A 54,053-nucleotide genomic window follows, 5' to 3' on the forward strand; every position below is an offset into this window, starting at 1 on the left:
ATTACAAAATAATAAGATTTATAGTAAAATTTGTGCGCGTATAAATGCTTTCAGGATGTCTGAGTCCTGCTTTTCCGCAATAACCTGCAGGATGCTGTTGGTGCTGCTCCTGACCCTGCTCAGTAGTGATACGAGCCGCTTGCGTATTACCGCGTGGAAGCCGTCTACCCTGGCTTCCGCAAACATACCGGAGGCACTGCAAAAACGGGGCAACCCCAACAACATCCTAAACCCGTTGTTATATTGGACACGTAAGGCATTGAGCGTCCTCTGCGTATATCTGAACCACAGGCTGCACGTGTAGAAAGTCTGACAGTAGGCTTTAAATAGAGTGACTTTAACTTGTTTACTACAACGCACAAACCTGCGGGCCAGCATATTACTTCTAACCGCCAATGCCCTACGTTCCCGTTCTATGTCAACCTGGTCCTCAAGGTCCTCTGTAACATAATGTCCAAGATATTTAAACTTTTCTACCCGCTTTAGTTCAATGCCATTTAGCTTTATTGCGGGCACATTCAATGTACATTTACCGGGGGCCTTGAAAACCATGTACTCGCTCTTCTTAGCATTGTACATCAATCCATGCTGAATGCTATATGTTTCACATATTGCAAGCAACTGCCTCATTGCACTTACAGTTGGGGTCAGCAGCACCATGTCGTCTGCGTAACTAAAGTTGTTCATACAAATGTTGTCAATCCAGCATCCCACTCGTGTGCTGCTGAGCCCAACTATAAGCTCATTCACGTACAAGTTGAAGAGCCTAGGAGAACTCAAACCACCTTGTCTCACCCCGCACTCCAACCTGTACGTGTCCGAGAAGGCATTTGCCCACCTTACATAATTATTCTGGTTTTGGTACCAGAAATGAAAAATCCGTTGTACCTGTGTAGGCACGCGGGTTTTCTTGAGTTTCTCCCATAACAAGTCATACGACACAAGGTCAAATGCCTTGGAGAGGTCAAGAAAGCATGCATACACAGGTGTACTTCTTTCCGTGTAGTATTGGACAGTGTGCTTCAGACTCAGAATTGCGCTTTCAGTGGAAAGTCCCGCGCGAAAACCAAACTGAGCATCATGAATATTAATATTTTTATCAAGTTCTGAGTCGAGCACACTGTCCAACACCTTGGCCACAATTGTAGCCAAGGAAATCGGTCGGTAATTGTTCTTATCAGACAAATCTCCAGTTTTATTTTTAACTATTGGTACTACGATGGTTTTCATAAGGTCTATAGGCAAGTACGAGTGATTCAGACATAAGGTAAAGAACATTGCCAGCACACGCGGTAAATGAACACCAGCGTATTTTAGATGCTCGATACTGAGTCCATCATGACCCGGTGACTTGCCCCTAGACATGCTACTCACAATTTGTCGAACTTGTTTAGCAGACACCCTATACAATTCACCGGTCATGGTGGACCCAGGATCTGCAGACGAAGAACCCAGTGGAGACTTAGTGGTAAAATGTTCTCTAAACAGTTCAGCTATATCTCTGCTATCACTCGCACTTCCCACGCTCACTGGAAGGCCAGTCTTATGATTTAAACTGTTGGTTGCTTTCCAAAAATCACTAAAGTTTTTAGAAGCACGACATTCCGAAATAATTTCCATTTTTATCTGTTCTTTGTTATTGTGACACCACTTTAATCTATTTTTAAATAATTTGCGACTTTCGCACATTTCTTCATATATAGTACCGGATTGTGGCCTATCCTGAGAAACCCAGTATAAAAATTTACTCCTAGCTTCCCTGTGAGCTTCACATACATGCTTATTCCATCCTATTACATGTTTTTTCTTACGCGAGTGAGATTTAGTTTCACAACATTTCCTCTTACTTTTTAATTAAAAATAATCAAGGACAATTTCGATCTCACTTTTTTGTGTCAGAATTAGTGTAATACTTTTTCTTACTTAGGAACGTCAGAGACTATCATTGATGAATGTATTGTAATCTTATCAAAAATAAATATGATCGTAGATGAAGTTTTATTTCTATTTCCCACCTAACGAAAGATTAGCTGAGTTATTCTTTTGATCATTCACTGCGATAGATTTTATACCAATACGTGATAGCCTAGTTAGGAAGTAAATCCTGAGGACTGCCAAAGGTTTTGAGTTCAATCTCGTGGCCCGAATTGACTTACCGAATGTTATGTGCGTTTTAAGTTCTCGTAGCGACGATCGGCGGCGGAGACTTCTCGCGTCCGGCCCTGGTACTATCGATGATCTGGTCCTAGAGGGAATGGAATGCAGAAGCCTTCTCTGGCGAAGCAGTCATGCTTGCAAAAGAAGCAGCAGCTGATCACGCAAAGCCTTGCAACCCAGCCGCCTTGAGAGACGCTCCGGGTGTTGGGAGCCCCGTAATGACGACCGGCCACCATACGTGCAGATCTGCGGGCTCTGAGGGGGGGGTAGCTCAAGATGGGTACTGATCAGGAACAGGCCCGTGTCGGACGGCGCGATCGTTAACAGCAAGCTTAGTGGAGTCCATTATGGCTGATGATCTGCCGGGGCAACGGGATTGTTCACAATGGTTTAGGAAAGGACATGGGTGATTTTTATGAAACTAAGGAAATAAAGAGTGTGCCAGTGTTTCCTTACTTTGAATTATTATATAGATATAATATCTTGCGCATTGAGAAGGCTGTTGTTTGGGGCTCTACCATCGTGGCCGGAATCGGTCAAGAGTAGTCAGTAGGTACCAAAAATTAAATTTATTTGCAAAATTGTTTCTACTACTCGGCACTAAAGCACCTACAGATTCAACTAAAGCAATTTATGTTTTATTTCTTTGTCTATACACAACCATTTTATTCTCTCAAATGGTCTACTTCACACTAATAAGGCAGTTAGCTAAATAATAAGATCGACAAAGTGCTAACTTTCCAAATAAACTGGGCTTGAAAGTGAAAGTCGTTTTACCGCACTGAATTTAAACTGAATCTGTATCACTGAGTATTACCGAATCGTTTATGTAACATTCAAAACTTGTAGGTAAGTTACTTACATAAATATTTTAGGACACTGACCGCGAAAACGCCCGAGTTTTATTGCTGTGGTATTATGAAGTATATTTGTTAGTTCACGCATATCACTAAAGGAATTTAAAAAAAGATATGGGGGCCGCTAACTTCTGAATTAACTCAGGTGTTCCAATGAAAATGTAGCGTCACTTGTCGTCCTAGAGGATGAAGAAGGACAAGATAGCAAGGGCAAACATCTCGTTCTATGATTTTTTAAAGGCAACATCCACGAAACGGGTATTTAATTTCGACATAGTATCTTAATATGCGTTACTTAACTATTGCAAAACCAGTTTTTCTGTAATTATTTTATCAGTCGAAATGCCCGGCTCAGAGCTTACTATTTTTTTTTTATATATATATATAAATGCGGACAACATCACATACATTGTTCTGAACCCAAAGTAAGTTGCTGAAGCACTTGTGTTATGGAATTCAGATACAACGAAGGTACCACAAACACCCAGACCCGACACAATGTAGAAATGTGAATTTTTACATTGACCCGACCGGGGATCGAATCCGGGACCTCGGAGCTAGCGACACCTTGAAACCGGTGCGTACGCCACTCGACCACGGAGGTCGTCAAAGTTAATCCTTAGTTTTTGGTTGACGGAGATTTTATCCGTCCTCCAAGCTCCACGAAGCCTCCGTTTAATGGAAAACTTTAACATACTTTAACTAAAATCAATATTAATAACTAGTTCCGTAATAAGTATATCTACCGACACCGATCCGTAACAGGAAAAACAAACTTGTGTCTCTATGGGAAATACCTGCAACAAGCTGAATCACTATAGTTTAAGTTCTGAGTATTGAGGGATTTACTTGACTTACCTACGTATTTCGATACCCAAATATATAAAAAACCAAACTTTATAAAACTTTGTTTTGGTCACCATGCCAAGCCCAAGTTCTATCGACAAGCTTTTGTGGAATTTACGAATGCTCGTCCAGAGTCTGGGAGGTTTTCTGCATGACCGCTACATAAGGATGAAATACTTAGGCGTGAGAAGTTTTTATAAAAAAATACTATTATAGTTCTAAATAAAAAAATACGGAGCCTGGGGTATAAATTACCTTCTTTCATTATAGTACAGTACCTACGAGTGAACATATATTTCTGTTGTTGAAATAACAATTAGAATGATAAGTTGTTAATTCGTAAAAAAATCGCTCACAATTGCATTATTTTAGTACGGATTTTAAACTTCTATGTAAATGTTAGTCAGTAACAATCAGGTAATTATAATTAATTGTCAAAAAAAGATACCAAGTAATGAATGGCTGTGTCATTAAATTTAAATCACAAATTAAGTCTTGAATAACACCTAATCACAATAGAACATGCATACACCATTCTTTAACTTTAATTATCAATTATTATCAAGTTTGTAAGAATTCAATTGACTAACAGATAACTTGTTCCATCTGACCTCGCTTATCAGTAAAGAACTGTTACATCAGACTTAATTAAAAAACAAGTTCATTGCTTCAACATTTAATATCATATTTTTAAATAGTTACATATCACATTGATTATACACTGATACATTTCACATGTTATACATGACTTTCTACCACACATACACTTTGAGACTTATTGTCTTTTATTATTAAAAATAAATGTAACAAATGCAATAATATCAACAAACTGTTTTATTATATTTGTGATAAACTTTTACAGTATAATTAACCCATTTGTGGTCATTGCACAATACTTCCGAATATAAAAACAATGAAACAAAACAACTGATATGAATTAAACTCATTTAAGTACGGTTAAAACAGAACAATAACTTAAATTTTATACTAATTAACTATATTTATTTGAGATATTTCATCCTCTTATAGTAATATTGGGCAAGTTTACTCGACAATCAGGTCAGTGACACTCTCCTTAGTGACGAGGGCCACCAGGCTCCCAGAGGGGGGACGCTCTTCACCCTTGATCCACTTGTCAAAGAGCTGGGCAACATATGTGAGTGGTGTCCAAGTACCGAAGTCAGCTTTGGGCATCCATTTTCTGTTCATCTCAGTGTCCAGTGTCACAGGGAGTATTGCCACTGCCAGAGAGCCCTCTGGTAAACCAGAATCCTTAGCACCTAGTGATTTTGTGAGCTGATGGACAGCAGCCTTAGCCATGCCGTAACCAATCATACCAGGGGTACCTTCTAAGGCGGCTTTGGCACCAGTCAGAGCCAGCAGGCCTCCAGCAGTGAGGTATTTGGAGGCAACTGTAGCAGCGATAGAGGAACTCCACACGGACTGACGCCACATTAGATCCGCTTGCTTGCTAAGGTCCTTAGCCGCGTTTCCGCCGGCCCAGCCGCCGGCCACACAAATAACCGCGTTCACTTTTTGACCTTGCAGGGCGCTGGCTAGCTCGTTAACAACATGTTCCTCTTGTTGGATCCATGAAGAGTCTTTAGGTACCGTAATGTTGAAGTCAGCTTTATCGTTAGGGTTCATGTCAATGTTGGCGACCCACCAGTTTGCTGATTTAAAGTGGTTAACGACCGCAGCTCCGAGAGCGCCGCGCCCGCCATACACAACGATCTTTCCGCTTGCCATGTTTACGTCTGACCAATATCACGGCACAAAACCAACTGACTGGCTCCACAAGTAAAAGTAATGGTCGTAGCTATAACTTGTTACACTCTGCGCGGCGCGATAACCTCGCCTCTCGTTTTTTGTAGTCAAGTTAACTATAGACAATGAAGGACAATAGTTTCTAGGTTAATAATTATTTGCAGCTCTGTAGAACCGCGAGTTTTTGTGTATTTAATTTAAAATTATAATTGCTGTGATTACCAAGAATAAACAAATTCATTCGTTTCAGCTGACTTCGCTAGAAAGAGATAAAATATGAAATCTGACACTGACATGTTGTCATTTTGACTTCATTGACAGCTGTTTTTTCGTTCTAAAATAAAATAATGTTGTATAAAATATGAGGTATGAAAGGTGCATCTAACTATAAAAAAAATATGACAATAACTTACTATTGTACTATCTTATAATATCATTTAGTGAATCAAATAAACTAGTGGCTAAGCTATAATCCGGGTACTTAGCTGAATCCGGTTAGACTGGAAGCCGACCCCAACATATTTGGGAAAAGACTAGGCCGATGATGATGTTTTTTGAGAAAAGCGATGTGTTCTTCTATTACTACCTTTCACAAGCAGCCAGACGACTGTGGGAGACTTAACGCTACTATGATTACAATGATGAATCTACCTTGAAGAGAGAGTCGAAGTCTTTTGTGAATATAATTAATTAATTACATCTTTAGTATAAAGTCGGGTTTGTTATTCTCCCATAGACACTTTTTTTTAATATATAATTTTAATAATATAAGATGCGACAGTTGAATAGCTTTTGTTGGACGCTGCTGGATACTGGTACCCCAAGTTACCAACTTACATGTAAGCAAATGTTCCTTCACACAACTGTGGACCAATTATAATCCGTTTTCACAACGTAACAACGTATCACTATGTAGGTATTCTTAAAAAAACAAACTCTATAATATATTTATATTTATTGAGTTACATGCATGCTTAGGTATAAAATAATATTTTCTTACATAGTGATATTTACTTATTATCAGTTCACAATGAATATCTTTTAAACAGAGTATTAAATTGTATGTTTTTTTTTGTATATACCTATTATTATCTTTAATGAGAACCTTATTGTCTACACGAATATATGCTTCTTAATAACTATTGTAAGAATTGGTTATACATGATTTAACTAAAGATTTTGATTGTAAATATAACTGACGAATGTTTTCAATGAATAATTAATTTGAGTGATTAGAAAAAAAGAAGTGATTTTATAATGACAATAGACGTGCATCACTATCTATCTGCATTGAGTAAAATATGCTTATAATAATGTTTACAGTGATACTAAATACTTTGAATATCAAACTTATATTATTTAATAATTCTGCTTTCCGATGATCGTTTTGACGATTAATGTTGAAAATAAAACTCAGGATGACCGCTACTACCGCTGACATAACCTATGGATAAAAAAGCAAAATAATAAAACATAAAATGACAGCACGAAAATAAAAGAAAAAATAAACAAAACGCACATTTAAAACAATGAACAATCTGCTGGTAGGAAAAATTAAACGCAATGCTGAAGCGATGACCAAGCTATGGCGGTTAAATTAAAAAAAATAAAAACTGCAAAGTATAAAAAAAAGGTGGACGAATTTCAATATTACGCAAACAGGTAGATTATTCTGTACGGTACCTATTTTATACCTATTCCATTATACACAGAGAAATAAGTAGGTATGTTAAATAGAATTTGAACTAAATACACAATGCAAAAAACAATGATCCCAACATTACACTGCTCCTATTTTGAAAAAAGTGTCATATAAGCCCGAAGTGTTATTCCCAAGATAGTCTTGCAGGGAAAGCGCGGGGTCAAGGCCGAAGGTCATTTTGATGACGTCACAGAACACTACCATGGTCATCATCCCAACTGACGTGTGATACAGCCAGTCGGCTAACTTCTTATGTTTGTGCTGGCCGTCCAGAAACGAAATTATTAGGGCCAGAACTCCCGCGCTTGCCTGCAGTAAGCAAAAATATTTGTTAACAAAAGAAAGTTAATTTTTGTTATTAGATGTAAAAACCTAAATGTTACAGAATACAAATAAAGGCCCTGGATTATTTTTACTGTCACATTCACATTCATAAAATGCCTTTCCATGTGAATCCGTAATTCTAGAATCCTAAGGCAACTAGGACTGATAAGACGAAAAACAAAGGACAATCGACGACGTCGTGGACTCGTGTGCATTCTTTCTATGGCATCCTTCTTCTATCTACCGATCATTTAAATTGAGGAGGTTTTCAGCACTTTGACATACAAAGACATAATTATCCTATATTGTTTAGAAATAAAGTAGTAAACAATTCATGTATTCAGGACTAATGATTCATATTATTAATTAATTACCGTACGAAATACAGATTAGCAGGTATATAGTAGCAGGTAGATTAGCAGTAATTAGGATTAATTGAGTACATCAATCATAATTTTAATTATAACTTAACTCTACTTTAATAGTTTTTAAAGTAGGTCTACACACTTTGGCGATTATCTAGTGTCTGTACTCCGTGAATCTTATAATAATTAATCACCTAATGCAATTGCAAAATATGCAATGAAAACATTTTGCCTTTTGCAACATTTAGGGGGTCTATTGCAGTATTTGCAGTTGTGTTTTAGAGATGCCGTGCTGCGCCGTAAAGAGCACTGTCACAATAAAAAACTGCAATAAATTACCTACTTTTTGTAGAATTTTCTTTTAGTTGCCTCCAATTTTGCAAATTTTACTTCGAACCTAGGCTCATGACCTACTTTAACAAACAGATAGGTACAAAAGGTTATTGCTCAATGTCACATAATTGAGAGTATTTATTTCCTATCCGCAATGCGGGATAATTAATTAAGTAGTTTTATCACCGTATTCCCCAACGTCACTTAGTCAGAAGACACTTTTAAGTGTCATGCTGACTCTGTCACGGTGAGATGGAATGGTAATACAAATTGACAGTTAGACATTTATTTATCATAAAATAATACTGTAAATAATAATACTATTTTCTATGGCCCCTTAGCCAATTGACAATCGTAATCGGTGATAGAAAACGCTCGAAAATACAAAAATGACAGCTCTAAGTCATGTGACATACGAAACTTCATTTCCATACATTTAAACGGTTTCTATTAACACATCATTTAAATATCTTTTAAAAAGTGACTTGGAGACAGGCTGAATCCTTAAGAATTTTAAACAAATTCTTAATTTTAAACTGCTGTAAGATTACCCTTCCTCAAATACTGATTATTTATATTTTCAAGACGTTCTAAAATTAAAGGATTATTCGAATACTCTAGGCCGAAAGCGGAGTTGACAATGTTGATGACGGATATGACAAATATGAATATGACAATGATATCATTAAGTATGACCGCTGAAGGTTGGTCTTCGTGATCGTTGAGGTCCAAGCCACCGATTATCACGAATAACAATCCAACGAGTAGCTAAAACAAAAGATATATGAAAGGCTCTCCAAAGGAAAGAAAAATGTCGGCAACGTCAACAAGCTAGTTTTTTTTTTCTTATCTATTGTTACTTAGATTAGGTATCCACATTTTTACTTGCAAAATTGTTGCAGGATTGGTTACAAAAATGTAAATACGACAACACTTATACTATAGGCATGCGTGTTTATTGAAACGTGCCTACATTGGCATACAAAGAATATCTTTGCCATTTTCCATTGCGCATATTTTACGCTGAATGAATCTCATTGTTTATGACAAAGAATGGCTGAATTTAATTAAGTAAAACTTACTGGCTTTGATACAATGTTGCAAATACATAGACTATAAAGAAATACAGTTAATTTTAAATCACTTAACCTTTTACATCTAAAATAAGTACCTATGATTAATAATTTATTTTCGCTTCAGATCAGAGTTTGGCCATTAGTTCTGTGTTACATATCAAAGCATATCCATAAACGCCTATTTTCTGACTGTCTTACTAGTAAATTTGCAACACAATGTTCTAGAAATGAAATTCTTACAAACTAATAAAGGCGATACTGCCATAATACGTGCAATATGCTTCTCTCGTACTGAGAAATGTGAGCGGCAATATGGAGCAGGTTGACAAAAGACGATCTACGATTTTGCGTGCAGAAATACGCTTACAAACCTCAAAACTACAGGTCTTACACGCACACTGTATGCTGTAAGGACTGGCATATGACCCAAAACGAAAGTACTTAATCTACGTCCAAATATCTAGCTAGCGAAGAGTCAAAGGCTGACACGAGGACGTTAAGCACAGTGACGACAAACGCTGTAGCGGTGGTCCCATAGTTGATATTGAGGGCGGACGTGCGATGGCGCGGCCGGTGGAACCAGCAGTCCCTCCACAGGTTCAGGGAGAGGAGCACGAACCCCATCGCCACCTACAGAGCCTTTATGACGCTTGAGGAGTACACGAGCAGTTCGCTAAGATAATTATTTATTGCATATCACTTCGAAAGAATTGGTAGCCTGTGGTGATTGTTACCATGTTGCCTTTATTAACTATCTTTCCTTAAAAAGTAAAGAACCATCTGGTATTGTTTTGCGATTACGAAAATTATTGGTAATACTTATGGTTTTCGGTACACAGCTCGTCATCTGCTTTCCCTTATTCTTTTCACCATCCCGGACTGGTGTCCCCATTTCTTACACTTGTTCAAATCACCTTAGCAGTTTCTGTAAAATTACATTACGAAATGCTAAAAAACCTCACCTGTAGAACTATAGATATTGATATGAGGACCACCAATAGCGTGTAGAACTCGTGCTTGGGCCCCACTTGTAGGACGTATTTGAGCTGGGACGCGTTGGACGTCAGCAGGGCGATGTCCAGCATGCCCTGCGCCACTGTCTTCTTCGTGGCATAGCGGTTCGCGTCCAGACCTTTGACCTGGAAAATTTGAAAGATAAATGTTTTTTTTTGCTGTTTGCGCTATAGGTAAATGGGAAAGTGTTTGTTTGTCAGTGTATTGCTGTTTGTTAACCGTCTTTCAGAACAAAAGGTGGCGACCAATTTACTGACGTGACTTTTTAACTGGTTGTTTTCAAAGAATGGAGAAATAAACTACTTAGGCTAACTTTTGTCTTGTGAATTTAATTTATAACTTGTACTAAATATGGGTTACAAATTGCAAGAACGAAAATGGATCTTAAAAAAATCTATGACAAAAAGTAAGTATAGATAATAATTCGCTTCAGTTTCATGTTCTGCTCCGTGAAAAGTGTGAAATCCACGCCAAACTCACTGAGCGGCACGTAGCTCGCGGGTTGATCCAACCGTAGGATGCGTTTGTGTAAACCACGACTACTTGTCCTCGGCTTGGGTGTCTTTGTGTATGTGACTTGAATTTTTTAAAACCCCGCGAAACCAGGATGAAATACCTTAATGTGTCAATCGTTTTCATAAACGACTCCGAGATTGCGACTTTTCAACTGAATCAGCTGGATTTAAAATCCATGACAGTATTTTGAGTTTACGTGACAGGATATTAAAAACAAAACTTTTATTTCCAACCTCGTTTCTCAAGATTGAACGTAAGATAGTATAAACAAAAGACTACTTTTATAAAATTGTTATGACTCATAAAATGACCCTTTTTGTAAACAAATTTCAAAGTGCAAGGACCGCAGTGCCTTCTGTACAAGGTCATTAATAGGATCGATTTCTGAACATGCAAACTTATTTTATGAAAGTACTGTAAACACAGTTGGAATTAGAATAGTAAAGAATATGAATTTTATAACATCAGTGTAAGGCACTGTAAGGGTACAATGGCGGCCTTATCACAAATAATCTTAAATGAGAGTAAAAATTTTCGCGAATTATTTTTTACAAATTCATTAAATCTAGCGCGACCTCAAACCGGACCTAATATCACAAAAAGTGTTATTTAAACTAGTTTAAAAAAATAAAAACATTTACTTCATCGCACACGATATCAGTGGGTGCATCCTGTTCCTTGGTGACCAGCTCATCACAGTTACCATTATCACTGGTACCGTTCTCCTTGCCTCCCTCGGTACCCTCCTCCATTTTCATTAAAAAGCAACTCAACACAAAACGATCAATTTTGAAGTGCAACCGGGATCGCGGTCCGATGCCTACTGATCCAAGCCACGATTGTAAGAAACCGTAAATTATTTGATACTTCCTTTAAACAAGGCCAGAAAACCTTAGTACTTAGATACATTCGATCATCACTGTTCAATATCCACTAAAGACTTTAGAAACTCTCTATACATCTAATTAGGTAATCTTATATTCCAAAGGATATCGATTATTATTAGGTATAATCGAGTTGTTCTGTGAAATCGATTTATGGATTACAAAATTATTATCTACTCGCGTATTGTTTTCTATATTTGAAATTCTCGGCTGCGTGTTAAATACTTTGACCTTTCGAAGCTTTGTTTAATGATCAATTTAATTTGAAATCAACGCTTGCACGGTATGTGATATGTGACAAGATATAATTCCTCTGGAATATTAGGAATTGTAAAATCCTATTAAGTTAAACAGAACACAGGACTTATTAAAAACAATTGTTTTGCTTTTACAATACCGGCTGGAGAGAAGATATTCTCCCTCACCTATCAGGACAATATTGGGGTAGGATTCCAAACACATGAAACCCAGATTATTTTTCTCTCACTTAAGTATTTTACGGTAAATTTAAGACATACAAAGGGCCAATAAGTTTTATTTTATTTTATTAAACATGGGGATTTTTCGAAATTAAAACAAACAATGAAAACAGGTCGTTGTCCGCCAACACTGACTACAGGAAACCACGTTTCTTGGCATCCTTGTTACAAGGCTGTATACGAATCACTACATAACACGCTTAACACTCGTACAATTAAACAATTCCGGTAATTAATAATAAGATATTAAGTACCTCACCTCACATAAAGTACTGCCAATTTATGTAACTTCTAAAAATCTAATTACTTTTATAAATAAAAATTAAATAGTCACGAAATAAAATAAATAGTAAAAATAGATAAAGTAGAGCTACTTTGCCTTTGTATCAATTTTAGTCTTTGTTTTGGCGGTACGCGGAAAAAGATAATTAATTACTAAGGAGCAGATACAATCTGTTATTAGATTAGAATACAATAATAACATACCTATGAAAAATATATCTGTTCTAATATCTATAGTTTTCAGGAAGCAGTGAGTCTCTATGAATCATAATTGTCTTTACTAAACATTTATGGACACAACTGAAAGATTTTACGGAATCTGTATCACAAAAATTAGCGCGAATGCACTAACGAATAAAAAAAAACAATTAAGAGATAATCTCGTAACAATAAAACAATACTTTAAGAACGCAAAACAAAAACAAAGAAACGATATCGAGCACACAACACAATTACCTTACATTCAAATTCAGTTATTAACACTTTTAAAAAAATACATTTTCTTACTACTCAGTTTCTACTTACCCCATTCCTCAATCCCGTGGGTAATATAGCGGCCATGTTTAAAAATATTCTAAAGTCACTATCAACTAATCAGCATAACTTTTTAAAATAAATTCGAATTTTCACGACGCAATTTTACGAGGGAAGTCTGCACTCTACACCTCACTGTTTGAAAGTAATAAAATCGATGTGGTAACCAGACAACGGTTGACACAACAACGATTGAACGAGCTTTATCAATACCAATATATTAGATTCAAAAGATAGTTTTCTGACGGAATCGTATGTCCTGAAGAAATAATTATCAAGTTACGAATTAAACTGTCGTAATTTTTCTGCGTAAGCGTCTTTTGTACTCCAGTATTAATGCGCATTTACCGTGCTCTATTGTAACTTTATTAATAAAAAAAAAACAAAAAGAAAAAAAAACTTATCAAAATACTTTGTTCTTTGTTTTTCTGTGAGAGGTTACAACTGCCTAAAATGACTTCAATTTGTTCACGACGAAATACATTAACTATTTAGAGACTGCCTACGTGTAAAACGTGGGAATATAGCAAGCTGCTGAATCAGAACGTGTACTAGTAATTTTCTAATTTAAATATCTACTTACTACTGGACTAGAGACCTAAGTACGCCACTTTGGATTTTGATGTGGTAATAGTTCATAGGTAGAAAGCTAGGAACGTAGAACTGCAAAGTAAATGGTCTCAAGTTCGATCCCAAGGCGAACACCGACTTTTGAAATGTTGCGTATGTTGGGTAAAATTCTTATCATAGCGTCTTTCTTTCGAATGGCACGTTATAATGGGTGTCTTGATATCGGATACCCGTAACATCAGGGCTATGGGATTAATAAGGCAGGGAGTGCACGTATTTTAAGTAGGTGTGTAATATATCTAGCTTAGCTGGCTGGTGTCTTGAATCACTGGCCTCCGTTGACGGAATCGGTTAGGACTAAGACATTACACTAATAGGTACCAACAAATGGTAAGGTTGGACTTTATCGTCTTTATCACATTATAAACTTACTAATACTTATTCGATTGCATACTCTTTCTTTAAACTATTACGTTCACTTTCATTTCATTATCCATGCCCTCCAGAAAACAGGGGCCAGAAGCAGTCCGGTGGTTCTAGCCGGCAGAACTCATCATCAAAGTCCATAAAGACTACTCCAGGACTAAGAAAATAATATTTTTAATAACTCTGTCTCTGCTGAAACTACATTATACATATACATCTACCTTCTCTGGGTAGGAACCGGGTAGTGTCAGACTCTTACTAATTAATCGCCGTCGCCCGTATTTAGTCGGTGCGCGGGAATGCATAGCAATTCATCACGCACTAGTGTTTCTTAACTTGATAAGTCTAAGTTTATTCACATGCCTATTAAATGATAACCCGCACCAATTTTTTTTTTCTTCTTTATTCAAACGTTGTTAGATACTCAGATACCGATTTCATAATACGATTTATAATGATAATAGAATAAAACTTCAATATATTCACTTATATATTTATAATATGGCCACATCTTTCAACAAAATGTCGCATTTTGCGACCTGGGAATCAAATCAACGACCCGACATTCAGCAGGAGTTGACACCATCATCGCAACGGTAGATAACTATCCTTTTTTATATTTTGTGTAAGTAGGTAACAAAAAAATATCAGTCTCGACATAGCATACATTAATTTTAATATGTATTTGTATACCTACCGACTACAAAACTCAAGTATCCATTGAGATGAATATGAGATGATAATATAAAAATAAGATCACTTTACAAGTCAGAAAAACAGTCTAATGTTTCATGAAACATTTAAATTACCTATTGTTTGTTTCTAAGTCCTACCTTCTAATCAATTCTTCAATATTTTCGTATTAAATAATCGGGTGTAGGACTAAAATCCAAGTTATGATGGCAAACCTCTACATGAAATGTGTTTAAAGATAAAAATCATAAGTACGATTAGTAGATATCATTAATCATGCTTAGTTGCGGCACAACCCGTGCGATACTAGTTACTTACCCACCTGCCTAATTTTAATTTTAGAAAGGAACTTTGTCCTGATATGTACATATATTTATACTCTTCAAAATAAACTATTTCGACTTTATTTAACCCACTCATCTTACTTTTAGCTGTATCAAAACTTCTTAATACAAAATTTTATCTAAATTAATTATTAAAGAAGAAAAGTAAAGAGCGAAACTACGTTGCGTGCAGCTAGAGCCGTAAAACTTTATCCTGTTGAAATAGTAGGATACGGTAAGTTTACGGGTGTTTGGAAACCGTAAAATAAAGAAAATATAGTTCTTATTGTTTAGGAATGTTTAATGTTTTGTCTGCATCATATTTCACTATAAATTAAAGTTAAAATAAATTAGTAAAGTTTTCTAAGAATTTCATAAAATGAAACGTGCGCGCGCTCCGCCCGCCCGATTTCGCGTCCTCGATCTGTCAAAAATGTTTCCATTCTTTCGATGGCTTGTGTTGTTTGGATAAATTCAAAACAATAATGATTTACACATCAGTTAATTCGTGAATTCTTTTTATTTATTGTGACGTTCTAATTGTGTATTTGCTGTGTTTCGTTTGTGTGCTAATATCATGTGAAGAGTCTGGGTACCCGTGGCGCAGTCATAATATCCCTCGCGCGAGCAGATCGTAGATCTTCCAGATGCTGCCTTCTATGCCTGTTCTGTTTACCAGGGAGAGTCAAGATGCTTTCGGGAACAAAATTGAGCCAAGCACAAGCTTCTTCAGTCAAAATTCCTTTTCGAAACCTATTATCAAGCCAGAGGTGAGTCAGTGAACATTGCTGATGAATTTATCTTAATTCTGTCAGATATCATATGTTGTAGGTCAAAATTATCATTTAGAGCTATTCATAGAAAGTCTTGGATAATGTTTATAGAGTAAACCATTGGATTGCAACTGAAAAGCAGTGTTATTACTACACGAGAGATTGCTAATACATGTGTCGCCATATTTATATCGTAAATGATCTATTTACATGACCTTATAATGTTGTTATTGTTTCAGCCGCCACCACCGAAGGTTGCGCAGGAGGTTGCGAGAGTAGCACCAAAGGAAACTAAGAGCAAAACAAGTGCTAAGAAAAAAGTTGATCCGCCTAAATTTGATGACAATGTTTTAGAGACAGGTAAACATGAAAGTGACATTTTTAGCACCATTTACACTTACATAATTATATAAATAATTATTAATTCTATATGTATTCTTAAAGAAAACTTAATTAGACAACTGTATTTGTTGTCTTTTCACCATTTGGTATTTCTGTGTTATTTTTATTATAGCTATTGTTATTGTTCATTACATAGTTCTAAAAGTCATCCTCAAGCGCAGAACTTCTCTTAGAAATAATTTCCCATGGCATATAGGCCTTGTCATCTTTTCAATAAGTAATATATTCATCAGCAAACAAAATGCCACAAAATGATTAGGTTAATAACTATATAAACAACAAGAGAAACTGTATTTTTATCTGAAATGGAATTCATTAGAAATTTTGTTTAAAACACCACTAGCTAATTTTCTATTTGTTACTTATTTCCATTTGACATAAAGATAAATCATGTACATAATCAATATACTAACTTTTGTTGTTTCTCTTTTTTTCAGCTTTAGTTAGATCCTATTACACAAAAGTACAATCAAGATTTTCCTCAAACACATCTGTGCCTACTAACAAATTTGTTCAGTTTCAAAATATCTTAAAAGTATTTGACCCTTCTAAAGAGACTCCTGTAGATTTGTATAAGAAGATAGAGGAACTATTTGGTACCGATCACAAGGATATAGTGGAAGAATTCTTATTGTTCTTGAAGCCGGGACAGGCTGCACAGGTCGGCCGTTTTATGGACCATTTCATGTTAGTGCAAATGACTGGTTTCATAGAACTCTTGCAAGTAAGTTTGTAATGTAATATTAGCATGTTGCATAGCGAAGAATATAGTCTTTTCCATATGTTTATCTATGATGTTGAATGTAGTGTAATGTTTATTTTAGTTTTTAGTTATGGTAATTCTAGGTTTTGCCTTTTGTTTGCTGGCAATTTGAAGTGCTTTAGAATAAGTTTATTTTAAACAGTAATTTTATAAAACAGAATTACTTACTTTATTTTACTTAATAGTTGTTTGATTTAAATTTTGTGGTATATCAGAAATAAGACCTGTTATTTATTAGTAGAACACTAATGATTTATGTTTACAGTCTGGTCTATGACTAATTAGTAATATTATTGTCTACTAATACATCCATATTCACCTCGATATTTGGAGATTAGCCAAATGTTAAATCAATTACTATAAAAGCAAACTACTACCTATAGAAAATTTCTCATGTATATAAGAAATTTATTCAAGAATTAAGATTAAATAAACCTCAACATTTTCTGTAAAAGGAAAAATTTACATTATTTTAGTGGTAGTTTTTAGTTGTGTTTATCAAGGTAATCAAAACGCAAATCATGCAAAAATGTTGCCTCAATCAATAATAATTATCCTAAAATAAGTTTTTGCCTAAAATATGGTTAATTAATTTCCTCTCATGCCAGATGCTTTTTTCTGGATTCTTTTTCATTAGTATTAGCACAAAACGGTCAATTGAAAAATTATGAGATTTAAAATATTTGACACTACCTCTTTTCTGCAAACCATTATACAAGAATTTACAAACAGGAATTTGAAAGAAGTAGTCCTTTCATTATTATAGTATTTCTCACTCCAAAATTAAGGGCCTCTTAGCCTTCTCTCTTTATCGAGTCCTGTTCAACATTGTTTTCATCAACAACAGCCGCCTTTGTATCATTTATACATGATGTTACTTAATCATAATATTCGTTTATTAGAGTACGTTCGCTCGCAAGCCGACGGTCCTGCGCAAGGTGTTGCGCGCGCTGACGAGCGGCATCAACAGCGGCAACAGCGCGGAGATGCGCGCGCGCGTGTTGCCGCACTTACGGTCCAACCCCAACCTCATTACTATGTTCAAGTCGCTGTTCCCCGATGAGAGGCCGCCTGACAGGTAAACAACGAACGCTTCTTTTACAAATATCGAATAGCTTTTTTAAGAATTGTATCTATTTCTGTCCAATAATGTATTTCTCGATTAAGCAATAGTAGCGTTGTTTTTGGCGTTAATAATTACTACCATTGCATTTAAGCACCTTGAATTTTTCTTAACCTAAAACTTTCTAGTTTTTTTTTCAATCATAATAATACCAGCGTATATATGTCTCACTGCTTGACAAACTACTATGGATATGGATACTTCACTATCCGAAATTTCAAATCACAGATAACCTTAAATCTTAAAATAATGTTACGCGAAAATAGCCCTTATTTGTTTGTGTCGGCAGTGCGTACGAGACGGGCACGGATATTATAAACGAGAGCTTTCTAACCAATGACAAGGGGTATGACGTGTGGGAGGTGGAGGAGGAGAGCGATAACAAGAAGAAACTCAACGCGAAAGAGAGCTTAGACACAGTGGTGAGTATGTGGCTTGGCTATGATGTTATACTATTTTTACATAAAAAATAAGAATAATATACTATAATAGTTGTACTAAATGTGGTGCTACTGTGTTTTGAGATGTTCATGTGTAAGTAACGTCCTCTCCTGCCGGCAGTACCTGCACGGGCGCGTGTTCCTGCAGCACGGGCGGCTGCTGCGCTCGGCCAGCGTGACGTTCCCCTACAGCAAGGAGCCCTACCGGGTGCAGGCGCGCCGCCTCGCGCCCACACACGCGCACCTCTCCCCGCCCGACTCCGAGGAGGAACGGGCCTCGCCCAAACGAACCGCCAAGAACAACCCCAAGATCCCACCTAAAAAACCCAAAAAACTCGCTAAGTCTCCCACGAAAAACGTCAAGGACGTCAACGATAACACCAAACACAAAGACTGCGCCGTCAACATAATGAGCCCCAAATCCAACCGGAAAGCGCAAACGAACAATAAAACCAAATACAAAAAGGATCCAGAGAACAAAACTGAACAGAAACGGGAGAGGAAAGACAGTAAAACGAACTCGTTTCAGAAGAAAGAAGAGTGCTCGAAGGCTAAGCAACCGAAGATAGAAACTGCTGTTACGATAGAAACCAAAAAGATAGAGAAGGGTAGCTGGACGAGGGATGAGGACAAGACCATGCTGCAGGTCCTGAAGGGGGAGACCAGCTCGGAGCAAGTGTTCGGGCGCATCCGGGAGCTGCTCCCGCACCGCACCCACACCGAGATCAAAGAGAGATTCTGTCACGTGATGACCCTGTTACAACAGATGGCTGTTGGTGAAGTTACTTAGTTGTAAGCAGAACTGAATTTAATAATTAAGTGAAAAAAAGTATTTATAATTTTGTAAAAATAAAAATTATTTTTGACTTTTACTTTTGTATTATTGCTTTCCAAAGTACCTTATTGTTGGACTTGAACATAAAACATAATAAAACAGCTATAGAATGTAATATGGGGAGAAGAGATATTTTTATAGTAACTATCGTGATACTGGGTCGACTCGCGATTCCACCTCTGGGTCAACTCATGAGGTATTTCATTGAGGTGCTAAGGTAGTCGGGCCATCCTGATAAATACTCGTGAGAAAACTGTTCCATCATTTAAGAGATTTTCAAGAGATATCCATGCCTACAAACACTATTTGTGTCGACCTGAGTTGTATAGGTACCTTGGTCACCACCCTGTAAGTCTGCAAGTTCCAATTGATATCTATACTAATATATAAAGCGCTAGATCGCGCTAATCTCAGAAACTACTGGTTCAAATTGAAAAAATATTTTTGTGTTGAATAGACCATTCATCGAGGAAGGCTTTAGGCTGTAAACCATCACGCTGCGACTAGTAGGAGAGAAGCATATATCGATAAGCATTGATAAATAGGGAGGCTACTGCTATAAATAGGGATGCTAAATTATCCTACATAATGTATTAAGATCTAACCCTAATTATAATAGTCATCATCCAGCCACAAAATTACTATGAATCATATTAGCATCTAAGAATTGAAATTACTTTTAAATTAAACCAAGCTTGAAATAAAAATATTTTGTTTTTTTTTAAGGATTTTAAAGATTAATTTCAATGAGTAAATACTTTTTTGGGAATGGTTGTGATACCATGAAGCTGACAGTACGTTGCTAGGCAACATATGGTCACAAAGTAAGTTTTGTAATAAGTATATCAAGGAATTGTATAGAAATATTATTTAATAAATATTCATAATGAATTTGAGTGAAAACTATCATTTAAGAAAATGCTATCTACGAACGGACACGGTACCGACTATGAGCGTTATGAAGAAGAAAATGTCCGAGAATCTTGCAGCTGTTTATTTCAAGACGATGACACCCAAGCAAAAAGTAATCGCGGGCCTGGAGCCGTCGCTCAGGGGAGGCGGCGGGGACTGGTACGTCCCCCCGCAGGAGCTACTCCAAGGGCGGAATGTATTGAAGCCCACCAATAAGGAGTTGCTGTCCCTGTTAAACCACAAGGGCATCGAGCTGCTAGGGTCGCATGTGTTCAAAAAACATCGAAAATTATTGGAAGTAGAGAAAGAAGAAGCGATGCTCGAATGTGATATTAATCACAGAAATGACGTTGAACTGCAGTGTAATGCAATAGCCGAAACAACTGCCACTGAGGCGCAGAAGAAAAACACCGAGCGTATTATGAACGGTTTTGAATATTTTACACAATTGTATAGAGAATCATTAGGAAAATTTGAGTTACTGTTCCACGAAGCAGCGGTATCAGAGATCCAAAAAACTAGAGAGGCAGCGATCCGCCAGATGGAGATACACTACGCAGAAGCTTTGAAAGTGCAAGCCACTCGTCTCTACAACAAATATGCCGAAAAACTTGAAGGAGCAAAGAATAGACTCAAAAATGAATTCATTCATAACATAGAAGTGCTGCGGACGGCAATGGGCGATAATTTACATGACCTTAAAGTAGATAAACATTTAGCTATTGAAAATTTAAGGAGATACCTTGAATGCCAAAAGCTTGCTTGTCAAGTATATGTTGCTTTAAAAGAGCGGGATGAATGTGCTAAAGAAATAGAAACATTACAAACCAAGCATAGAAAAGCAGTAAGAGCACTGGATGAAAAGTTGGCGCTTATAAATTTTGATATATATCTCGCAGCACAGAAGGAAGCGAAAAGAAAAGAGGTAGTAACGGTCTGGCAGAAGAAAATATGCCACGTCATAAAGAAGTTTCAGGTTTTCGTGTCTTACTGTCTGAGTTCACTACCTGATTATGCAGAGTTTTTTTTAAACATGGAAAAATTGATGTTGATACAACTTAGTCAAGTTTTAGAAAAGCCGACTGCTGAAAGCATCATAGAAGTAGAACCAGAAGAATTTCACACTCCAATACCCAGACCTCAGCCTTTCTATCTCTTCTGTGACAGAGGTTACAAAGCTGACATTGATGAAAAGCTATGTCCTCAACGATCTGCTACCAGCGTATCGCAAATGCCCGTGATTGTTGTAAACAAGCGGTGCATGTACGCAGCATGCGATACCTTTGAACAGTTCAATGCTAAAATTAAACAATATATTCATGGCGTAAAAGGTGACGATGCTGATTTTGTAGATGATAACGTTTATCCACATTATGTACCAGTGAAGTATACCTCCTCAACACAGTTGTTGGATATCAAATTAGAAAGTTCTTTGCTTCAAGTTTTGCAACAAGAAAAAGCTAACATAAGAGAATTACCAATCAAACATGACTTTCACGATTCTTCATGTTTATGCGCACCATGCTACAACCCATACATCGATGGTCACCAATCTCATTTAGAGACGGTGTCTTCTAAAGAATCAGTTAAGAGGCCCGTACACATTTCAAGAAGCGTAGAACTGATACATTCTAGACAACCTAAATGGGAGAGTTATTTTGATTATGTCGAAGCTAAAAAGTGCAATTGTACCAAGAAGGCCATGAAGCATTTATCTGCTAATTTGCCACCGTATATGCAGCAGAGATCAAAGTTCGATCAACCCGAGTTACTTAAATATGAAATGTGTTCAGTCGCAGAACTGAAGATGTTAGTTAAAGCAGCAAGGAATCAATCGACGCCGCCCTCTGTGCCATCTGTTCCATCCAGGACCAGGGACGTAAGCACACAGTGCGAGGACATAGAGCTGGTGTTGTTGTGCACTTGCTACGACGATGCCGAGTTCGACAAGATATTTAGTGACCTTACGACTGACCCCACAGGATTCGTGTCGCCCATCAGCACTAAGGATGAGTTCAGAGTAGTAGAGAGCTCGACGACCGGGTACTTAGACAAAAACCAGAGCTCGTTCGTTACTGACCGAATACTTTCCCTGAGGAATATCGTAGAAGACATGCCAGACCTGGCTGAGATTTTCAACAAAAAGGATTGTTCGTTTTAATAGTTTAGGATGATATTCTAAAACTATTTATTTAATTTATTTTTTATTAAGTTTAAAAGAGGGTAAGTTTTGAAGATTGCTTAAGTTTTTTCTTATTATTTTAATTTAATTCTAATAAAGATTTAAGTTGTTATCTCGCAGTTTTTTTTTTAACATGGAAGTCTGGTTTTAGTCATTTCAAAATATGGATCGCAAAGTTTTGTATTACCTATCGAGAGACAATTTTACTTGCCTGTAAGTTATTTTGGCAACTGCATCCGAAGTCGATGACCAGCTTGTTTCTATAGCACCCGAGTACAATGTTGTTATCCCTAGAGGTAACCCATGGCCTTAAATCGACTTAATCATTCCTTATTAAGTAATAGTTGCATTAAGTTTCCTTAAAATAATAAAAATACATTTAATATAGTTTTTAAGATGTAGCCTACCTTCTTGGATTAACTAGAAAATGATTTGTAACTTGTCAAAGTAATAAATGACAGGGAAGTTGTCAGTAGACCATTTTATATTTGTATGTTTTTTATTTTGATATTTATTTTTATGTTATTTATAAAAATATACTAAACAGATATTTGCGATGTCCAAGTTCAGTGACAACTATAACTTGCGAAAGTTTTACCTCGAACATGATCAAGTACCGTCGCAGAGCATGATGAGGGAAAAGATGTCTCCGGCACTTGCAGCTGTGTACTTCAAGTCGATGGGCCCGCGATATAAAGTACTCGCTGGCCTCGAACCCCCGATGAAGGGAGGAGGTAGCGACTGGCTTGTTTGTCCAACAACAGTAATGAAAGGCAGAACAGTATTGAAACCTATCAATCATAAACATTTAATGAGAATGAATCATATCGGAGTAGCTGAGTTAGGTACAGTTGCTCATCAAGTACATAAGAAGAATATTCTGGCAGAAAAAGCGAAGATACAAGCTGACTCCGATAGCAAATGGAAAGAATTTCTGCGTGAAGCTCACATACAACACTGGCAGACAATGACTGACAAGTGCGAGAATGAGAACGCAGAGTACGTACGAGAACTTTTTAATCAGTTTGCGGATGCGTACCAAACATCCATAAACAGAATGGAACAGCTGCTGAGCGATGCGGCCGAAACACAGATAGCGAAGATACGGGCAGAGACTCGAGAACAAATGAATCAACGCTACAGGGAATTTTTAAAGTATCAATCTGTTACGATTGTGGACAGACACAGAAAACAGTTTCACGATGAAAAGGCAAGATTGAAATCTAAGTTCATGGAAGATGTAGAAGCAGAAAAAGCCGCGACGGCCAGCACTATTCACAGTTTACATGTTGACAAACATGAAGCCATAGCGAACTTAAGAAAATTCCTTGAATGTCAAAATCTCGCCTGTCAAATATATGTGTCGCTGAAAGAACAAGAAACTTATGAGAAACAGATAGAATTATGTAAATATCAACACAACAAAAAGTTAAAAACTCTGACGGAAGAATTAGCCGTAAAAGAACTCACGATCAAACTCGCAGCAGAGATACAGAAGAAACACAAAGAGGAGCACGAAAAGCTTCGACAAAGATTATGTAAAATAGTAAAGAAGTTCCAAATATTCGTGTCGTACTGTCTCAATACCCTTCCTGAACATGCAAAGTTCTTCATAAACCTTGAGAAATTGATACTGTTGCAGATCAATGAAACGTTGCAAGACCCGCGCGCTGACAGCATTATTTTAGAAGAACCCGATGAATTTCATGCTCCCGTAGCTAGACCGCGTCCTTTCTATCTTTTCTGTGACAAGGGATATAAAGCTCAAGTTAATGAAGGTATGTGTCCTTCCAAGCGTGGATCCAATGTGTCGCAATTGCCTGTGATTGTTGTCAACCAACGTTGCATGTACGCTGCTTGTGACAATTTGGTTCAGTTCACGGACAAGTTCAAGAATCATCTTTTCCACAAACGTGGAGATGACGCTGATTTCATTGACGACCTCCGCTACGAACACTGCGTCCCCGTAAAGTACACCAATTCACAACAAGTGACAGAAATTAAGTTGCAAAGTTCTTTACTACAAATATTACAACAAGAAGCTCTATGCAGAAAAAATGTATTTAACTGCGAAGTTTGTAAAATGCCGTGTTGTTATTGTACTACACCCAAAACACAAGAGATACAAACTAAAGAAGCACCTGTAAAACTAACAACTAGTAAAAAGACTTTGCCTGTAGCAGGACGCAGAACAATATTGGAACACGAAAGAGAACCTAAGTTGGAGAGATACTTCAAATACGTGAAACCACAAAAATGCACCTGTGGGAAAATGGTCCAAAAGCATTTAAAAGAGAATCTACCAGCGTACATGACGAGTACGTCAAAATATGAAACTCTTGAACTACAAAACTATGAAAAATGTCCAGTGACAACTCTCAAGCGCTTGGTTAAAAAGGCAAACTATCAAGTAGAATATTCTCCTCCGGTTTCAGAAGTCATTAGCCGAACTAAAGACGCCAGCACTCAGTATTCAGACGTACAATTTGAATGGCTGTGCAATTGCTTCTCCAATAGTGAGGTGGATCTTTTATTAAAAGATTATATTATTGGTCAAAAGCCTGATCCCAAATCGGAGGAGAGTTCGGGAATGACAGTTCAGCCAGTTTCAGCCTCGTTTCTGCAGCAAACTGCAAGCTCGTTTGCAACTGACAGAGCAGAGTCCATGAGACAATTGCTAAACAATTCACCCGAAGTAGAAGAGCTGTTCGTGAGAAAAAAAAAATGACATCCGATTAATTGTTTATTATATTTTTATAATCTCACTGGTTGTGTAGTTTAAATAAAGTATTTTTACACAGCAATATACATAGTAACAGTTATTGGTTAATTCAATGCGAGCACTTGTGTAGGGAAAACTTCAAAGGTGAGGGCGGAGTAATGGTTGCAGGGCGAAAACTTCTACTAAGGCGGGCGTCGTGTGGATTAACTTTCTCAGAACAAAAACACCCCGGCCTTTCCCAGAGCCTCGGCTCTTACCGGTGACTACTGGTTCACTGATTATAATTCTCCTCGGGAAGCGTACAAGCTCGTAACAGGAACATTCTTGTATGAATAGTGAGATAGTAGTGTGGGGATGAAAGGGCAAGGTGTCAAGCTGGTAAACTGAGTGAGAGCGGGAGACAGAATGGCGGAAGACGATAAGAGAGAAGACGCATGAACAACTAAAGAAACTGTTTTATAATTGATTTTACAAAATTAAAAGAAGCTAAAATACTATTAAGACGTTTGATTTCCCACAGTAGTATAAAAGATCTCGAATGCTTTAAGCATCTTTTTTATCACAATTCAACGTTGTCACTAAGAATAATTTAAAAGAAATATCGAAAATTCGTCTTAAAAGACTGAGTGGTCAAAGATGAGTAATTGGGCCCGAAGGGATTTAAAATTTCTTACTAATAGGAGAACTTAATTTTATTTGGCGAACCATGTATCAAGCATATACTATAGGTACATACATGCAGGGCCCAAATTCTGCCATTTACAATGGCCAATAAATGAACAGCAAATGGATTAAATTTGAAATTATTCCTGTTTTCCAGGGCATATGGAGCCCAGAGCGTATATAATTTTTATGGGCCGATACGGAATATGGTACAGTTTTTTTAGATCAAAACAAATTGCTTAGATCACAACTGACAATGTATTTAAATAAAAAATCAATAACAGTCCTGTTATGAATACGACTACGGACATCAGTATCAAATATTTCAGATGTGAGGTCTCTCCACAAGGTTTTGATGTAAATCATCAACTTTTTTTACAGCTTAAAAAAACAAACTTGGACATTGACAAAAAAATGTTCTGACATCTTCACTATTAATGTGAATTTGTGAATATTTTTTGTGATATTGGTTATTTTTAAAGTATTTACATAAAGATATAATACCAGAATGTTGCATAATATGAACGATAACTATTACTTAAGGAAACACTTCCTAGACAGTAACTCAGTGCCGACTCAAACAATGATAAAAAACAAAATGCGGCCATCTCTTGCCGCAGTATACTTCAAGTCTATGAATCCTAAGCTAAAGGTAGCGGCAGGTCTTGAACCTCCGCTGAAAGGTGGCGGTGGGGACTGGTACGTCCCACCAAATGACCTGTTAGAAGGCAAAAGAACAGCGCTCAAACCCGTCGACAAGGAATTGTTGTCAAAGTTAACCTATATTGGGATCGACAATATTGGTAAAAAAATGTTGGAACAGCGTCTCATACGAATGCGTGTGGAAAGAAATCTTATTATTAAAGAAAACGACGAAAGATGGTCAAGGATAATTGAAGTAGAGTGCCAGCAATATGCCGAAGACACATCTGTAGAGGCTGCTAAAAAAAATACCGAACGAATTCAAAATGCTTTCAGAGAATTTACAAACATGTACGTTGCGTCCATAAATACGTTAGAAAAGGTATTGATTAAAGCAGCCGGAGCAGAGATTTTCAAAATACAAAACAATGCCTTCCAGAAAATGCAAGGCAAATTTCGTTTCTTAATCAAACAGCAAGCGACAGAGCTGTATGATAAGTATGAAAGTAAAATGATGGTCGAAAAATCAGCATTGAAAGCTGAATTCCTTAAGGAATTGGAGTTAAATCGAACTATAACATCTCAAAAAATACACGACCGAAAATTAGAAAAACATGTTGCCATTGAAAAGTTAAGGTCATACCTTGAGTGTAAAAACCTTGCTTGCCAGGTATATGTAGCGCTCAAAGAGAGGGAACTCGGTATGAAGGAAATAGAAGCATCGCAAAACGAGCGCAAAAAACGCGTAAGGGCTCTGCAGGATGAGATTGCATTAAAAGAAGTCGTAATTTTAAGCTACACGGAAAATCAGAAGAAACTGCAGGAAATCAACAAAAAATGGATAGAGAAGATTAAGATTCTCGTCAAAAGGTTCCAGCTTTTTGTTTCGTATTGTTTAAGCTTATTGCCAGAACATGCGGATTTCTTCCTTAATATAGAAACGTTGATGTTGCTACAACTCAGTGAAACCATAGAAAATCCTTCTGCGGAAAGCATTATCGAAGTGGAAGAACATCATAAGGACGACTCAGGTCCAGTGCCCAAACCCAAACCTTTCTATCTATTCTGTGATCAATATGAAAATAACAAACTTCCGATTAGAGAAGACCTTTGCCCGAATCAGTGTGAAAATGTTTCTCAAATGCCAGTAATAGTTATTAATAAGCGGTGTATGTATGCGGCGTGTGATAATTTCCAACAGTTTTCAAACAAAATAAAATATTATATTCATGGTAAACAAGGAGATGACGAAGACTTTGTTGACGCCGAAGTCTACGACGACTATGTGCCAGTGAAATACACTTCATCAAAACAATTATTGGAATTGAAGTTAGAGAGTTCCATAATGCAAGTGTTACAGCAAGAACTAGCAAATGTAAGAGAAGTTCCGATCGAGTGTGGCGAGTGTAAGTTCCCTCATTGCTTCTGCACGTATCATGGCCCATACATACCAGAACCGCAAACGAAAAAAGTGATAGAACACCTATTGACGCCTCCCTCACTTGGTAATGTACAGACAAGAAGTAAAGGATTATTACACGGAAGGGAACCAAAATGGGAGAGTTATTTGGAATACATTGAGCCCAGAAAGTGTGTATGTGTCAAGACTGCTAAGAAACATTTGAAAGAACATTTCCCCGTCTACATGAGGACTATGTCGGCCTATACAGAGCCTGAATTGCCGCAGTACGAAATATGTCCGCTTGATACTTTAAAAACGATGGTTAGAAATGCGAGAGGTTACCACACACCGACCCCGCCTGAAGTAAAAGTATCAAAAACGAGAGATGTCTATACTGAGTGTGAAGATTTTTACTTTGACTATCTGTGCGAATGTCTCTCCGTTGACGAAGTTCACCTTTTACCCAAAGACGAAATAAAAGGGTCAAAGATGTTTGATCCGGACAGAACCCGACAATTTAAATTCGTCCACAAGTTCATATCCGATACAGCATTACTCAAAGGGCAAAAAACTGGTGATCAGGCACAGTCGTTGGGGACTTTTCTTGGACCGGCACCGGATCTTAAGGAAATATCAATGAGCACCGGAGGACCATTTTGATATATTTATATTTTGCATTTATGTAGAATACATAGTGACGGTTAATCACTGCCACGTACTGTTTGGAAATTTTAACTCTTTTCGTAAGAGGAGAGATTTATGATTGAGCTTTTATTTCTATGAATTACTTACATAACATTTGTATAAGATATAATTTAATGTTATTTTTAAATAATATACGTGTTATAAGATAATTTTAATAAATTATATTCATAACAATTCAGGTCTTTGCTTATAAGTATTGTACCTACTTGTAACCTATTCTCATTTGGTAAATTTTAATTTATCCATCGAAGTGATGTGGATTCGTCGATATATTTCTATCAATGTTTTTGAAATCTATATGAGTGTAGTAGGAAGTGTTACGGGAGCACTTTTCAAAAGGATTGTTAAAACCTCGTAATATGCCAACGAGCAGCTTAAAACTCTGACACCTGGTAATATATAAACTATATGAAAAGTAGAGAATTCTCGTACACGAAAATAAAAAAACCAAGAATATACTATGTGGTCGGCGTGGTTGACAAATGATTCAATTGTAAAAGAATACATTTCCATATTAAAAGATACATCGTTGGGCACACGCAATCGATATAAAGGGTTTTGTTGGTCAGTTTGGACATAACGAAGACCTTCGACCGGGTCAAGCACTAAGCGCTTCTTTGAAAGATCCTTTCCTATAGGGTGCCCGAAAAATTATGCGAATGGGTCAGCAGCTGTCTTGTAGACGGAAGCATAAAGGTCGTAGTCGACAGTGAATGCACTGACGTTTTGTTTGTAAACGCTGGTGTCCCTCAAGGCTGCGTGCTATCGCCTACGTTGATCCTCCGGCCTGTTATTAACTAGCTGACTCCTGCCCACTTCGTTGGGCGATAAGCATTTTTAACTTGTGATTTATTATCTGACTCCCAAAAGGAGGATTTAGTAGTTTTATTGCCGAGCAACCGAAATTACCTGTTTGAAGAGGTTAGCCGGCCGAACCAATGTCCAAAAGTAAGGACGTTAAAAATACTTATTACTCACAAATATACTATATCTGCTAAAATATACAGAAGGGAACTGGTTACCATAGATTGTTTTCAACTATATACATACAACGTTGTAAGTTCGTCCATTAATCTCATATTTTTCTAGCTAGGCGGAAAAATTGCTCTTACAACAGAGTTAAAAGCATGCGCTGCCTTAACAGTTGTATATAATTAAAAACAATGTTTGGCAACTTAGACCCTTTTTTTCTAGAAACCTTCTGCCTCGCACATGTAAACTGTGGAATGATCTGCCAACTGCAGTTTTTCCGAACCAATACGACTTCAAAACCTTCAAGAGAAGATTGCTTTCCTCTGGTGTTGCGGGTGTCCATGAGCGTGGTAATCGCTTATCACCAAGTGGACTGGACGGATGAAAATAAAAAAATAGATACCGTGAGGACATCGGTAATTTTGTAACAAATGCTGCTCAGACTAAGGACAGTCCATTAATTTTCTCAATACTAACCGAGATCTTATTTACTTGACAACGAAAATTTTAAGTATTAAGTGATAGGTACAAACAAGATCACAGAAGTAATATTTGTAAACTAAATACAACGTTGGACATTCCAATGGAAAACAATACTTATTATTTTTTATTTGTGTCCTAAGATTTTGATGTAAGCCAATTACTTCTTGAGAGCTTGAAAAAAAAGCAAACTTGCTCATAGTCAAAAAATGTTTTGACAACTTCACAAGTGATGTGAATTTGTGACTCTTTTTTTTCTGATAATTGTTATTTTTAAAATATTTACATAAAGATATTATATCATTATGCAGCATCTGAACGAAAACTATTACTTAAGGAAACACTTTCTAGACAACAACTCAGTGCCAACTCAAACTCTGATAAAAAAGAAAATGCGGCCACCACTTGCCGCAGTATACTTCAAGTCTATGAATCCTAAGCTAAAAGTAGTGGCAGGTCTTGAACCTTCGCTGAAAGGTGGCGGTGGGGACTGGTACGTTCCACCAAAAGATATGTTGGAAGGCAAAACAGTTCTTAAACCTGTCAAAAAGGCAATCTTGTCAAATTTAAACTATCAAGGGATCCAGGATATAGCAGTAAATATGCTGGCAAAGCGTCTCAAACGCATGCGAGCAGAAAGAAATCTTATTCTTAGCGAAGATGACGAAAGATGGAAAGGATTAGTTGAAATAGAATGCCAGCAATTTGCTGAAGACCTTTCTGAAGAGGCTGCTAAAAAGAATACTGAGCGAATGCAAAGCGCTTTCAGGGAATTTACAAGCATGTACACAAAATCCTTAAATAACGTGGAAAAAGTAATGACCGAAGCAGCTCGCGCGGAGATTTTCAAAATACAAAACAATGCCTTCCAGAAAATGCAAAGTAAATTTCATTTCTTTATTAAACAGCAAGCTACAGAGCTGTATGATAAGTATGAAAGTAAAATGACGATAGAAAAGTCAGCATTGAAAGCTGAATTTCTAAAGGAATTGGAGTTAAATCGAACTAAAACAACTCAAAAATTACATGACCGAAAATTAGAAAAACATGTAATTATTGAAAAGTTAAGGTCATACCTTGAGTGTAAAAACCTTGCTTGTCAGGTTTATGTTGCGCTCAAAGAGAGGGAACTCGGTATGAAAGAAATAGAAACATCGCGTTATGAGCACAAAAAACGCGTAAGGGGTCTGCAGGACGAGATTGCATTTAAAGACTTTGTAATTTTAAGCTACACGGAAAAACAGAAGAAACTACAGGAAATCGACAAACTCTGGTTAGAAAAGATTAAGATTCTCGTCAAAAGGTTCCAGCTTTTTATTTCATATAGTTTAAGGTTATTGCCAGAACATGCGGACTTTTTCCTCAAAATCGAAACGTTGATGTTGCTTCAAATCAGTGAAACCATAGAAAATCCTTCTGCGGAAAGCATTATCGAAGTGGAAGAACATCATAAGGACGACTCAGGTCCAGTGCCCAAACCCAAACCTTTCTATCTATTCTGTGATCAATATGAAAATAACAAACTTCCGATTAGAGAAGACCTTTGCCCGAATCAGTGTGAAAATGTTTCTCAAATGCCAGTAATAGTTATTAATAAGCGGTGTATGTATGCGGCGTGTGATAATTTCCAACAGTTTACAAACAAAATAAAATATTATATTCATGGTAAACAAGGGGATGACGCAGACTTTGTTGACGCCGAAGTCTACAACGACTATATGCCAGTGAAATACACTTCATCAAAACAATTATTGGAATTGAAGTTAGAGAGTTCCATAATGCAAGTGTTACAGCAAGAACTAGCAAATGTTAGAGAAGTGCCCATTAAGTGTGGCCTGTGCACGGTACCTCATTGCTTTTGTACTTATCATGTACCAAATATCCGAGTCCCTCAGACGGAAGAAGTAAAAGAGCAGCCATCGACGCCTCCTTCTCTTGGTAACGTACAAACAAGAAGTAAAGAATTATTATACAGAAAGGAACCAAAATGGGAGAGTTATTTGGAATACATAGAGCCCAGACAGTGTGTATGCGTCAAAACTGCTAAGAAACATTTGAAAGATCATTTACCAGTCTACATGAGGACAATGTCGGCCTATACAGAGCCTGAATTGCCAAAATACGAAATATGTCCGCTAGATACTTTAAAAGCGATGGTTAGAAATGCCAGAGGATACCACACACCGACCCCGCCTGAAGTGATAGAACCGAAAACGAGAGATGTCTATACTGAGTGTGAAGATTTTTACTTTGACTATCTGTGCGAATGTCTCTCCGATGACGAACTTCATCTTTTACCCAAAGACGAAATAAAAGGCTCAAAGATGTTTGATCCGGAGAGAACCCGACAATTTAAATTCGTCAACAAGTACTTGTCTGATACAGCATTACTCAAAGGCCTAGGAACTGGTGCTCGGGCACATTTACAGTCCCCTGATCTTGAGGAAATATTCATGAGATCAAAAATGCCATTTTGATATTTATTCTTTTATGGATAATTTATATTGATAGGCATACATTTTAACTTTCCTCACGAGGGAGAGATTTAGTAATGCGATTTTATTTCTATGTACTACTTACATTATTTATACGGTATTTTAGTTTATTTTATTTAATTTATATTATAAATTGTTATTTTTTAATTAATTTACGAATTGTATAATTTTAATATATTGTATTAATAATAAATTTTGTTTTTCTTTCAATTGCTACTTCAATAACCCTTCGTATCTTGTCCATATGGTCTAAGACTCTTAGACGTTATTTTATAAAAGCTGAGTTAGCAGATGCTCCCAACATAGGCAAGAACAATGGTCGATTTTGGAGTTTTGGAATCATTGTCAAGCAGTTTCTTGAAATTTAAAATTTCATTTCTTCATAAAGGATTCAATCAATCTAAGTTTTAGTGCCGTGTACTTGTGGCTGTAACGATTTTCACGTTTCTCTATGTAGAGGATTAATGGAGAATTAATAAAATACCATGAGTGTGTAGTCTATAAAAATCTTTTATTAAAAAATCACTGTAATATTATGTTTGGTCGGCGTGGTTGCCGAGGCATCCGCACCGACACCGCCTACGCACAGGATCTGGCAAATGCAGAAAAGTTTAACAATTACTCTATATCATATGATCTTACTTGCTCGCCGCTGAGGCGAGCTGTACATACACATTATTTATTCAATTACAACTAAACATAAGCAAATCGGAACAGAAACAAATGCTATCGAATGATGCAATTATAAAATAAATACATTTACATATTAGACACAGATTGGTAGAAATTTAATCGACCGCGACGCGCACGCTCGTGCGCATCGATTTTTTAATAATAGATCTCTCGTAGCGAGAGGGCTGCCCACTAGAACCAATCGGCCGCTTCCGAGTCCGAGACACCCCTCACATAGTTGAACCGATATATCTTAAGAAGGTTAGGTCAGTCCTAGAGCTTTATTATTTTAATTAAAACTGTATGTACAAGCTCGGTACGGTGTGAGCCTGTCGAGACATGTCCTCGTGCGGAGCGGCCGCGGCCGCGCGCTTAGCTGTAGAGGTCGTCGTCGCCGCCCTCCTCCTGGAAGGTGGGCTGGTCCCCGCCCGACGTGCCCGTCCCGCCCGCCGCGCCGCCCGACGCCGGGAACCTGACACACAACACGCTTACAGTAACACACACTAAACTACTACCATTTCATACAAATTTCTTTATAGACACAATTTTTTAATAGAATTAACTGACATGATATTCATATATTACACTTATATTAGAAATCAACTGAAAGATATGCAAGTTTCAGGGACATTAGTGTTACTTTTGATATGATGAATGATGTAGTCATATAGTACCTGAAGTTGGTGCCGAATCCCCGGCTCTGCTGCAGCGTCTGCGCGAACATCTCGTACTTGCGGATGTCGTTGTCGGACACGGAGCGACGAGCGAACTTCATCGCCTCCTCGAAGTGAGCGCGACTGATCTCCGGCACTGGGTCTTCTTCGTCCATCTGGCGAGCATGATTATAGTTATATATTAATAATATTAATATTAATTTTACATTATTTAACTTTTTGAATACTGGACATAATATATGTAAACCGAAAAGTACTCAAAACGTTCTCAAAATAGTGTTCCATACAAAAATCCAGGCATGCTGCTAGTGTGAGTGCTACCAGACAAGTATCGTGCGAGTACTAACATCCATGACGGCGGCGGCAGTCTGTTGCTGGCGGGTCCGCTCGCGCTGGATCTCGGCCTCGATGGCCTGGCGGATGGCGAGCTTGCACGCGCGCTGGCAGATCTCCGTCAGGTCCGCGCCACTGAAACCCTGTGTCACCTGCAACCGCGAATTCATCAGTATCTTCAATGCTATTGTTACGCTGCTGGAACTGTTTCGTGACAAAAAGCTCATCCGAACCTTTTCCTTGATTAGAAGATCATTTTATGACCTTATTTGAATTATTAACTTAAAAATTGTGAAGAGGAAATGTGATATTACTGAGGGTTACTCGAAAGCTGCTACTTTTTTTTTACTTATTCGGGATTCTTTTATTTCGTTTAATTTCCTCATGTGTTATATTTGGCTGGGATTAAGATACTGTACCTTGGCGATGTATGAGAGATCAACATCCTTAGCAATGGGCGACTTGCGCAGGTTGGCGCGCAGGATGGCCTCACGCGACTTCTCGTCGGGCAGCGGGATGTAGATCAGCTGGTCCAGACGCCCGGGCCGGAGGATGGCCGGGTCGATGATGTCCGGCCTGTTAGTAGCGCCTAACACACAACCATGGATTCATTTGTGGTTTCAACATTTAAGCTTTTTCATTTCAACTCCTATTTTAAAAAAGGTAGATCAAAACACTTCAAGGTTTTCAAATGCGTAAGTGTTTTATATGCTTACAATCTTGATGAAATGAAACTATAATTAAATTTCTCCTTAATAGACCGTGACCGTTTGTCGGAGTCTTGTTGCTGTTAACAATGGTGACATGTAACTTACCGATGATGAAGACGTTCTTCTTGGCGCCCATGCCGTCCATCTCAGTCAGGATCTGGTTGATGACGCGGTCGGCGGCGCCGCCGGCGTCGGACACGGACCCGCCGCGGGACTTGGCGATCGAGTCCAGCTCGTCGAAGAACAACACACACGGCGACGCTGATCGGGCCTGGACAAGTACAAATGCTTATGTAAAATAACAGGCTGTGAGCCTGTGATACTTCGTACTCGTTCTCTGCTAGCGAGGAAAATTCTTTAACGTACGATTATGTTATTTTAATAAACATGTTGAGCCTCTTCGTGAGTTTTGGTATTTAAACTAAACCGTGTGTAAACTGTGTTAATTCCTCATCATTATTCTTGTCGAACTATTATTTATTACTTTGGATTGAGTGGACTTACCTTGTCGAAGATGTCACGCACGTTAGCCTCGGACTCACCGAACCACATGGTCAGTAGTTCTGGGCCTTTCACTGAGATGAAGTTAGCCTGGCATTCGTTGGCAATGGCCTTGGCCAACAGAGTTTTGCCTGTTGGTCAATTATAATCCATAAAGTAACTGTAGATAACATAGTCAAAATCATTTGAAACGCACCTTATATTGATGCGCGTCGTGTCGGAATATAAGATGTTGCAGCTAGTATAAATGTTTTGTTTTATTAAAAGCTCCAAATTGCTGCATATGGACAGTATTTGATATTCGACAAGCCAACCATAAAAACAATATTTAGTTGACAGTTACATGTTGACTCGCTACTTATTTAGTATTTTATTACAGTGCAGCACTGACTCGTTGACTAGACAAGCCCAGGTAAGAGGCCAGGCAGTAAGTAAGTGTGACTGACCGCATCCAGGCGGTCCGTAGAAGAGCACTCCGCGCGAGGGCTGCATGCCGAACTTGAGGAACTTGTCGGGGTGTTCCACGGGGTACTGCACGAGCTCCTGCAGCTCGCGCTTGACGTTCTGCAGGCCGCCGATGTCGCCCCACGTCACGTTCGGGACCTCCACCACCGTCTCGCGCAGCGCCGACGGAGAGGACTTCGTCATGGCGTACTGCGGGACACCACAGTTGTATGTTCACAATCCGATGAAGATAATTGTATCAGGTGCACTTGTTGCATTACATATATTGAAAACATTTGCAATTACAAATTATGTTTAAAGCAGTTTGTAAAATGTTTAGTGACACAATCACATACTTTAAAGCTCTTAACTTCATAAATTGTAACATAGAAGAAACTCTTTGAGCTGTTGCATGTAAGTAATTTATTATAAAGTGTACAAGTCTTACCCGGAAGTTGTCCATGGAGACGGCGAGTGAGTTGAGCACCTCGGCGTCAATTTGGTCATCCTCGAGATCGATGAGATCCATCTTCTCACGAATCTGTTGCAGAGCAGCCTCCGAGCACAACGAGGCCAAGTCAGCGCCCACGTGGCCGTGAGACTCGGCAGCGATCTACGACACGAAACAAAACAATGAATATCTGTTTGTTTTCATTAGAATGTGCACATTTAGGGGCTATATTTCTGATCTAATTTGGATTAATAAAATGGGTAAATTGTTACGCATTTAATGTTGCATTATTTCTGTTTCTTTAATTACAATGATGCCGCATCTGCTTTATCAACAAAGTACTGCAATGTATTATTATACATATATTTATAATAGTGTAACAATAACAAATAAATTTAATCAATGTGTTTCATATATATGAAGGAATAGTGTGGCAAAAAAACAAACCTTGTTCATCAAAATCTTTTTACCTGTTCTAGATCGACGTCGTCACCAAGCTTCATGTTCTTGGTGTGAATGCGCAGGATCTCGAGACGTCCGGTGGCGTCGGGAATGCCGATGTCGATCTCGCGGTCGAACCGACCGAAACGACGCAGGGCGGGGTCGATCGAGTTGGGTCGGTTAGTCGCCGCCATTACAATTACGTGGGATGATTTCTTCATACCTATAGAGATATTATGTATGTTTATTTTATGCCTCATATGTAGATTTAGACTTATTGCTATAAGCTATATTTAACTTTTACACATTTAAAAACCAACTAATGAGATCTTAATTCCCAGCACAATAGTAACAAAGACACAGGGTTCTTCGGGTCATGTCAACTTACATAATTTGCAGAGTGAAATATTGGTACTTGTGTTGTGTTCTTACTAAAACTATTTTTTGACAGTAAATAGGGGTAGTTTAACTGACCATCCATGAGAGTGAGCAGCTGGGACACGATCCTGCGCTCCACCTCTCCGTGAGTCTTCTCCCTCTTGGGCGCGATGGCGTCCAGCTCGTCGATGAAGATGATGGCGGGAGAGTTCTTGTCGGCCTCCTCGAACGCCTTGCGCAGGTTAGACTCCGACTCTCCGGCCAGCTTCGACATGATCTCAGGTCCGTTGATCAAGAAGAAGAAAGCGCCTATGTGAGGAAACATGGATAATAATTCAGTTATTCAGTGATAAAATCATGTTCAGTAAAATAGTATAAGAATTATTGTAATGCTTTGCGTAATAGTAATTAAAGCTAACCAAATCCGTAAATGTCACATATTTTTATATCCTTAAAGTTTAACATTGTCACAAATCATACAATAATGATGATTTAGCAGTTTGATATATATTATAACCTGCTTACCTGTAAGGAGTATTTCAAGTACACTAAAATTCAGTAGATTTAGTATTGTAGGTAGACAAAATAGAGTCTTGGAAGACTTAAGGTGTTTTTAAAATATTACATTGAATGACTTGTTGCTTGGTTTGACTCACCTGTCTCGTTAGCAACAGCGCGAGCGATGAGGGTCTTTCCAGTACCAGGCGGGCCGTACATGAGGATGCCTCGCGGCGGCTTCACACCGATGGCCTTGAACAGGGAGGGGTGGCGCAGCGGCAACTCCACCATCTCCTTGATCTGAGCGAGCTGCTTGCGGCATCCGCCGATGTCGTCGTAGCCGACCGCATTCAGAGCCTCCTCCTCTTCCTGTTGGCAAAAGTATTATGAAGCGCAAATAGGATATTCGAGGATTTAAAAAAGTGGGAAATTGAGGTGGTTGTCACATCGACAATGAAAAAACGCATTGTTTCGGCATAGAATTCGGCCGAGAACCGTGTTGTTACTAAGTAACCCTTATTGAAGGTTTAAATAGTTTATTATCAGCTGCAATTCCCCAAATATCTATAACTTAAAGTATGTTTATGTAAGTCACAAACACAGTCTGTGCATAGTCCTTGTATGTTGTCCTATTTAGAAATCGAAACCGCCAAGGTTTCGATTTCACCGCGCGCGGTAAAAGTTTGTAAGATGTGACCTATTTATATAAATTGACAGAGGTTGAGAGAAAAGTATTACATAGATACTTGGTTAACGTTGTCCCGAACCGAAAATAAATATTTAGCTCCTTATAGACAATAACCTTTCCGTAACCATAGCTTTGGATTCTAGAAACTTCGGAAACAGTCAAGTAAGACCTTATTCTTGGCCTACTACTGCTAAATATACATATAACAAGTATTAGGTCGACATTACGGATAATAAGTATTTATCTGCTTGCATAATATCATCCACCTACCCACACCACGCGGTAGAGTCACATAATTCATAAAAGATACTATATAATTACGTATACGTAATTAATTAGTTACAGAATGCGAGTACTAAAATAACTTGTACTAAAATATCACATTTCTGACATAATAAATGTATAAATCAAATGCGGTATTTAGGTTATCAGTAATCTACAAACTACAGAACATTCGTAGCATGTTCCTCGACAAAAAAGCTAACATTTCAAAACAATGAAACGAACCGCTGTCGCGGTCTTCGTAGTAATTGTGTGAAATAACTGTTGTACTGACGGTATCAATCACTATTGAGATTGTAAAGCTGTGCTCGCCGCTGATAAGAAACTACGTTAGTCGGCGGTGAGGACCATTTTTGTTTAGTCTTTACTTACGCGTATATTAGAAGAGTATTTTAATCAGTTTTTCGGCTGATAGATTGCTTGATTTTTTTGTGAATAATGTTTTGAGTTGTATACTATTTTTAAATTGTTTTTAATGGAATATTTACGTAATAAATATTACTATTATAATATAAACTTAAACAGTTATTTGCTTTTACTCATCATGTATGTAATAGAAAATTAAAAACTAATTTGATACATTACATTTCGTTATTTAAATTGGATTGTTAATAAAAAGAAAATTGGGACAAGGTGCAGTGCATTGCTACTATATCAAGTATTATTTCATAATTGTTATATTCCATTGCAAAACAATTTATTTTCCAGATAAATCATTAGAATAGCAAAACAATTTTTTATTTACAAAATTTTACTATACTATGGCAACACTTCATTGAGCATAAAAATGCACAAGGTAAAAAATATACATAAATTATAATCAAACATCATCATCACTTTGCCGTGACCTCTATCTGTAATGTTATGTACCCCTTCTTTTTATAAGATTTTTTAGGTCTGATTTGCAGTCTCACTATTGACAGCTGAATATCTCGACACAGAGGGTTCTGTACTAGGGTGACGAATTTATGGACATAGCAACCATTGCTTAAATTCTAACTTTATTTTGAGTGTTTGTTGTTGTAGCAGCAGCAGAAATAAATCATCAATGAAAAGTCTGGAGATGGACAGAAGGACAGCAGATCCTCAGTAATTAAGTTTTGTTGCAACCCTTTACTTACAGGACACCAATTACACATTGTTTTTCAAATAATTTAATAGTAAGCTGCAAATAAGTTAAGTGGTACAGGTTACCATTTTATGCCTATGCCACGGGCTCAATCATCACAAATTAAAAGCGGTTGCGTGATCCATACACGCTTATCCTAAGTCTAACACTCCTAAGTCATATGCAAAACAAGATACATACATACATACATACAAGGACCAAGGATTTCTTTTTAAACTAATATAAAAAAGCCTGTCCCTTTTTCGCACGTAGGCTCCAAGTTGGCCCATTGTGCAACTTTCTGTTTGTTGATTAATGGCTGGTTTTTCTCTATTTAGAATTAAGAAATTCAATTTAGAAAGACCTATTCCCGCCAAGCATGGTCAGATACATTTATTATTGAAATTGTGATAGGACTAACCTCGCGTTTAATTGGGTCGCCTTCACAGTGTATGACAGTATCGGGAGAGACGATGCAGTAGGGCGACGGGTCAGTCTCCACCACCTTGAACTCGACGGCACGCATACCACCGCGAACCATGAAGGTGTCATCGCGATGAATCGGCCTGTATGCCTCCATGAAGTACGGCTTCAAGTATACTTCGAACAGGTTGCTGTAAACAAAGGGTAGCTTGAATATCTTACAAACTGAAAATTTAAACTTAATAGTTAAGATAGTTTAATTTCATGTTTAATACACCTGCCTATAACATTTTCTTTAATTGAACTGTTTTTACAGCATATACCGCCTGATACATAGATTAATGGTTTAAATCAATGAATGTTCAGATGTCTTCAGGTAACCTCAGTTCCGTTAAATTTTATGTTTGATAGACAAAATGAGTGTGAAAATTAAAGTGTACATCAGAGGAAGTTTCTAAAATAATTGATGATATAAGTATTATTTAACAATTAACACTTTTATTCCTAGGCAACAAATAATGAAATAAACTCAACATACCCAGTCAAACCTTCAACGGAATCATCGATGGGCAGTATATGCACACGCTTGCCGTACTTAACGGACGGGCAGGGCGCGATGGACACAACGTCGGAGAGTCGCACGCGCAGGTTGTTGCGCACCACACGGTTCATGCGGATCTTCTCGTCGGGGCAGTTGTCATCTGACAGCACGATGCAGACTGTCTCCTTGCGACGCTTGCCCTTCAGTAATACGGTGTCACCACGGAACAGCTGAAGCTGCTCCATTTTTGCCTGTATATAATACGCTTTTTAGAAATTGTGTAAATTGTTTTCGTTTTAGTGTTTTGTGAATTGTTTTTTGTCAAAGTGACTTTTTACCAGTTTTCTGTAGTTAAAATTTGAAATGTGTTCCTTAAGCTTTCATATTTCATAAAATTTATTGATGTTAAATTATAAATGTTGAATTATTAGTCAATGAAAATGTCCAGCTTAAAAAAATAAAGGTGGTAATGCGACAAGTAGGTTATGTTGATTGGTGATAGATTAGTAAGTTATTTTAATAAAGTTTTATTCATCATAATGTAGCCAAGTTTTAATGTAATGAATTGGTATATTAAAATGACTTTTTTTTTAAGTTTCTTCAGTTTCAAATAACTCTTTAGGATCACCTGTCAATGCATTTAGTGCATTATCATAAATTGTATTTTATGATTTTCTCACAATCTTTGAGAAATAATATCATTTTGAACCATACATTTATAGTTGGTTATTATATAATATTGTTTATTTTAAATAATACAGCTGCATATGCTGACAAGGAAAATGTTATGTTTGGTACATGATTATCGGAGACTATAAGAGCTTAGAAATATGACCAAGCTACAAAAAATTAATCTAATTTGCTTAATATTTACATAACAAACATGTTTGTCAATAGCATAGGCACATAACATCAAAAATATTTATGGAATTTCTCAAGTTGCAGTAGATAAACAGTAACAATATATTTCACTTTTTTTTAAAGAAACACATCTGTGAACTTTAATATTAGTGACTAAAAAGTCACTGTTAAGAATGTATGTTGAGTTTGTCAATTGATAGTGAACTGATAGAAACCTGTTTAAGCTTGTATTCAAGTCAATTTGTGTATGTACAATATTGAATAGTTAACAATCACACAAATATTTTCTTTATTTTATGTATATTTTACAACTGGAAACTAAGTTGCATGTACCTTATATTATTTGAATGTTGTCTAAGTGTTGGTATAATCAACTTATGCCATTCCGGTTTTTTAGTCCTAAATAGTTGAGGTTTTGGTTTGTTGTGTTTTTTATTGCTAAGAGCTATTATTTCCTTTCATAATTATAGGTATTTTTCTTTTTTGAATGATTCCTTACAACTGCTTCAATTGTAACTTTAATGGATTGTTAGATTTTTCAGTTTTTATGACTGAACAAAACCATCTTCACAGTCCTAAGCTTATAAAAGACAATTATGTTCATTCTTTCAGGGTATCTTTGCATTAGAATAAATTGAATACTTGCATGTATAGGGCTCCTCTCTTAAAACAATACTACTCAACATATTATTTTGACATATAAAGGTCATTGACTTCTAATCTCATTCAAAATGCTTTGCAAGATTAATTTCTTGGCATAAATCTATAATGAAACTAAAATGATTTAAGAACTTAGATTATGCCCCCACTACTGTTACATTGTAGTGGGGGTATACTTTGTTGTATAAATAACATCTTATATCCTGTCTTTGAAGGTATTATAAAAACAAAACTGTTTAATGTGTCATCCACATTGATTAAACATTTTTCTTATTTAAAACATTAATGAATTAGTCTTTTTTTATATTTTTTTTTAATTGTTTCAAGTTTTTTTTGCTAATTATACTAATTATTAAAGTAATTAAAATCTGTAATCACTGACAGTATACTAAATTCAATAAACCATAACAATGAAAGTATTAACCATGTAACATAGGCTTGACATTGCTCTGAAAACTATTGAAGCTCAATAATCTGGCACCAAGTTATTCCTATCATGAAACAGTCAATGTACTTCATAAAATGAAAAGTGTGACATTTGTATAACATTAAACTTGCATGAGGGTGACAAAGCATATTTATGGTAACTAGAAAAATGGAAAAATGCGTATTTCGATGGCGCCGCTGTTTTAAGACAAAGGGCTCTGACCTGTGATAGAGCCACCACGGAGTTGTCATCGCTGACTGCCTCCTCCACGATGAGGCGGTTCGGTCTGTCCTTGCGGCGCAGGATCGCGGTCGATAAATCATCAGGATTACTAGCGAACAAGAAAAAAAAATTACAAACACTAATTCGTAACCGAAGCGTTCCGTTCTAATTAGACAAACAGGACTCAAAAGACATCAATATTCATCCAAAGCCACTTTAATAAGATTATTTTAACCTATTAAAATCATGTTCTATAATGAACTTGCAAAATTCGATAACTATTGAGTCGGTTTGTAACTCTCGACATGATGACAAGCCAATTTTCGAAGATTCGTTCGCTGTATATAGCATCGATTGATTGCGAAACAGTCTGTACTTTTATAATTTGTATTATTATGATAGATAATTAATTACTTACCCTTTACTATCTGCCATTTTCAGTTAAAATTAAAATTACAATTTGTAAATTTACTAGTTTTTCAGAACGCCGAATGAACAATCACTCTACCACTTCAATACGTGCGTGACGTTGCCGTATTTCATTTGTTCATCGACGACTTGGTGTTGCCAGTTTTTATTCTTCACTTGTAGTCTATGGTAAAATAGTTTGTTTTCAGCGCCCGCTTTAAAGTTACGGTTTTTTAAATAAAATAGACTTTTATCTATAAGAGAATTGAAATTATTATTTAAGTCATTTTAAGGATTAATAATTAATTCTGGATGTATTTAATTTTCTCTCAAACGTTTTACCTTTATTTTATGGGTAGATAAGTTGCTCATAAATTTGATGTTTTTTTTTCAGTCTGCTGGAAAAGTATATGTTTGTTTGTTTATTCATTTATAAATGTTATAAATTAATTGAAGGTTATAAAACGCACAAATAAACAAAAACTGAGAGCAAATAATGTATTTATTTAAAAATGTCTATGTCATGATTGGTAACTGAAAGAAAAAAAAACAACATTCTACAGATTACAAATAGTATTTATTTAGTACAAAATAGATAAGTACCTTTTTTTCATTTTATATTGGAATTGATTGGAATGTTTTCCATATTAAGCTAGTACATATTTTTTTTCTTTTTTTGCCATAATACAGGATGCCCTTAACTTCCTAGGTTTATGTTTTAGAAAAGTAGATAGATAATTATGTTAGTTGTATTGTGTTCATAATAATATAGTTTACTGAATTAGATTTCGACTAAACTAACTTCAGTACTTTATTTGGAGAACATTCCAATACCAAATAAAACGAACACCGTGTGACAAGTCTGTTTATTACCAAAACATGTTGTATAAGTACAAAGATTATTAAAACACAATGGCAATAAATGAGTAAGTTCCGTAAATGAATTTTAATTTATGACACGGGAACCTTACTGAATGGGTATGTCGATAATATACGCGGTATTATCTGAATACTTCATCTGGCCGTACAAAATAACATTCTCAAAGACAATCATAAGTTATTAAAAATATAGGTCCTCCTGTATTCACTTGATTCGACGATCATGATTTTGTGTAGCGAGGCCACTTATCGGTAATTTCTATAGTCCTTTATCGCATGTCTAAGTTTCCTTTCCAACTCTCTTTTATCATGTTCGCTTAACTTATCAATATTGTTTACAATGACATCATTCAAGAGTTTTCTGGTCTCATCTCGTATGGTAAGTTTCAAGCTACTGGCGTACTCTTTTAAGTCTTGTATGTAATCATCAAACTGCTGATTTTGTTGCATTGTAAATACCTCATTCATGGCTTCCAGGAATTCTTGTATAACCTCTGACCTTTTATCATATTCTTCTTGGTACGAGGCAATTAACTCAAGCGCCTCGTCACGATCCATTTTTATTACAGATTTAAACTTATTTGCTAACTTTTCTGTATACGTAAATTCCATTTTTCTCAGTTCTTTCTCTACTATTCTCAAGTATTTAATGAGATCTTTGGGGAAAAAAGCAGTAGACAACATAAATAGATAGTTTCTTACGAACCTTTCAAAAATACCTTCACTGTCTACATCGGACCTTGCGACAGAACCGTATTCTGACAGAAACGGATTACCGGGTTGATTGTCCGTCAGTCCTCTAATACTCACGGGAGTGCCACACCGTAGAGAAAACGTAAAAAATAACAATATGTATGTGGTAATCATATTTTCAATAGGTAATACTTTTTACTCGAATACTGATAAAAACTTTAACGGACGATTAAGTTCAACGTTCAATTCCACGGTCTACGGGTTGTGAAATTAAAAGCAGATAAATTAAGTCTTTCTTCCCAAAACTCTAGTACGGCCGTTTTGAAATGCAACTCGATATCATATTTGACTCTATAGCGTTGTTTGTGATATGTTCCAAACACCACAATTTCGAACACGTCTCTTGTTTTCTGTCCTATGTGTTCAGTCTTACCCATTCCGTATCTTTTGAGTTCGTAGACATAGTCGTCCATTTTTATGACATGATTCATTTTGTATATAGAATTCATAGCTCTAAAATATTTATTTTTATACGGCCTACCATCAGATATGAACTTCAAAAACTTAAGCACTTTTCTTTTCAGCGTGTTTTTATTTAAATTTTTGTATTTTATCAACTTTCTTCGGAATCTGCTTATCCATTTTTTTTGTAGATAATCTGTTCCCAAGCCTTCGAGGCAATTGCTCAGTATTTTAAAATAAGGACCAATTTTTTCTTTTTTAAATTTTGGTGATAAAATTGCGTTACTGATATCTGAGAGAAAATCAAAGAAAGCCCCTTGAGGTAATGGAACCTCTTTTCTAGAGGTAGCATTAGGTATACTTGTAAATTTTTCGAAATCTGCCTCACCTAAAGGCTTAGGCGGAATGTCTCTGAATGGGTTCAAAGCTTCTCCATCTCCAGCAGAAGTCTCATAATCATAGACAGTTTGATGTGAAACTAAAATCTCACTGAAAATAGAGATAAAAATATACACGATATGTTGCCGCATTTTAAAACGACCAAGTGACAACTGCGTTGCGACTCTTGCTGCCACACTCGGCAATACTATTTTAGTTCAGTTTCCGTTTTTTCTACTTGATTTCGGTTTCCGAACCATCTTCGGAGTTGCATCGCTACCTGAGAACAAATAAGAATCTATATATATAAAAATGAAATGCTGTTCGTTAGTCTCACTAAAACTCGAAAACGGCTGAACCGATTTGGCTTTTTTTAGTCTTGAAGTATTCGTAGAAGTCCAGGGAAGGTTTAAACGGTGAGAAAATTCGAAAAAAATGCGGAAAAGGCGAAAAAATAACAAATTTAATTTACTAAGGTAAAGGCACCATATTTCGATATTGTAAAAAAAAACGGTCTTATCAAAGCAAGGTCTTATTTAATTAATAATTTAGCTGTTTTTTTAATAATTTATGTACACACACAAATAGTCTTACAATTAATGATGGCTTTAGTATGTGTAGGTTTTTTAATAATCGCTCAGTTTAAGGCTAGCAGCTACTTGAATGCATGTTTCATACTAAACTTGCTAAATAGTGTTTAAGATGATAGTTTTATATTGTGTGAGTTTTTGTTTAGTTCAAAATATTATGAGGTTTATATTTTTTATCGAAAACACTAAACTCTTGAGTATTTCTTCACGAATTGAGGAGAAAATTCAGTTTTTAAATACCGAGCCTTTTAAATACTAAGATTGATTTAATATCCAAAGACAATAAAGATTTTTTACACTCAGAATTAGGAACAAAATGCATTGGAATTTTTTTTTTTTAAATCGGAATAAGGTGCCTCAGACTTCTTTACATTTTACACTATTTAACATTTTTTATCTTTTATACAGTCAATCTGTGAGTATATTTCAAAATTAAGATAAATAACACTTCTAATAAAAATTGCCAATTCTACTGATAATGTTCTTTTAATTTATAATGAAAGCACCGCGGAATTAGGTGCCTTTACCTTACTTTCCTGTCAAACATTTGACATATTTTGATGTCTGTCATAGTTTGAAAAGTAAATTGAAAGAAATCTTTATTGTTTTATATATTGTCATAAAACCTACGTAGTAGCCAGCGGACCAGTCACTTACATTTTACTTGATCAGGTAACTTCGCAACAAAACTATAACCATGACTAAAAAAAGGTAAATCTTTCCCAACGTTTCAAAGGAGCTAAAATATGGAGGATCATAAGGTCTCAAGAATCTATCGAAGAGCGTCAGGAGAGAGTTGGTGCTGTTCGGGAACATCAGGCTGCAACTCGCTCCATAGCGTTAATTGCGTTTGATATCTCAGCGTATCTATGCATCTGCTTCTAGATCTCTAGAGGCAAGGGCAGAACATGATGCGCGACAGTCCACTGATCGTGAACGTCACGCATTGTATCGCGAGTCGGAGACGTTTACTAAGAGAAAATTATGCTTGAGTTCTCAGCGAATTTGCATATCTACTAATAAGTCTTTTGAAACAAGTGATGAACGTGATGGTCAACAGTTTGACCGAGATAAACATAAATTATACCGAACACTCACACACTAAAATATTCATAATCAATTAGAAAGTCAGAAAGAAAGAATAACTGGAGAACGGCATTAAGAGACAGAAAAAGAGCGCAACGAACATTTGAATTCTGATCGCCTTCGACATTCTTTGAACAATGTCGAAATCATCTGGCATAACGTATCGGATGTGTCTCAAAATGTTGCCGCAAGGCATGGTGGCCTTTCTTAGGTTGATAAGGAACGGAGTGCATTTTCCTATACTCCTTTGATTGACTGCGCTACAGATTCCGACATCAGATATGGTTCGGTATATATTATAAAGGTGTTAAATGGCAAAAAGAAACAAACGGTTCACAGTTGGGAAAGTACGTATTGAAATATTAAAAATCCTTCAGAAATATTAAGACTGCTAAGCGGTGACCATTCACATTCCATTTTTTGGTGCAACAGATTTAAGAAGGCCGATTTATGCTGACATTGAATGTGCAAGCCCAAGTTTACCACCTTATTGGTCATGATTGCCTAAAAATTAACCAAAGGTTTTACAAATATATTTCGTATCGAATTATCATGACCAAAAACAGCACGAGAAAATGACCCACCGGCTCATATTTCTGACCGGCAGAAGCACGCGATCGGTGAGCAAAGGATTGAAACACTACCATCATCTTGAGGACTTGCTGCCACGTCCCCCACGCTATTAGACGACTTTGTTTGGGTATATACAGTGTGTATGAAAAACCCTGTCCAATCTTTGAAGAAAAGTGACTTGCCAGAGGTGAAAAAAAATAACATGACTTTCTATTAGTAAAAGAATTTTCGAAATCGGTTCAGCATATGTTGAGATTATCCCCCCAATGTCACAGACTCACAAATTTTACCTCTTTATGATATTATTTAAAAAAAATCCTTAAGTTTAATTTTTTCCTATATGCACGCACATAACCTACACATACCTACTTATATTATAAAGCTGAAGAGTTTGTCACGCTTGAACGCCCTAATCTCAGAAACTACTGAGCGGTATGAAAAAATATTTCAGTGTTAGTCCATTAACTCAGGAAGGCAATAGGATATATATCTACTATCAATCTATGATTAATAGGAGTAGATCAGTAATGAAATATGTTACAACTAAGGGCAGAAACGCAAAAAACTAATCCGATTTAAAAAAAATCCTACGTTATATTTTCTAACCACGCGGACGAAGTCGCGGGTAACAGCTAGTCACAAATAAATATGGATGGATGGAAGAAGCCATGAAATAATGTGTACAATACCAACTTACCTTAAATATTAGAAAAATAAGTCAAAGTTATTTTTGGTATTAACTTGTTTACGGGGTTAACTTATTGAAATCTTATATTGACTTATAGGATTGCTTTCATATCTCTATTTATACTGGAGTATTTGGAATCTTATACAGAAACCATTCTATGTTGAACTCCCCTAAGATAAATTACTTTTCTCGCAATAAAAGATCTCTGAAGTTTTGACTTTGTTTATGAAGACTCGTCTTTGATGAAAAATACGTATTTACTCGTAGGTGTATTTGGAGATATTAATTAGAAATTAATCAGACATACCCAGGTGGACTTGTTAATTCAATTTGTGAATTGGATTTCAGTATCTTGGATCGAATTTCAATGGCCAGAACGAAGCCTTTCCATTTCCCACAGAAGATTTCATGGACTTTCCCCAGCTATGAAGTCGAGTGCCGAAATCTACTTCAAGCTTGAAAAAGCAAAAACTAAGGCAAAATACTAGCCACCAAGAAAAAAACGAATTCAGTTACAACAGGAACGCTGACTGACAGATTAGATCCAATAAAAAGTACCAAACGGCATTTGGGGGTCTACTCACTAAGCTTCTATATTGACAGATAGGGTTTATTCAATGAGATAAAAACGTTCTCACCTGCCACACAATAAGAGTGACTAATGCAGCCAAAAGGGCGTCATCTGTCGCTACCAAGACACAACTGAACAGCATAGCATCAAACGTTGACAAACTCCATTCTTCTCCCCACCTTGGAAAAATACACGTGGTTCTAGTAGAGATTGTATGAAATAGAAGGAAGTCAGTCCTTTGGGCTACCAGAATTCCTCTTCTGGCAAAAAAAGGGAACAAAGGTTGAGTTCTCTTTTGTAATCCTTTGTAAGTTATCATTAAAAGGTTATGGCCAAATGTGTTTTTGGAAAGTATCATTCACAAAACAGGTTTTCAATACCAAAGATAGTTTTGGCTTCAGAAGAAATACTCTCATATTCTTACCAAGTAACAGCGAAACAGGAAGAGGTGTTATCATCGGGGTCATATAGCAATGTGCTGGTGTTGCCAGCTTCCCGTGTCGTCAGTTCCACGTTCAGAAGGCGTTCCAGAACGGTACGCTCACTGGCAACCCAGCTAAGACCGTCTAGAGCCTAAAATTCAGTGTATTTGTTTACAAAACAAATTATTTAGAACAAGTTTTATAAATATTGCTCAAGTATTTTAAAATTTATTGTTATTGCACACAGTCACTCTTGGGATCTTTTCTTCTTATCGTGCCTTCTGTGCTTGTAGCATTGTAATTGCGTTCGTAATCTGCTGATTAATTTATTTTTTACTAGCTGTTTCTCTGAGTTTCGTAACTGGAAAGACCAATTTATTAAATTTTACCGATGTTTGTATGGATGTAATACCAAAATATAGGGGTAATTTATGGGAAAACTTTGAAACTAACGAAATTTAAATTACCTAATCATTCTAAAATATGCATTTCAAAAATACAAAATCCCTATATTTGTTTAATAAAAAGTTTAATATCATACAAAATCACGAGTAGGTATACGAGTAATTCTATTCACAAAAACTGTACCCAAACATGAATATTATATAGGCTAATATTAGCGCCAGTTGTTCTCCCACAAACAAAAGTGCTACTACAAATAGAAAACGTACCCTTTCGAAGAACGCTGCCAAGAACCGAGATAATAAAGCTTGACGAGTATCGGTTTCACCTAAACCTAAAAAAAGACATCGTTAGCGTAGTTCTTTACGTTTATTAAGTTACTAAATAATGGGAAAGACCATCTTATAGGTAAAAAACTTTTCAATACTGGATCCAATAACAGTTGTCATGCGATTTCAATTTACTTTCTTAAAATGTAGTAATGTGTGGTTATGTATTTTAAAACGTTTGTTACCTGGTATGGAGAGAGATAATTGTTTGTACACGACCCTGAAATGACAATCGTTGTTAGTGCAAGAATCCTTTTTTTTTATTAAATACGACATAATGAAGAAGTATACCTTAGTTGCGGAGCACACACCACCCGGCACGTCGCTAGAGGACCAGCCATTGATCTTAAATCCTTGGAATCATCATTCCTGACAAAAATAAACAATACAAATTTGAAACTTAAAAAATATGCGACATTTTTCAAGCATGGACTGTTAGTGATAAACATTTCGATAAATTATATTACTATACGAAAATTGATACTGAAATAAAGGAAGAACAATTAAAAAGGTAATAAAAATATCCAGCCTATTTCGATACCAAAAGATACCTAGTAGACATAATTATATCAGCCACTCATCGAATTTGGCAGACGGTACCTTCTATAGGATATGGGCCTCTGCCATTCTCAAAATTTCTGCTATTAATTTTAAGATTGTTAACAAGCCTTCAAACCTACCTTCCATGCACGTAATGTGCATAGCAATCTTCCTCAAACACTAATAAAGAAAAGCCAACATTAGCACAAATCTTCGGCAAGTCATCTGTAGGTGGACCTCGAACTCGGTTAACCACCCATCGTGTTAGCAGCAGCGTGCAGTACGCCGTCCACCAGGCGATCGTGGCTAGCGCCCAATTGTAGCCTTGGCTTTGAGGCAGGTAGGATTGCCAAGGCGACATAATCTGATTGGAAAAATAAAATATTGTTTCAAAATGTCTGCACCATGCCAAACTGAGCTCTCGGCTTGTTCGGTCAAGCATTTTGTATCCACAAATGCTTGTCCTGATTCTGGGTGTCTTTGTGCATGTAACATACATGTTTGTTAAGCCCCGAGCTGTGAAATGTATCTACCCAAAACCATTTTCACAGAAAATCGGATTTTCTTTCATAAATCCAATATCGACTATTGTATTGACTAACTCTGCCCAAACAATCGTTTAAAAAAGTTTGCACCCTTCTTGCCCCCACCAAGTCGAGCAAAAAGCGTCACAGCCGTATCATCCTTTTCTCGAAGCAATTCAGACCATTTTCGACCCCCTTCATACTTACATGTAAAATAAGCAGGGCTAGAGTGGCGGTGAACCCCAGCGGCACTCTTCGCATGGTCTGCATGGAGCTCCACTCCCGCGCCAGCGAGGTGGCTCGCCACTTGTTGGACCTCTCATAAGACCCTACCGAAATGTAATATTGTCTGGTTTCATATGTAAAGGAATATACTTACTGCAAGTTGCCAGTGAAGCTTTGTGTCAAATATCACGCTTGCCAAAATGCAAACCCATCACAACAATGTACGGATTATTTGCATATATATTTCACTCGAACAGTGTCAAATTTATGTAGGTGCTTTAGCTATCAGGCTTCAAGAATAAATATATATGTATAATTCGTTTGCAAGTCATAAGTTAAAAATATACCTTTAAATGGAGCATTATATTCAGACCAGTCCAAAAAGAATATATCGCACCGACATTGATTGAAGTTGATCCAAGCAATTTTCAGCACCTGTAGTAATGCATCTTTCGTAAGCTGCTTATAAAAATATTTAATATAATATTGTGTATTTTTGTACGAAAGTCTTTAAATCATTCTATGATCAATTTTGATTTTATAAGTCCACATTTATTATTTATACTCTACACTTATTGAGATCAATTTTCCCAAATCAAAGTCCTGAGCAGTACCTTTAATGAAACCGCTGAATAAATGAAAGCTTTGATGATCCGTTCTTCTCTGAGAGACAAAGGTAGTGTCAATCCGAGTGTCCCAGCTTCCGCCGCCAAAGCGTGGAGAGTGGAGAACCACGCGGCCTGGAACAATCCAATGTTTAATAAAGTGTCAGACGGCTTCAGACAGGCTGGTAACGTGTGAGAAACTTTGCACGGTAAATAAACTATTCAACAACTAGCTCTTATAGCGTGTTATCACAGTTGGTTTGGAAAAAGTTTTCATTGAACATCGTAGATGTCAGATGTAGATAGTTATGACGGAAAAAAATCCAAGAGATTGTCTGTCTGATTGTGGCATTATAGCTCCCGAACTCAACTCAACTTATACTCCCGGATGGAGTAATTTTGATTCAGTTTGTTTGCATTAAGGATGAATTAGGAGTCGGTGTTTTCTTTTGCCTATTTGTACAGAGACCTCATTGTCGCGACTCCCACTCACTTTTGACAGATATTTTGAAAAAAAAACTTACCTTAGCTGCCCTTGCTCTCTTTTGTCAACTATATGCAGACTGGGTATATTCATGAAGTGAATTTGCTATCACCAAGTTGAACGACGTAAATACTTACAAAATACAAGGTATCAGCTATGGCCCCAGCAACTAATGGTACTACAGCAATGTACAGCCCGCCTCTACGGACCACTCCCCGCCATTGTACCATAGCGTACAGCGTTAGAATGGAACCGAGAACACCTCCCCAGATCTGTAAGAAACACTGAGATAGCAGCTGCTGTAAATAAATGCAAAGTAAAGATTTTTTAGACTAAGGCTTTGTGATGTAGATGTCACTGTGAAATTGAAGTTTTATCAGTTTTTAAGGCAGATGAGAGGAGCCTCGAAAATTCTAGAAGCCTTTCACCAGCCTCTCAAGTCATATTGTTGTCGTTGTAATCGCGAAACTCTGCTCTACGCTATGTAGTGCTCTGTCTGGCATTGGCACTAGATAGTAAGGTTCTAAAATGGACGAAAAAGTTGGTAAGCAGCGAATTTAAAACATTTTCTAAAGAACGAAACTCGTTTACTTAATTTACTTTAAGATTAAGATTGGTATTAAGAAAATTCGATGCTGAAATAAAATTTGAAACATTAAACCAAAATTGGCTATAAAGCAGGTTTAATTTAATAAATCGGGTTCTGGCAAGTTCCTTTTTTAACGGCCAACTTTATGACGACAACTACAGGGGCCATTTGAATTTGGAAGCAGCATTAAAAATAAAACGTGTAACGGTTCCTGTCTATGTTACATTATTTTTTTTATTTTTTCTTGACAGAGTAAAGGGAAACACGAGTGCAAATTATGAGGGCATTTAAGTTACATTTTTATCACCTGATTATCAAAGATTCTGTGTCAGACTAGAAAGGACTAGACTGTGAAACCAGTATGAACAAAGAGGGGAGATCAACAGCAATCAATATTTTGATTCAAAAAGATTATAAAAGATTTTTCTTGTTAGCCTTACGTGAGTTTACCTATTCAACTTCGGTCTTCAGATACTTACTTCAAGGCCACGATGGACTCCAGCCTCTGGCATCACATGCACCACTTTCAGTGTCATAGTTACTGAGTCCGATAGAGGAGATTTTGATGCATAACTGGCCTCGACCGAGACATCAGCTCGTAAGGAACTTGGATTGCTTTTGTCTCTTTCAAT

At 36.8% G+C, this 54,053-nt stretch overlaps 7 protein-coding genes across 9 annotated transcripts; 3 read left to right on the plus strand and 4 right to left on the minus strand.

Moving 5' to 3' along the window:
• Positions 1-4,520: 4,520 nt before the first annotated feature.
• Positions 4,521-5,863, minus strand: LOC113505357 (dihydropteridine reductase). The gene has a single exon (XM_026888015.1). The coding sequence runs from the start codon at positions 5,607-5,609 to the stop codon at positions 4,905-4,907; it is 705 nt and encodes a 234-aa protein (XP_026743816.1). The 5' UTR covers positions 5,610-5,863; the 3' UTR covers positions 4,521-4,904.
• A 699-nt stretch (positions 5,864-6,562) lies between these two features.
• Positions 6,563-12,971, minus strand: LOC113505364 (ninjurin-2). 2 transcript variants are annotated; one of them, XM_026888027.1, is made up of 3 exons: positions 11,599-12,128; positions 10,390-10,566; positions 6,563-7,071 (listed from the first exon to the last, which is right to left on the minus strand). In XM_026888027.1, exons 1-3 carry the CDS (start codon positions 11,713-11,715, stop codon positions 6,880-6,882), a joined length of 486 nt encoding a protein of 161 aa, XP_026743828.1. In that variant the 5' UTR covers positions 11,716-12,128; the 3' UTR covers positions 6,563-6,879. The 2 variants fall into 2 exon arrangements, with proteins under 2 accessions (XP_026743828.1, XP_026743835.1); XM_026888034.1 differs by lacking the exon at positions 6,563-7,071 and adding an exon at positions 7,116-9,119 and having other exon boundaries at positions 11,599-12,971.
• A 2,550-nt stretch (positions 12,972-15,521) lies between these two features.
• Positions 15,522-19,521, plus strand: LOC113505377. Its single transcript, XM_026888046.1, has 6 exons — positions 15,522-15,918; positions 16,161-16,281; positions 16,761-17,047; positions 17,989-18,164; positions 18,499-18,631; positions 18,771-19,521. Exons 1-6 carry the CDS (start codon positions 15,796-15,798, stop codon positions 19,437-19,439), a joined length of 1,509 nt encoding a protein of 502 aa, XP_026743847.1. The 5' UTR covers positions 15,522-15,795; the 3' UTR covers positions 19,440-19,521.
• Positions 19,522-20,261: 740 nt separating this feature from the next.
• LOC113505385 lies at positions 20,262-22,637 on the plus strand. Its single transcript, XM_026888059.1, has one exon. The coding sequence runs from the start codon at positions 20,371-20,373 to the stop codon at positions 22,555-22,557; it is 2,187 nt and encodes a 728-aa protein (XP_026743860.1). The 5' UTR covers positions 20,262-20,370; the 3' UTR covers positions 22,558-22,637.
• Positions 22,638-25,824: 3,187 nt separating this feature from the next.
• On the plus strand, positions 25,825-32,759 carry LOC113501468. Its single transcript, XM_026882629.1, has 2 exons — positions 25,825-28,663; positions 30,457-32,759. The coding sequence occupies exons 1-2, from the start codon at positions 26,472-26,474 to the stop codon at positions 32,639-32,641; spliced, it is 4,377 nt and encodes a 1,458-aa protein (XP_026738430.1). The 5' UTR covers positions 25,825-26,471; the 3' UTR covers positions 32,642-32,759.
• Positions 32,760-33,149: 390 nt separating this feature from the next.
• Positions 33,150-43,520, minus strand: LOC113505390 (transitional endoplasmic reticulum ATPase TER94). 2 transcript variants are annotated; one of them, XR_003401626.1, is made up of 16 exons: positions 43,392-43,520; positions 42,974-43,082; positions 40,801-41,054; positions 40,261-40,453; positions 37,920-38,130; positions 37,360-37,572; positions 36,915-37,108; positions 36,442-36,606; positions 35,996-36,203; positions 35,553-35,680; positions 35,154-35,319; positions 34,758-34,927; positions 34,353-34,490; positions 34,006-34,160; positions 33,641-33,803; positions 33,150-33,251 (listed from the first exon to the last, which is right to left on the minus strand). XR_003401626.1 is itself a non-coding variant. In XM_026888069.1 (15 exons), exons 1-15 carry the CDS (start codon positions 43,406-43,408, stop codon positions 33,704-33,706), a joined length of 2,421 nt encoding a protein of 806 aa, XP_026743870.1. In that variant the 5' UTR covers positions 43,409-43,520; the 3' UTR covers positions 33,150-33,703. The 2 variants fall into 2 exon arrangements, 1 of the variants encoding a protein (XP_026743870.1); XM_026888069.1 differs by having other exon boundaries at positions 33,150-33,803.
• A 478-nt stretch (positions 43,521-43,998) lies between these two features.
• On the minus strand, positions 43,999-53,156 carry LOC113505413 (meckelin-like). The gene is made up of 11 exons (XM_026888089.1): positions 52,970-53,156; positions 52,358-52,483; positions 52,091-52,178; positions 51,726-51,847; positions 51,135-51,358; positions 50,746-50,823; positions 50,640-50,674; positions 50,395-50,459; positions 49,726-49,874; positions 49,369-49,480; positions 43,999-46,073 (listed from the first exon to the last, which is right to left on the minus strand). Exons 1-11 carry the CDS (start codon positions 53,060-53,062, stop codon positions 46,002-46,004), a joined length of 1,164 nt encoding a protein of 387 aa, XP_026743890.1. The 5' UTR covers positions 53,063-53,156; the 3' UTR covers positions 43,999-46,001.
• Positions 53,157-54,053: the final 897 nt, after the last annotated feature.

This window comes from Trichoplusia ni, chromosome 2 (assembly GCF_003590095.1).
Source record: "Trichoplusia ni isolate ovarian cell line Hi5 chromosome 2, tn1, whole genome shotgun sequence".
NCBI classification, from domain to species: Eukaryota; Metazoa; Arthropoda; class Insecta; order Lepidoptera; family Noctuidae; genus Trichoplusia; species Trichoplusia ni.

What these genes read in the sequence shown, in the direction of transcription:
- LOC113505364 (XM_026888034.1), bottom strand. Translation starts at nt 11,715, where the DNA reads ATGAAAATGGAGGAGGGTACCGAGGGAGGCAAGGAGAACGGTACCAGT. An exon ending in CTGATATCGTGTGCGATGAA is followed by an intron (nt 10,567 to 11,598) that starts GTAAATGTTTTT and finishes CAAATTTTCCAG; the next exon opens with GTCAAAGGTCTGGACGCGAA. An exon ending in CAATATCTATAGTTCTACAG is followed by an intron (nt 9,120 to 10,389) that starts GTGAGGTTTTTT and finishes CTTTTGTTTTAG; the next exon opens with CTACTCGTTGGATTGTTATT.
- LOC113505377 (XM_026888046.1), top strand. Translation starts at nt 15,796, where the DNA reads ATGCTGCCTTCTATGCCTGTTCTGTTTACCAGGGAGAGTCAAGATGCT. An exon ending in AACCTATTATCAAGCCAGAG is followed by an intron (nt 15,919 to 16,160) that starts GTGAGTCAGTGA and finishes TTATTGTTTCAG; the next exon opens with CCGCCACCACCGAAGGTTGC. An exon ending in AAGAGAGCTTAGACACAGTG is followed by an intron (nt 18,632 to 18,770) that starts GTGAGTATGTGG and finishes TCCTGCCGGCAG; the next exon opens with TACCTGCACGGGCGCGTGTT.
- LOC113505413 (XM_026888089.1), bottom strand. Translation starts at nt 53,062, where the DNA reads ATGGTACAATGGCGGGGAGTGGTCCGTAGAGGCGGGCTGTACATTGCT. An exon ending in ATATAATGCTCCATTTAAAG is followed by an intron (nt 51,848 to 52,090) that starts GTATATTTTTAA and finishes ACATTTCGGTAG; the next exon opens with GGTCTTATGAGAGGTCCAAC. An exon ending in TCACTCTTATTGTGTGGCAG is followed by an intron (nt 46,074 to 49,368) that starts GTGAGAACGTTT and finishes ATTTGTTCTCAG; the next exon opens with GTAGCGATGCAACTCCGAAG.
- LOC113505385 (XM_026888059.1), top strand. Translation starts at nt 20,371, where the DNA reads ATGAATTTGAGTGAAAACTATCATTTAAGAAAATGCTATCTACGAACG.
- LOC113501468 (XM_026882629.1), top strand. Translation starts at nt 26,472, where the DNA reads ATGTTGCATAATATGAACGATAACTATTACTTAAGGAAACACTTCCTA. An exon ending in ATGAGCACCGGAGGACCATT is followed by an intron (nt 28,664 to 30,456) that starts TTGATATATTTA and finishes ATTTACATAAAG; the next exon opens with ATATTATATCATTATGCAGC.
- LOC113505357 (XM_026888015.1), bottom strand. Translation starts at nt 5,609, where the DNA reads ATGGCAAGCGGAAAGATCGTTGTGTATGGCGGGCGCGGCGCTCTCGGA.
- LOC113505390 (XM_026888069.1), bottom strand. An exon ending in GAAGAACGTCTTCATCATCG is followed by an intron (nt 34,928 to 35,153) that starts GTAAGTTACATG and finishes GTTGTGTGTTAG; the next exon opens with GCGCTACTAACAGGCCGGAC. An exon ending in CTGCCGCCGCCGTCATGGAT is followed by an intron (nt 34,161 to 34,352) that starts GTTAGTACTCGC and finishes CATGCTCGCCAG; the next exon opens with ATGGACGAAGAAGACCCAGT.